This window comes from Strongylocentrotus purpuratus, unplaced genomic scaffold (genome assembly GCF_000002235.5).
Source record: "Strongylocentrotus purpuratus isolate Spur 01 unplaced genomic scaffold, Spur_5.0 spur5_contig_863, whole genome shotgun sequence".
Classification (NCBI taxonomy): Eukaryota; Metazoa; Echinodermata; class Echinoidea; order Camarodonta; family Strongylocentrotidae; genus Strongylocentrotus; species Strongylocentrotus purpuratus.
Window position 1 is genome coordinate 83,736 of NW_022145572.1, and position 72,089 is coordinate 155,824.

The 72,089-nt window shown below is 37.8% G+C and overlaps 1 protein-coding gene and 8 non-coding genes across 10 annotated transcripts; 7 read left to right on the plus strand and 2 right to left on the minus strand.

Annotated features, from left to right (window-relative positions):
- Window positions 1-7,631: 7,631 nt before the first annotated feature.
- Window positions 7,632-7,703, minus strand: TRNAW-CCA. The gene has a single exon. It is a non-coding gene; the product is annotated as a tRNA-Trp (tRNA).
- Window positions 7,704-8,291: 588 nt separating this feature from the next.
- Window positions 8,292-8,363, minus strand: TRNAW-CCA. The gene has a single exon. It is a non-coding gene; the product is annotated as a tRNA-Trp (tRNA).
- Window positions 8,364-11,264: 2,901 nt separating this feature from the next.
- TRNAW-CCA lies at window positions 11,265-11,336 on the plus strand. The gene has a single exon. It is a non-coding gene; the product is annotated as a tRNA-Trp (tRNA).
- A 1,094-nt stretch (window positions 11,337-12,430) lies between these two features.
- On the plus strand, window positions 12,431-12,502 carry TRNAW-CCA. The gene has a single exon. It is a non-coding gene; the product is annotated as a tRNA-Trp (tRNA).
- Window positions 12,503-12,908: 406 nt separating this feature from the next.
- TRNAW-CCA lies at window positions 12,909-12,980 on the plus strand. Its single transcript has one exon. It is a non-coding gene; the product is annotated as a tRNA-Trp (tRNA).
- A 366-nt stretch (window positions 12,981-13,346) lies between these two features.
- Window positions 13,347-13,418, plus strand: TRNAW-CCA. Its single transcript has one exon. It is a non-coding gene; the product is annotated as a tRNA-Trp (tRNA).
- A 1,621-nt stretch (window positions 13,419-15,039) lies between these two features.
- TRNAW-CCA lies at window positions 15,040-15,111 on the plus strand. Its single transcript has one exon. It is a non-coding gene; the product is annotated as a tRNA-Trp (tRNA).
- A 737-nt stretch (window positions 15,112-15,848) lies between these two features.
- Window positions 15,849-15,920, plus strand: TRNAW-CCA. Its single transcript has one exon. It is a non-coding gene; the product is annotated as a tRNA-Trp (tRNA).
- Window positions 15,921-28,945: 13,025 nt separating this feature from the next.
- Window positions 28,946-56,012, plus strand: LOC115917907. 2 transcript variants are annotated; one of them, XM_030972563.1, is made up of 7 exons: window positions 28,946-29,330; window positions 43,030-43,781; window positions 44,240-44,379; window positions 47,885-48,119; window positions 51,734-52,660; window positions 53,448-53,532; window positions 54,160-56,012. In XM_030972563.1, the coding sequence occupies exons 1-7, from the start codon at window positions 29,076-29,078 to the stop codon at window positions 54,691-54,693; spliced, it is 2,928 nt and encodes a 975-aa protein (XP_030828423.1). In that variant the 5' UTR covers window positions 28,946-29,075; the 3' UTR covers window positions 54,694-56,012. The 2 variants fall into 2 exon arrangements, with proteins under 2 accessions (XP_030828423.1, XP_030828427.1); XM_030972567.1 differs by lacking the exon at window positions 28,946-29,330 and adding an exon at window positions 40,003-40,536.
- Window positions 56,013-72,089: the final 16,077 nt, after the last annotated feature.

Below are 72,089 nucleotides of genomic sequence, written 5' to 3' on the forward strand. Positions count from 1 at the left end.
TTTCGGTGATTCTACAAAAGTGAGCTAAGACGCAACGTGTTTTAACTAAACGCGTAACAGATGCCTGATTCTGGCCGTCAAAATCAAGCATGAACGCGCCCTGAGTCAGGTGGTAGACAGAGCTGAACTGACCAATGAACGTGCGGCTAGACCATGTCATATATATAGCTTTTAACCCTTACTGTACTGGGTGGGGGGGGGGGGCTGGGATCGAGGCCCCCCCCCCCCCCTCGACATTTTCGGAGATTTGCGCCGCAACCGCTTGGCATTTTGATTGTCGTTTAATGACTTTTCCCTCAATTTTTACACACATTGTGATACCATTTTCGTCGAAATCGGATATACCTGTAAGGTGTTACATAACCATTAGTATGCGCATGTCATCAAAAAGTGCTATATAATTGCATATGATATATTCATGTACAAGCAGAAATGACTGTGAATACAGGTTTAGATGTATTTCTTCCTAAGTGGGAGATATTATTGATATCAAATTGCTTTATATGTTTCTCAAAGTAACTTGATGTATTCCAGAACAAAAGAATATATTAGAAATAAAACAATAGATATAATAAGAAATAAAAAAAACAATAAAATACATAAGAAAATAAATATTAGAAAATCGCATCAAATTTACATAAACATCAAAATAACTATTTTGTGCTAGAAAAGACGTTTCATATGAAAATGAGTTTCCATTAACATTCAAAAAGTGGAGTCTGACAATTTTTGTAATGATTCTAGTTCCCTGTATATTTCCAGATTTGATATTCATGAATGCGTAATTTGCGTATTCATAGTTTATGCAAATTAACATATGCATTTTCCAGTATCACAACAATAATGTAACCTCATGAATTTGAGATGAAGGAAACATTTATTCAGACAAAATGTAGAGTTTTCTGTAAAATGCATAAAATTAGCATCGTAAATATCTACAAACATGCAAATGTTCGTGTTCATTGGACTTTCGACGGCTGAGATCATAGGGGGTCCTCCCAGCCCCCCCCCCCCCCCAGTCATGAGGGTGCTTAAAATAGCCCAGTACAGTAATAATAGCAATATAAGGTTAAATAGGCACTCCTGATCGATCAACTGCAGTGTCGTCGTTCTTCTCCACCCGGCCGCCCCATCTCACTTTTTCCTCCACCCCCCACCCCCCCCCCCCCCTCTCTCTCTCTCATCTCTCTCTCTCTCTCTTTCTCTTCTCTCTATGTCTCTCATTCTCTATCATCTCTCGCTCACTCTCTCTATTTATCTTTCTATCTCCACCTTATCTTGTTATACATCTATCTCTCCCATGCAGCCTGGCGCCTAGCGTACGACCATGCAGGCATGCACCCGAGGGGGCCGCATTTGCATTATGCATCGTGCACGCCCTAGCTACTCCTCCGACTATAGGTTGACACGCATCAATGCAGAGAGAAGGTTGTTGTTTAATAAGCCAGTTTCGTAATGTAACCAAATTTAATGCATACGTCTTTGTGAAGTGCCTCAATACAAATTATTTCATTCACCTGATAAGAATAATAGTATTTCAATAGTCAGAATGTCAACTGCATATATTAAGTTGTTGCCAGGTTGGACAAACATTATGGCTTGACCTACCTAGCAACACTTAATATATGCAGTTGCATTCTGACTATTGAAATACTATTATTCTTATCAGGTGAATGAAATAATTTGTATTGAGGCACTTCACAAAGACGTATGCATTAAATTTGGTTACATTACGAAACTGCTATATTTAGGCAAATCAGTCACTTTATGACCATTATTGCCGAATACTATAACAAATTTGTTTTGGATTCAAATTTACGTATATACACTCATATAATATGCACGTGTATAAGTCTTCTTCTTCTTCTTAAAAAAAACAGTAAAAAGGGGGGTAGATAATGATTCATGTTAGATAACCGATCGCCCTCCTTTTTTTTTTGCGCTTTCGTGGAAAACCCGCTCGTGATACGTTTCGGGGGGGGGGATCCCTATGTCTCTCCAACGCGGACAGGGGGCGCAATTTTATCACCGCACTATTAAGAGGAGGGTGTTTCACGTTTCTTTCCACCCCTCTTCATCTCTCTCTCTCTCTCTCTCTCTCTCTCTCTCTCGCTATCTCCTAGACTCTTGTCGGTAATCCTTTTGTATTCTTCTTCGATTTTCCCTCCTATCTCTACTATCGACATTTTTTAATACAACGGTGTATTCATCTTTGCATTGAAGACTTTCGTCAATGCCCTATTTGTAATTTATATTTATTTTATGTAGATAACTTGTAATTAATATCAATGTTATTTGCTGGTAATGTTGTCTTCTTGTTAATACTGACTTGCTGAAAAAACAGCCTTGAGGCTGAAAGCAGGGTTTATTACCGTATTAAAATAAAACAAACAAACAAACAAATAAACTCTCTGTTTCAAAGTATCATAAGCCGATTGGGGCATGCGCCCCGGCACGCCACACGACTATAGCTACACCCGCCAGTGACCTTTCCCCCAGATACAATATGCATCCCTCTCTCCTCATCCTCCTTTTCCCTTTTTTCTAATCTTTTTAAACCGAACGATAACGATCTTGAGCGCTCTCGCAGCACACGCATCCATGCTCTATTATCTGGCAAATCACACACATTATTTTACAAGGTATCTGATATAGGCAATATGCAGGACCTAAAATAGCTTTGGATTTCACCGCAAAACATCTCCCTAAAACTATTACTGCAGACTTCGCCCCTTAACTTGTAAGCTTCTCGCTTTCTCCAGTCCAGAGCTGCGTCACTGGAACTTCAACACGGGGTACCATGCTTCAAAAGCAAGTATTTTATCTTTTTTATTATTCTTCTTCTCACCAGTTTACCAGAATTGATTTAATCTTCTTTTTTTTTCCTTTCTGAATGGGATGCTTTTTTTTTGTTTTTTGTTTTTGTTATGACATGACTTCACTAGTCTTGTATGTATATTTCCATGTATGTATTTTGTATAAACGATAGTCTGCAGAGGAATGTTACATTTTATTTTTTTGATAGTAAAACATGTTGGGTTCGTATATAAAGTTAAGAACAACTTATCTCGGGCGTATCAAGTTTTCAAGATTGTACAATATATTGTACCATCTTGAAAACTTGAAACAATATTTCGCTGCCCGGAGTTGTGTTGTGTGAAATATTCTCAGTTATCAACTTATAATCATGCATAATCTGGCATATAGGGCAGAGTTGGTGTAGGCTATTCCGGGATCGAACCCACAACTTTACAAATCAAGTCAAAATATTGAAAGAACTCGATTATACGATACTCCTACAAGCTTTTAAAAAAAAGTGTGAATACGCTGATGCAATTGATTCGATTCCATCTATGTGTCGATGCTTCATGATGTAATCTTTCCCATTCATTAATGAATACTCATTTTTTAGCTAACTTCGAAATTTGAATTTTCAATGGGGAACGGTATTTAATATGAAGTAATTATTCCCTGTCAACAAATATACATTAACGTGTTCTATATAAGGACGAAAACCAGGAAGAAAGATGCCCCCCCCCCCCCCCCCCCCCCCCCGGCGAGTCAATGCTTCATTACTCCGTTTTACTAGTACTTGACTGTATCCCCCCCCCCCCCCCCTTCTCTCCTCTCTCTCTCTCTCCCTCCATTTATTATATACCGAGAAGGCGGCGAGAAGGAGAAGTAAAAGATTTTCAAGGACGACGAATAATTATTTGATTATGAATCCGCAAAGATACTACCCGCTTTCGAATCAGCATGCGTTGTTGGTGGTGTTATTCACGCCTGCTACAATGTTATCGAGGATATACATGGCAAGAATAACATTTATTGTAAAGGAAAAGCTTGCTCTTACGAAACAACCAGGTAAATGATTCGACTACATAATAAACAGGCATAATTCGGAACAACGGAAGTAACGATACAACTACATAATTTAACAGGGATAATTAGGTTCATTATGGGACGATAGACTACCCAATTTGAAATAACGGGAAGTTTTTTTTCTAGATGATAAGGTATAATACGCTTGACATATAACACAGGGCTCAGTGAATACGCGTAAATCCTTTGGTGCGCGCAGTTTTGCATTCACACGGCGCGGCCGCTTTTATGCGCGGTTTTTTACGGAGCGGTATCTGAACAATACGGCAAAAAAAGGGAAGAGAAGAGAAATATAAATAAAGAATTTTGTTCATCGTGAAAAGAAGGTTATACAATCCCATTCTTATTCTCCATCCTTCGATTACCCTGTTCGCTGACATGTCGTCCTTGTACCCTAGAGCGATAGTGCTCTTTCACGGCCGGACATTCGCTATGCTGATGATTACATCCTTTTAAAGAGAAGGTTGAGTTCTGGGAATGATCAACCTTTTCTGGTCGGTTCTACACCGTTTCTTTCACAATGCAATCGCATGACCAGAACTCAACTTCATCTTTAAGAGCTTAATACTAAAAGGCGCTAACTCCATATTTTTCAAAAGATAGAAAAAAATTTATTACAAATTTTCGTTTCATCCCAAAAGGCGATAAATCAAAATTGATTCATTCCAAAAGGAGTTTAATCTGCTTTGTTGATTAGCAATTTGTGCGTTAAACGTATATGTCCCATTTGCAGGACATACAAAAGGATAATTCAAACGGCATTTGAAAGACAATACTAATTTAGAACTTCCCTCAAATCGAAGAGGCTTGCAATGGATTTTAGGGGGAAAATAACGAATATTGGTTGTCGAATGGACTTAAGTGATTACACCTAAGTAATAATCTGATTTCCAGACCGAATGGTTGTACGTTTTGTGCTGCACAAAGATTCAATCAGTTTAATTTTGACCATTGCAAGTAGTGGGTTATTGATGTAGACAAATGCTCATGAATTGTACCTGTAAACTCACTTTGTGTATTTATTACCAAAGAAAAAAAGATGTAAGTCAGTTACTCAATAGATAGAGATATCGACTGCTTTGGTAGGCATGGCTGTTTAGGCTCTCGGGAACGTGCACATATTATCCTGCCATGACCCCCCTAATCATTTGCAGTGTTCACAACAAAGTAATTGAGTTTTGCTTCACAAGGCGAATGTTCATTATTTTCACATGCTGTTAAATCAAATAAATATGTTAATAGTTTATAGCAATGTAATGTTTAATTCCCTTCGGCATAACAATATTTCTATCTTCAAGTTTTGATAATGATTTTTTGGTTCGTATATTACTTGTATGATGAACGTATTCTAACAAAAAATCTTCTTCTTTCCGTATCTCCCCCCCCCCCCTCTCTCTCTCTCTCTCTCTCTCTCTCTCCTCTTTTGCGAGAATCCTTGAACGGTGACTCGCCATTTTAAATTTTAAAATCCGTCTATCCTTTGTTCTTTTATCCACTTTAGTCTCCAAATATAATTTCAAAAATGAAAACAGAACGAAACGAAAGAAAAATTGATTTCAAGATAGAACACTCCATAACAAGTGGAAAGAGTCTTCAGACGATTGCATGAGCTTGTTATGAAAATGAAGAAGACAAAGAGAAATAAGCGGAAAGGACGGCACTAGAAGCAGAGAGACAGAGAGGAAGAGAGAGAGAGAGAGAGAGAGGGGAGGAGGAGAAGAGAAGAAAAAAGATGCAGAGACATTTTGGTTATTGAGCTTGTTATACTGATGTATATATGAAATGAAGAAGACAAAGAGAAATAAGCGGAAAAGACGGCACTAGAAGCAGAGAGACAGAGAGGAAGAGAGAGAGAGAGGAAGGGAGAGAGGGGGAGGAGGAGAAGAGAAGAAAAAAGATGCAGAGACATTTTGGTTATTGAGCTTGTTATACTGATGTATATATGAAAATGAAGAAGACAAAGAGAAAAAGCGGAAAAGACGGCACTAGAAGCAGAGAGACAGAGAGGAAGGGAGAGAGGGGAGGAGGAGAAGAGAAGAAAAAAGATGCAGAGACATTTTGGTTATTGAGCTTGTTATACTGATGTATATATGAAAATGAAGAGACAAAGAGAAATAAGCGGATAGGACGGCACTAGAAGCAGAGAGACAGAGAGGAAGAGAGAGAGAGGGGGGGGGGGGTGAGGAGGAGAAGAGAAGAAAAAAGATGCAGAGACATTTTGGTTATTGAGCTTGTTATACTGATGTATATATGAAAATGAAAAAGACAAAGAGAAATAAGCGGAAAGGACGGCACTAGAAGCAGAGAGACAGAGAGGAAGGGAGAGAGAGAGAGAGAGAGGGGGAGGGAGAAGGAGGAGAAGAGAAGAAAAGAGATGAAAATGATGGTCACCTTTCCATGAGACATGAGAAAATATTCATATTTCCCACTCAATAAATATTTTTGATGGGCAAGCTAAATGTCAAAATATCACCGTCGCCACTAGTTAACAAAGTTCTCAAAATGCCAACATCGATCATTCTGTTCATTATCCTTTCTTTCAGTAGGATTGAACAAGGAAAGACATCTAGGAATATCATAGAGAGACCATGCCGACTATGTACACCGACACCGCATCGGTGTTTTCAACGTCAATGAGTGACATCTTAACGACATCGTATGATGACGGACCATCGGATGTCAATGGTCTCCACGACCTCCAAGATTCCAACTCGGCATCGGCAATGCACGTGTCATCGACGCAGAGCCCAGCCATCTTGACCAAGGACAACGCGGGCAAGGTCCAAACCTACGTCATCGTCGCTGTCGGCTTGCTCTTCAATTCTATGGCCCTGGTCGTGTACACGAAGGCCGGATGCAAGCGACGACGGACTACGCCTGTCATGCTCATCACCACGCTCGCCTGGACGGACTGCCTGGCTATCTTGTCGTACATCGGCCGCTCTGGCCTCAAACCTCTCCTTCGCGACGAAAAGCCGCAAGTCTACTGCAACATCTTCGGGTTCATCACGAACTTCTTCCCCTTCGCCTCCGGCTTCGTCGTCATGCTCATGTCCGTAGAGCGTTATACGGCACTGTTTACGCCGTATAGGTACCACCGGAGGTTTACTAAGTACCGAACCACGGGGGCCGTTCTTTTCTTGGTCTGTGCCGCAGCTCTCATTGGGGCGCTCCCGTTTTTCGGCGTCGGATCCTATCAAAGGGTATACAAAATCTTTTTTTTTAAGTATATCATGAATATTATAATAATAATAATAATTGATGTTTGTTTGTTTGTTTGTTTACCTGACTGCTTGTAAGTAAGCATGCACCCACGGGACCGACGGCTTTAAGTCCTCTCTGAGGGACTTGGTAATGAATGAGGATTAATGCCTTTTCTAAGAAAACAGTTACTAGCGCATCGACTTGGTTTCGAATCCGGGACTTACCGTAAACGAGACCACTGCTCTACCGCTGAGCCATCGCGCCTCATTAATAAGATAGATGTTAGTTTTTTAATGAAAGAACAAAATAAATACCTAAGGATAGATAGCAAATCGGAGAAGCTCCTTAGTCTGATATGTAGACCTAGTAGCCTTCCTCATGATCATTACGAACCCTCTTTCCACTGTGCTTGACAATAATGATCGAACCCTCTTCTAGGCGCGGATCCAGGAATTTTAGAGGGGGTACTTAGTCTGCATGTACTAGCCCATTTACGTTCTTAGGAGATCTTCTGTTAAACAAAAAAAGAAAATTGAAATAAATTATGACCCCGACGTGATTCGAACACGCAACCTTCTGATCTGGAGTCAGACGCGCTACCGTTGCGCCACGGAGTCTTCATGTTACTCGTAGGAATCGAGGCGATGGATCGGTTTGGTATTTCGAAATAATAGGATATTACTCCTTTGCAATAAAATACATTGCGATAAAATGAAGTGTTTCTCGTCTCCGCCCGCCTCCTTTTTTTTTTTTTTTTTTTTACTATTTACTATTCAGAAGAAAAAAAGCCCCCCCCCCCCCCCCCCCCTCGAAAAAAAAAGCCTGTGATATACATTTTGTTTAAATAGCTTCTAAAATGATGCAAATCATTTTTTTGTCATACATCGATCAGTATACTCACATAGCACAATATCTGTGAATGAATAGGCTTGGCCAGCTATAATTAGCATGGCAGCCATCTTGGAAAAAAATTGCAAAATAGTAAATAGCTAGTAATGCCCTGCCTTCTCCCTTTTTTTTAAAGACCGGACGAGAAACACGTTATTTTTTGTTATTTGGCCTTTAACGACTAAATTATTCATGGCCCTTGTATATTTGATGTTGTGTGTGTGTGTGTGTGTGTGTGTGTGTGCGTTTCGTAAGTCAAGAATGAAAGGTGGACTTTTCTTTAAAATAAAACAGCAAAAGACCACTAAAATAATAAATGACCCCGACGTGATTCGAACACGCAACCTTCTGATCTGGAGTCAGACGCGCTACCGTTGCGCCACGGAGTCCTTGTGTCACGTACGAGGGATTCGAGGAGATGGATCCGTTGTAAATAGTGGTTGAATTAGGGCCTTTGTTGAAAATATTTGTATAGCTTAGATATGTCACATTCTCAAGAAACATAAATCGGGAAATGATCGGGACAAATAAATTTGTCACATACATAAATATTTCAAAAGTTGGTTTGGGTATGAATAATTTAGTAATTAATTACTGTAGAAAGATAGAGAGAGAGAGACTCAACAAAAAATGAATAAGTTAAAACTCCGTCAAAAAAGGAAAAGCGTAACAAAATTTCGTCTTTATAGGGCTTCTTCAGGTTATGATACTGCAAAGTATATAGGCGCAAAATATTAGAGAACAGTTTTTTTTTATGTTGAGTCTTTTTTTAAATCTCCTCCGTCGCAGAACAATATCTTCTTTTATAGATATAGATATATATACATAATTATGTATATATATTTTGTGAATGTGTGCGTGTGGGTGTGCGCGCGTGTGCGTGAGTGTGGTTATGTGTGTGTGTGTGTGTGTGTGTTTACATAAATGATGGTCGCCATAGCACAACACGTGACTTTGAATCACGTTGTGCATGACAGATTGAAGAAAATAAACACTTCCTTCTAACTCACCTTCAATGAGGGAAGTAAACATGATATTATAATTCTACGTCTCAAGGGATAAGCTTTACTATATAAAACTCCTTTGGAAACGTTATTACACCGTGTATTGCTCTACATTTCAAATACCCCCATTATTTCCCCCCGCGGCGATATCAGTTCGAAGTCATTATGCGTATGCGGAAATCCCCTTTTATTATCCTGTTTACCTTGTAGTATCATTGTTTGCAAAATGAAGTATTAACGATGACGTACTTATAAAGTCATAAGGCCGAGAGAAGTGGGGAGATCGGAGAGCGATATGGAGAGATAAAGAGATCAAGGGATAGCGAAAAAGAGCAGCAGCATCGTCGTTAGTATTCATAATTGCAGGATTTGACCATGCAGGCTTAAAATTAATGAAGGTGGTCCAATGATTTGTATCCTAAGGAAATACACAAAATAAATCATAATATTACCATTTTCCGGTGAATGACTACCCTATGCGAGAATCCATTAGAATATCCACGGTTACCATAGACCGGAAGATAAAAGAGAAGGTAATTCTATAGGGCATTTTCTTTTAAGGGGGGGGGGGTCACTTGAAAAAAATATTTGAAAGAAGAGAACAGTGAGATTGACTCAGAAAGAAGAAGCGCGAGAAAGGAAGATAAAAATGACGTGAGCAGAGGAGAGGAGAAACATATAATACATATTATATGTCTTATATAATTATATAGGCCTATACTTATATACTGAGGTTTGCTATAGATGCTCTATCCTTGCGTACCGTGCTCAATGCCTAGGCAGAGCAAAACAAAATATATTGAATAAGGCAGACTAATGAGCGTATTTGTACCAAGGTAATAGAGTAATCACGTACTTTCAAGAATGGTATCATTAGCCTGTTGATCGCTTGTAAGGTGTGAAACTCAGAGTAGCAACCATGTTCCATTAGTATAGCTATATCGACTACTATGAGAGGCTTGGCTGTAACGTTGCATCCTGTCACGACCCCGAGGCGCGCCTGTGTGATGCAACATCTCCGAAAGCCAGTATAGAAACAGCCAGGCCTCGAATATTATGTACCGAATCGACACAAAAATCTACCAAGAATTCTTACCTTATTCTTTTCTTGAGTAAAAACATTACAGAAAATCTGAGACACTGTTTTTTGTTAATCTTCGCTGGAAAGATGACTGAATGTTACAATCATTTGGGAATCGAAGACAAAAAGCACTGTATGGTATCCGCGCTCGCACAAAGTAAGTTTTATCACGTAAACCGATGGGGATCTCATCAAAATTTTACTCATGATTTTCCCGGTACCCGGATCTTTAGGGAATCTCATTCATGAACTATTAACCGTTACTGGCATTGTTCGTTTCTTAACAGGAATGGCTAAAATCACGACTCCAATTTCGACCAATTGGATCATAGCTAGATTTCTAAGGAGAGGTATATAATCTGCCTTATTCAATATATATAAATATTATATGGTGCCTTTTTTATGGGGATAGGATGCGCATATTTTGACGCAAAACAATATCTTTAAAAGTTTTTTTTAAATGGAAAACAGAAAAGGACGGCCATTTTGGTCAGCACATTATTAATTTCAAGGTTATAGACCGATATACGAATATGTTCAAACGTATGGATGTTCCTTTCCTTGGGACTCGTGACGAGTTATTCCAATGACCTGCTATTAGTAAATGAATGAACTGCAGTACTTGGAATCCAGTCAGCGTGTAATACGTGTTGCTATGTCGGGTAAACCTCGTTAACCTTTGATGTAGTCAAGAACATGCCTCATGTATAGCCTGTATCAGCTGGTTTACAAACATAGTAAAATATTATGCACACTTTTTAAAAGGTTGTTCTTCACAACCTGAAGGCTTTTCTGGAGCTTACCCGACGTAGCAACAATTTACGTAAGTAGACTGGATTCCAAGTATTGTAGCTTATTCAATAATGTTACTAGAATACCACGTCACTAGGTCCCAGGAAAATAATATCCATATATTTGACTTTGTTAGTAAACCGGTCTAATATTACGTCACAGGTTTGTATTGCAATATAATTTCATCATCTTGTGTGTTACACGTCCCCGTCACACCGCCCAACCGATACACACCGGTGCAAGAGCGAGCGATGCTTGGCCGTTCTGGGTATTGTGCAGCTGTTGTCGGTCTGGGGCCAGTCGCGTTGGTGTGACTGTTGTATTACATCATGCAAAGTAAAGATTAGGTTGAGTGTATTAAAATTAAGAGGGCCGTTATCCAAATCTCGATTTAGATAATAGTAGAATATAAGGACTCCGTGGCGCAATGGTAGCGCGTCTGACTCCAGATCAGAAGGTTGCGTGTTCGAATCACGTCGGGGTCAGCGTTCACATTTTATTTTATTTTTGTAGCAGAATTCAAGTTGAAGATAAATGCAAGACAAAAAATACATATAATATATAAATATATACAGTGCGTATAAAAATAAGTGTACCCAACATTTGATAGTTCCTAATTCAAAAGTCAAAACCAATATGACTTTGAAATTTATTCCATGATAAATGGTAACTTGTTTTTTTTATCCAATGGTACTCTATTCATAATATTTCTGCCACGGGTGACTGAGCACTCGGGTCATTAAAAAATGTTGTCAAAATTGCCTAGTACCAAGTTTGAATCTTAAATTCTTTTAAAAGTTAAAGTATGCCTCTTATCGTGCTTCAGTGCTTCATTGTTTAAAGTCATGCAATGTATCTATAGGCTTTCTCATAACCTTGTTGCAATCCATAGGATAACCTTTAATTATTTTGATCAGCTTACTAACTTCTTGTCTCCTGATATCCGCGTTTTCCCTCCTCACTTATCCGCTGCGCCATTTCACATGCGTAAGGAACATAAGGTATTTATCCCGAGAGCTACCAAGTGTCACGCATTATGCGTGACGTCGCGCATTTCGAGGGTCTGAAAACGCTCTCACGCATGAACTTGTTGTCTTCAGTAGCGAATAAAAACTCAAAGGTTACTAAACCCAAATGCAAGAAAAAATACATATGATGACAGTAGACTTTCATAAAAAGACAACATCCCGACTATACATTATCCATGTAGTACGTATCACTCAATGAAAAGTGTCACCTTAAACAATGGATGCGACTGAAGTCAAGATTGTATCATCATAACGAAGATAATAATTTACCATAAAATTTGCTTGTATTAAGCATTCCCTTGATTTTGAGTTGATATGATCACCTTTTCTTTTCATCCGCTTAATATTGTCAATGTAGATGAGGTGAACAATCGTTTTTGGAATGAGATAACACACATGGTAATGGCTTTTGACCCACATTCATTGCTTCAGACGAAACTTGGAACAAGAGGATTTTGGTAGGACTGCGGTATTACATCATGCAAAATAGAGTTCAGGTTGAGGGTAAATTATGAGGGCCATTTTCGGAAACTCGATCTGGTGACCATGAGGACTCCGTGGCGCAACGGTAGCGCGTCTGACTCCAGATCAGAAGGTTGCGTGTTCGAATCACGTCGGGGTCAGCATTCAAATTTTATTTTTTTGTAGCAGAATTTAAGTGGAAGATAAATGCAAGACATTTTATATACTATATATATACATTTCTTGTAAAAAAGAAGTGTACCCCAAGTTCCTAATTCAAAAGTCAAAACCAATATGACTTTGAAATTTATTCTATGATAAATGGTAACTTGTTTTTTTTTTTATCCAATGGTCCTCTTTTCATAATATTTCTGCCACAGACGACTGAGCACTAGGGTCTTGATAAAGTGTTGGTCAAATCGCCTAGTATACCAAGTTTGAGCTGTTGGGACGTATGTGTTTTTTTGGGTCTTAATTATTAAATCATGCCTCGTGATTCAGTGCTTCATTGTTTTAAGAGGGCCATTGTCAAAAACTTGGATTGTAGACAACGAAAACCCATATGAGGACTCCGTGGCGCAACGGTAGCGCGTCTGACTCCAGATCAGAAGGTTGCGTGTTTGAATCACGTCGGGGTCATCATTCACATTTTATTTTTTGTAGCAGAATTCGAGTGGAAGATAAATGCAAGACAAACAATATAATTCAAAAGTCAAAACGAATATGACTTTAAAATCTATTCCATGATAAATGGTAACTTGTTATTTTATCCAATGGTACTCTATTCATAATATTTCTGCCACGGGTGACTGAGCACTAGGGTCTTTTAAAAATGTTGTCAAAATCGCCTTGTATACCAAGTTTGAGCTGACGGGACGAATGTGTTTCTTGGTCTTAAATCCTTTTAAAAGTTAAATTATGCCTCGTGCTTCAGTGCTTCATTGTTTTAAGAGGGCCATTGTCAAAACTTGATGGGATTGTAGACAATGAAAGCTCATATATGAGGACTCCGTGGCGCAACGGTAGCGCGTCTGACTCCAGATCAGAAGGTTGCGTGTTCGAATCACGTCGGGGTCAGCATTCAATTTTTTATTTTTTGTAACAGAATCGAAGTGGAAGATAAATGTCAATCATATGATATATTTCAACAAATATTGTACAGGCACATCCCCTAACTCCCCCCCCCCCCCTTCTCTCTGTGTGTCTCTCTCTGTCTCTCTCCTCCCTCCCTCTCTCTCCTCCCTCTCCCCCTCCCTCCTTCCCTCTCCTTCCCTCCCTCCCTCCCTCCCTCCCTTTTTACTTTTCATACACAATGTCATGTCGATCGTGTGATCTGGACAGTTTATTTCAATTTAGTGCCAACAGTCATTTGAAGAAGTTTAAACGTAATGTTTCAAGGCTTATGTTGGACAGCATTAAAAATGACAAATACTTAGGATAGTTAGAGCTATTTGATGCATATTTTTCGTTAATTCCAAAGGCATAAGTTATTTTTGAAGCGTCCGAGCACACAACCCCCGTGTTTTTAAGGGAAATGAAAATCGTTGCCTCGTAACGTCCTTTGAATGATTACAGCGAGGTAGCCGACCGTAGCCCAATCACCCGAGTCATGTCACCCTGAACATGATACTGTACCTTCTCTCTCTCTCTCTCTCTCTCTCTCCCTTCCTCGCTCCCTCCCTCTCTCTCTCTCCCACACATTTTTTCTGCCCTTAGAGGGAAATATGACGTTGATATTATAAAAGAAAGCAGACAAAAATTAATCAGAGAAGCAGACTTGTGAAGTTTTAATAAAATCGGACACAAATGAGAAAGTTATGATAACCGTGCTCAATAATCCTTGATGTTTATACATTTATTTGCAAGCCGGTGTCAGACAGAGGCACCTGTTGAAGGACGATGCTGTCATATTATGTTACGCCTTCTAGACACGAACGTCTTGTTCCTCATTTCTTAGGCAAAATTAATTAGCGAATAATTTTGTAAAGAAGCAGGGAGAAGAGAATGAAAAAGAGGCGGAAATCAAAAAGGTGAATCAAAGAAAGAGAGATTATTTTGACAGAAATAAAAGCACAGAAGAAGAACCAATACTGGAGAAGTATATACCTGGAATGACTAGCTGATTTAAATGGAGCAAAGGGGCATGTTGCCCCCTCCCCCCCCCCCCCCACCCCCGACAACCTGGCAAAGAAAACAAATAACGAACTTTTGAGTTCACTTGTTGTGATGTAAATACTGAGCAATTTCTTTATAAAACCTCACAGAAAATGAATAAGTTATAGGTCCCTTTGTTCTTACAACTTATGCTCGGCCGCAATTTTGACGCCTTTCGTCAAAAGTGAAGAGTAGGGATGAACTTTTTATAAAACAAGATTTTACTCGCCAAGCTGACAAGCGAAAAGCATAATAATTTATTTTGAAGTAGGCCTACATAACAAACTTGTGAAACTATTTCCATATCTGATATAGATCAGTATGGGTTACTTCACCAAAGGCATAATATGTTGGTTTTAGACAAAAGTATAGTTATTCAGCCATGCGATTTAAGTATTGCAATGTATTTCATCATCTCACTATTTGTAGGACACTGGCTTGTTTTGTCGTTATAAAAGAGTAAAAGTGTTGCAATATCTCCAACAGTTTAGGGATTTTTTTTCTTGCTAAATTGTATGCATATAGATTCCCTGATAAACACGAAGGTCCTGTGGCGCAATGGTAGCGCGTCTGTCTCCAGAACAGAAGGTTGCGTGTTCGAATCACGTCGGGGTCAATTTCTCTTTTGATAGCAGGACTAGAGTAGAGGAAGAGGCCTGGTAGAAATAGAGAGATATAGAAAAAAGAATATACAAACATTATCATTTTACTTTTCTGTTGATTTCTTTTATTTACAATCACCACCCAGAAAATTACCCCCAGAAAATTACCCCCGTGGACGATTACGTTCCTAGGACAATTACCCGTTATATAGGACAAAATACGCCCCCCCCCCGGCCTCCCCCCAGAACAACCAAGGACACCCACCCGCCAAGGACTATAACCTCCTGGAAATTACCCCCGGAAAATTACTCCCCAAGGACCACAACCCGAATCCCTCCCCCCCCCCCCTCAGAAAATCACCCCCAGAACAATTACCCGACCGTATAGGACAAATACGCCTCTCCCCCCCCCCCCCGGAAAACCACTTCCGATGACAAATACACCCCACCCCCATTAAAGGGGAAGTCCACCCTGATAATGATTTGGTTTAAACAAAAACTCAAAACTCGGGGGGTAATTGTCCTGAGGGGTAATTGTCCAAGGAGAATGACTATTGTCCCGCTGGTAATTGGCCCGAGTTGATTGCCCAGGGGGTAATCGTCCTAGAACCGTGACTTGGGTATATTAATTGCAATGCATTTCATCATCTCACTACTCAATACGGATAAAAAGAGTTAAAGTGATGCAATATCTCTAAAGTTTGGGATTTTTGTTCTTGCTAAATTGCATGCGTATATAGATAAACACGAAGGCCCTGTGGCGCAACGGTAGCGCGTCTGTCTCCAGAACAGAAGGTTGCGTGTTCGAATCACGTCGGGGTCAATTTCCTTTTTGATAGCAGGGCTGGAGTGGAGGGAGGGCCTACTGGCGAGATAAAGAAAAAAATATACAAATTAAAATTAAAATGTTACCTTTCTGTTGATTACTTTTATTTCGTTTCAAATTTTTTTTAGGTTTCATTTCATTTCTTTTCTTTTCCTATCTTCTTCTTTTATTAAAAAAGGATATGGAATTATGCAATCTGTTGTATATCATGGAGAAGAAAACACGCAATTGTTTATATATCCCGTCTACAATAATTATGTCAATACATCATAATTTATTATTATTATTATTTGGTGAAATATATATTAATTGTCCCCTTTCACTAAATGATGATGTGCAAGTTATTCTAGAACTTTCATCACGTTTATTGTAGTTCTTGTTGTGGGTGAGGGGTGTGTTTGTGTGTGTGGAAGGCTGGAAGGGAATCATCCCGTCTAAAATCTAGGCTAAACAAAGCCAAGCAGACAATAGCATAACCTCTTGCATTTGCTTGAAATATATTAATGTCTGCAGGTACCTTTCCACGGTAAGCTGACGTGCAAGTTATTCTGGAAGCCCGGTGAGTCGTTCCAGAGCAACATACAATTCGCCATCTACGTCATGAGTGGGTGGGGCTTGTTGCTAACGGTGGTGGTCTGCAACGTGAGCGTGGTTCTAGAACTCATCAAAATGCGACGAAAGGTAATCTTCCATAACTAAACTAAATTTTCCCTTCCCCCTTCTCTCTCTCTCTCTCTCTCTCTCTCTCTCTCTCTCTCTCTCCCTGTATCTCCCCTTTCCCCTCCAAAAAAAACAAACTCTTCCTTATTCGATTTTTTTTTCTTCGCCCTGGTCAACACTCATGAAACTGTACGTGCAAAACTGAGAAGAAAAATGTCAGTTGAACAATTCGATTCCTGGCATTATGTTTGGAGGCAATAGCGCCATCATTTGTTTCGTCACTTTATCAACAAACGAATTATGACGTCATCAAACAATTTCTTTTCCTGTCTAATCTTGAAAAAGACGATAAAACTTGAATTGCAGTCATTGATGACTGTTTTGACAATTCGCCGCATCAACATCAGTGAAAATGATAAAAATCTAAAAATGTGTGGGGAATAAATCAAATCGTAATTATTTCAAACATTAATTTTAATGTACTGGAAATTTTATGTGGGAGTGTGTAGCAAGAGAAAGTAGGCCTACATTCAGATTTAATGCAAAGCCTGTATTAAACAGAGAAAAATTGTATCAAAGCATGAACCCTCTTTTTTACCACCACATGGTTGTTTTTAGCTCATTTTTAATTCGGACCCCTCCGGTGTGTGCTTAAATCATTAATTTGAGAATAATCCCTTTTGTTTGGATTTTATTTAATAACATTTGGGTGGTGAAAACAAGCTATCACCCCAAATTCGAAAAATATACTTTACCACACCCTCCTTTCGTTATCCCCTCCTGTGTAGCCCCCCCCCCCCCCCCCCCCTTCACAGAAATCATTCCTATTTCTTCTTTCTCCTGAAATTCCAACCTTTCAATTTTCAATTTTATTATTCAGGCAAAATCAAATGGGGCCTCTGAACAGGAAATCAATATTCATGGCATAAATTAATTATATTAATAAAGATTATTGTCTTGCCAAAGAACACTGGTGCCGCACCGGGTCTCGAACTAACGACATTCACATCTCCAGCCAAGTGTTTAAATTACTGTACTACGACCTTCAATGTTAATTAGGACGATATAGACCATCTCTCTTTAAAAAAGAGTGAATTTTCACTCTATTTTCACTTTCTTGGGAGTGACGTCCGTGATCACTTGTTTAGGAGTGACAATCGATTGATTTTAGAGTGCTCTCTAAGAAAAAAAGAGTGAATGTTCACTCTATTTTCACTACATTTTCACTCTTCAGAGGAGTGACGTCCGTGATCACTTGATTTTTTAGAGAGATACTTTAAAGTGCCCCGATACGAATTACTTTATTCACATATTACGAATAATTATATTTCAATAGTCAGAATGCAAATTACATATATAGAACGTAGTTAGGACAATCCATACTGTTTTTTTCGACCTAGCAACAAACAATGTATTCAATTTAAATTCTGACTATTGAGCTACATTTATTCGTAATAGGTGAATGAAATCATTGTTATCCAGGCGCTTCACAAAGGCATATGCATACATTTTGGTTACTTTACGAAAATGGCGTATTATGATTGGGGGTTTCCCCCTTTCTTTGTGTCATTTTTTTTTTACAGATCACCGTCATGTACCCGGGACTTCAGGGGTACACCGGGATGGAGGTCAAGTTTGTGAAAACGACCCTTCTCGTCACCGTCCTCTTCATAACGTGTTGGCTGCCGTGGATGGTTAGACTTTGTGGCCCCAATTCACAAAGGAGGTTTGTCGACAAACCTAGGTTTGTGTGCGTCATTATGACGCGTTTCTATGCGCTTCAGACCAAGGTTCAGACAAACCTTGGTCAGTCTGAAACGCGTCATAATGACGCACATAAACCTAGGTTTGTCTACAAACCTCTTTTGTGAATTCGGGCCCATAATATTATGTTCATGTATCGTCTGTCCGTTTGTTTTTTGGGTTTTATTGGCGGATCCAGGGGGCATGGGGGCACGTACCCCTCCACCCCCTTCACCCGGTAAAAAGCTAAATGCACTCTAAAACGTCATAAAGTCCACATTCATTTCAAAGGGAAATTTACCAATGTATATACCGACCGACAGCAATTACAGCCTCCAGAAGACTAGCAAAGGCCTCTGAAAAATGTGATGTTGTTTTCGGGCTTTAGTGCGCCTTCCCCCCCCCCCCCCCTCCTACTCAGAGTGGGGTATGACAGATATTGTCCCTGTGAAAAGGGGGTAACATCCCGTCATTTGTTCATTGAACGACACCCCCCCCCCCCCTACCTCCTGAGACTGTATTCATAACCACGTAATTCATAACGAAATCGTAGGTCAGCGGCCGGGTGTGACAGTTTTAAATCTGATAATTACCTTTTCATATTCGTCTGCAAATGAAGCTTATGTCACCTCCCTGGTTTGATGGTCCCATTCTTGTTGGAAGCAAACAATGTGTCGATAAATATTAATCGGATCCCGCCCCCTTCCTGCCCCCCCCCCCCCCCATATCAAAAATAATTTCTAGCATGGGCGTCAATCCTTACGTAATACCTATTGTTCAGGGGGGATGAATGAATAGATCATCCCCCTGAACAATAGGTATCAATTACAAATCTACGCCCATGATTTCTAGTGACAAACCTTCTGCACGTCCATTTAATTTTATTTGCATATTACAGGGTTGATTTAGATGTGAGTCACGTGTTTGTACATGAGCAAAGAGGATGCTGAAAATCTCGTGCAAGTATACCTGCATGTACATCAACGTGATGGATTTTAACAAATCTGAACCCGGATCTGAACCTTTGATCATTCAAAGTTATCAACGGTCTCGAGATTGGATGTCAATGATTATCACCGATAGTAGAAACCACAATCGTTGCAAATAAAACTCTTCTGTTAGGCTATTTAGTTTTCAGCACAATGATGTTAATAATTTTTGTTTGCCCATGTATAATGTGCATGTGAAATGTATTGACATGTTCTGTATTGCTGACGGCACTCTAGCCAAAACCGTTTGCTTTTTAGAAAAGTTGCCTCTTGTGAATCATATTCATTGAATATAATTCGAACATGCTACAAATTGGGAAAATAAATGTTTATTTGAAGAAAAAAAATGAAAATCTGTATTGTTTTACCAACTCAAAATATTGTTCTCAGAATTCGTTCCATTTGAAGAACACCAACGTTCAAGTCCCACTGTGGGGGGGGGGGGGGGGGGGGGGGGGGGGGGGTTGCCTTCCCAGGATAATTTTTAAATTGTTAATAATCGGGCAGTCGATACAAGAGAAGTAGTTTGTTATTGTTTTTTCTTATGGTTCTGTGATAAAACTATCTTAACTACCTAAAAGTGTCAAATGTTAGAAACTGGAACACGGATATTGGCGTGTATAGGTAACGCCAGCCGTCGGCTGGCGAAATAGATGAGGTCATAAGTCAATGACAATAGGCTATATACCCATCGAGAACACGACCACAAATACTTTGAAGAAACCGACACACTACATGATCTTACTACGAGCCGATTTGAAAAGACTTTGCAAAAGCATTTGATGTGAACATTCAAACTTGTACAATCTTAATGACCGAGGATCCGCATAGTCACATGAATAATGAAAATCTAAATTTCAAGGGATTTTCAAGTTTCCTTGGAGGAGGTAAATCGGCTCAGAATCCTAGTAACGTCAGGACAGTAGTAATAAGTAATGTGATTATCTAAGATTGGAAGCCGATTCGGCATCAATTCAGACGAGAAGGCTGAAATGTACTAAGCTTCCAGCCACTGGCATTCTTCTTATTATTTAGAATGTGAATCAGGAAGAGGATGTTTGTTTAAACTTTCATATTAAATATAATAAATACCATTTCTATGAAAACCAGGTCGCAGGAGGATCGTGCAGTGTGCGCCGGGCATAATGGCAATTTTCAATATCATATTGGTTTGCTTATAGAAATAATGTTCGGATTGCGAAATACGTCATTTTCATATTGCACATTAATTATGGTGACGCACGAGGCAATAATTATGATGCAAGTGTAAGGCTGTTGTAATGGCCTCGCTTAGTAAACTAGGTTCATATTTTGAAGGTGTTTTCGATTTTCAAACATATTTTAAGCATCCTAGATGCATTGTCACTTTTTCAGTTCAAACTGACGTTTTTAGAGTGTTATGTCAATGTCCAACCAGGATGTTGGTTATTGTTAACCGACTTGTTTGGCCGAGATTTTGGCTGGTAGCTATAGATTACCTGACCTAAATCCTGGTCAAAATAGCCAACACGACTTTTAGACCATGATCCTGATTGAAGCGATAATCTACCGATGTCATAGTTTGGGGTTGATCAATACATTATGTATGTTTAAATATTCTATATACGAGTGGCGTAACGTCGGTCCGGCCATTGAGAGGGCATCAGGCCATTAAGGGGAGGGGTACTGATCTTATTAATTTTAAGTAATCTCTCTCTCTCTCTCTCTCTCTCTCTCACCTACTCTCTCTCTCTCTCTCTCCCGCTTTCTATATTGTTGTTTCAATGTATAGCCCTCTCTCTCTCTCTCTCTCTCTCTCTCTCTCCTTTCTATAGCAAGTGCATGAGGATCGAAGCAGTTGATGACCGCCCCCCCCCCCCCCCGCACCTGCATTATCCGACTCAGGGGCATAGCTACCGAAGGGCATAGGGGACTACCCCTCCCAATCAAACAGCGGGGGGTGGGGGCTATAGATACACATATTAGTCGTTCAGTTGCAAGACCACCCCCCCCCCCCCCCCTTCTATGAGTTTACAAGTAGGAATCTTTCTCTCGCCCGCCCCGCTTGTAATATTACATTCTTTCCTTTTCAGCTATTCATCTCTTACACGCGAATCGGCATTAGGACGACGCTATGGAGCGACCTCATGTCACACAAACTGCTACTAGCTAATCACTCTCTCGACCCCGTCATGTTTGTGCTGCCACGGTTCTCGGTCCCGACTAAACTGAGAAAAATCTTTCGTCGATCCCGATGCAAAAACAACCAAGTCGATCCCAAACCGAGTTCGTCCGATTCGGACGGGTCGAGAACGAAGAGACGGTCACCTCAATTGCAAGGTTTGTTTTGTGGAGAAGCCATGGTGTAATTTAAGCGGGGACAACCGACTCCTGACCCCGTTGTAAACCCTATTTGCGGTACCTTAAAGGTACTATGTCCCATTTGCAGGCCAAAAAAATGAAAAAGTTAAATTCCAACTGCATTTGAAAGATAATACTAATTTAGAACTTCCCTAAAAAGGTGGGCTTGAAAATGTCTTCAAGTGGGAAAATAACGACTATTAGTTGTCAAATCGACTTTAGGGCTATAGAGCCCAAAAGTAATAGTCTCGATTTTCAGACAATTGTACCGAATGGTCATACGTTTTATGCTGCGCAAAGATTCAATCAGTTTAATCTTGGCCATTACAAGAAGTGGGTTATTGATGTAGACAAATGCTCATGTATACCCTTTACAACTCTTTTCATGTATGTTATTACCAAAGAGGAAAAAAGCCAGTCAGTCACTCAATAGTGTCTGTCAGTGAAGTCTAGCAAGTAAACAGGAAGATTCAATCAGTTTAATCTTGGCCATCACAAGAAGTGGGTTATTGATGTAGACAAATGCTCTTGTATACCCTTTACAACTATTTTCATGTATGTTATTACCAAAGAGGAGAAAAGGCATTCAGTCACTCAATAGTGTCTGACAGTGAAGTCTAGCAAGTAAACGGGTTTGGCGTTTATTTGTTATTAAGTCAATTCAAATGAGAATGGACAAAATACCTTCTATTAGGAGGGGGGGGGTCCAACCCAGACATCTTTTCCTGCCATTCCCTCTTTCGGTCTTTCCACCAATCCTGCCCCCGGACGTGCCCCTCGTACTTACGCCTCTTGTGTCATTTTTATATCCTGTTTCGTTCCATCCATGTTTATTTACTTGAAATAATATCGAAACCCATACGGTCGTTTCCAGACAACACGGAATTTCCTTATAAGGAAATGAACAATATAGATCGACAATGATGCAAGGATGTTTTAATAAATCATAATATATAGCTTGTATAATGAATAGGCATTGCACGACTTGCGTTATTTTGCAGTATCTAAAGTTCAGTCCCGGTATTGATCAAGAGTATTACGCTGTACCCCCCCCCCCCCCCCTCTTCCCCCCTCCTGCCTTGTCTTCTAATATTTTTAGGTTTCCACTTGAGTGTTTGCAATACAATAAATGGGTCAACTTCAAATTCTCTTTCACACAAAATCGTTCCGCGTAAGGGAGATGGGGAGAACATACAGTACCCTATAGTCCTAATGTACAAGTCCCGTTGTATCTTGGCGCATAATAATATTTACCGGCTTACTAAGAATTGGTCTGGCGGCCGCGGTGTGGCTAAGGTATAATAACTGAGGTAATAATTACTTGCCGATGTCGATTTCCTTTATTATGAACTCTATCATTGTTGATTGAAATTGGTTACTGATTATTTTGGAAAATCATAACAATCATGCTTTGCCGCAATAATGCTTGATTTGTATCAATAAACCATTATTTTATAAGAGGTCGATGGAGACCGAAATTGAGATGATATCCAATTTGGTATGTTAACAATGTGAAAACGGTGGAGGAGGAGGTGGAGGAAGAGGGGGAGGAGAAGGGGGAGGAGGAGGAGGAGGAGGAGAAGGAGGGCGAGGAGGAGGAGGAGGAGGAGGAGGAGAAGAAGAAGAAGAAATCAAAATGGAAATTAGAAAGTAGAAGAAGAAGGCTAAGAAGAACCCGATTACAAAAAAAGGGGGGGGGAGAAATAAGAATAACTTCTCTTCTTCTTTTTTATTTTTTATTTTACAGAATCTCATTTTGTCTCTACCATGGCGACTTTAGAAACAACAAGCCGCCTTCCTGTGCCCGAAGTCTTCATCACAATGTGAGCTTGATTGAACGAGGCGCGTGTCCTTACCTTAAATTTGTTGCCATGACAACAGCATCTCTTGATGACGAGTATCGTTGACTAAGACTCGTTTCCATGACACCCACATACCTTGATATAACGAAGGAGGGTGTGTCGCTATCTAAAACTGTTTGGTTGCCACGGCACCCGCATCCCTTGATGTCCACTAAAGAGGGTGTGTCGTTGACATAAACCTGTTGCCATGACACCCACATCCATTGATGTCTATAAGAAGGCGTGCTGTAACTGTTGTGGCCTAAAACCCATTACCAATACTCGTTCTTGATGTCTAGTAAAGAGGGAGTGTCGCTGCCTAAATCTCGTTGCCATGACCCCACATAATTTTATTTCGAGTAAAAATGGGCGTTTCGTTGGCATGAACTCTTTTCCACTAATGACTAGTTAAGAGGGTGTGTTCAGCTGCTTAGATCAAACTCGTTGCTATGACATTCACATCCATCGCACGATTGTTGTCTACAATAATTACTAGTAGCCATGAAACTTTCATCCCTTTGAGTTCTGTCAATGAGGCATGTCATTGCCAAAATATTACTACCCGTAACCCATGTTTCGTGGCCTAAAACTCGTTATCGTGACAACCACATCGAATGAAGTCTAGTAAAGAGAGAGTTTTCGTGACCTAAATGAAACTCGTTATCATGACAACGCCATCCATTCATTGAAGTCTATTACAGAGGGAGATTTGTTGCCAAAACTCGTTGCCATGACACCAACATCCCTCCATATTTAGTTATGAAGAGGTTTCTTTAATCGCTTCATCTCGTGAATGTCGAGAGTTCCCTTCGGCGATCAGCTGAGTTCGAGATACCGATGAACGAATACTTGGTGCCAAAATGAATAATCAAATATTGAAGAAAAAAGTGCTCCATTCGCTCGGGACGACAACGACTTTCAGCTCCTGAAGAGGCCTTATTATGAAGCCGTTTAGAGGTTTTGTATCCAAGGTTCATTCAGGTAGTACCATTCATCTACATCTGGGGCCGCAGGAGATGGCGGTTCATTCTGTTCATTGGATCCAAATTTTTACCAGAAAGACTGACGCCCTTATTTGGAGCCAAAGCCATTTTACCTTGATCCTTTTGAGCATCCTTATACAACATCTTAAAAAAAAACAATTCCACAGCGCATAATAAGACTTTAAATACAGCTAAATCGTTAAACTTATACCGGTAACATATCGGAAACTTATATCATACATAACTCTTCGAATCGCTATTATTTTGTAAAATGGTTATTTTTTTCAAACTTATGTACATTATTGTGTGCCAAATTATTTGAATGAATAGAATTATAATGATTATAAAAAATATTATTTGCGTGTAGAATTTTTTGTGTACTTAATCAATGGGCGCAACAATTTAGGCAACACGGACATAACGGATTACGATTTTTGTTTTATCATTACATTTGTTGACATTAAATTGTACGCTATATATCATATTGTTTTTTTACAAAATATTGGTGTAATATCATATAAAATAGGGTATTTGTTAGCGAGTATCCTATTGGCTGAAACAGTGTCATGTGACAATCAACATTATTAATGGGCGCAACGATCGAAGGCAACCTAAATGCAATTGAGAGGGCCTGACTCCAAATGAGCAAGTCATGAGATCGAAATACCCTTAAAGGACTTGGTAACATTGTTCAGATGAGAGAAAGTGGTGCTTACAAGGGTGTCGATTTGTATCCGTGGTTGGGGGGGGGGGGGATGATAGGTGCCAAAATCTTTTCGGCAATGGATCAAAGCAACCAAGGATACAAGTGTGTGGCAGGCTGCACCCCTCCTTTCCAAGTTATTAACTTTTTCAAGTCACCCTCAATAAAGGTAACATTTCAGAGATTATGGGACCCATGTGGGTCCCACATGGGCTTGCTACCTGGGTAATTATCCTCTCAAGCGCGTAGCCAGGATTTTATTTTAGGGGGCGGTAGTGAGCACGCGAAGCGCGCTCCCTAGGTGGGTGGATGCAGGGAGGGGGAGTTTTCCCCTCCCGCGCGAAGCGCGGAATCTTTGACGTTTCATTAAATTATTAAAGAAAAAAGACGATTCCTTGTACCGTTCCCGACTTTTAATCCTTGTTTGAATCAAGTTCCCCTTCCTCCGCGCGTAGCGCGGAAGCTCTGACGTTTCATTAAATTATTAAAGAAAGAAGACAATTCATTGTACCGTTCTCGACTCTTAAAGGTAAAGACCAGTATTGGAAACGCCTAAATTCCAAAAAATGAAATGGAAGCTCTCATTACCAATCATGTGAAAGAATATGTTTTGATTAATACATGATGATAAAAAATTTGCCAGTAAACCGCCTACTAATTCATATATTTGGTAAATTTGTTTCTCTCATGGTCTGTGAGAGATATAGGGTAGTCCCATATACATCTTTCTGTGTATAGTCCCCCCCCCTCCCGCGCGAAGCGCTGAAGCTTTGATGTTTAATTAAACGTTTCTTTCACGTGATAACGTTTCTTTCACAATGCAATCGCATGACCATAACTGGTCTTTACCTTTAATCCTTGTCTGAATTCAGTCCCCCCCCCCCTCCCGCGCGAAGCGCTGAAGCTTTGATGTTTAATTAAATTATTAGAGAAAAAAGACGATTCCTTGTACCGTTCCCGACTCTTAATCCTTGTTTGAATCAAGTTCCCCTTCCTCCGCGCGTAGCGCGGAAGCTCTGAAGTTTCATTAAATTATTAAATAAAGAAGACGATTCGTTGTACCGTTCTCGACTCTAAATCCTTGTCTGAATTCAGCCCCCCCCCCCCTACTGCGCGAAGCGCGGAAGCTTTGATGTTACATTCAATTATTAGAGAAAGAAGACGATTCGTTGTACAGTTCTCGACTCTTAATCTTTGTCTACATTCAGTTTCTTTTGACGTTTCATTAAATTATTAAAGAAAGAAAGAAGACGATTCGTTGTACCATTACCATTCTCGACTCTTAATCCTTGTCTGACTTCAGTTCCCCCCCCCCCCTCCCCCCTTCCCGCGCGAAGCGCGGAAGCTTTGACGTTTCATTACATTATTAGAGAAACAAGACGATTCGTTGTACCGTTCTCGACTCTTGATCCTTTTTCTTCCTACGTCCTCTTCCTTTCTTCTTTCTCTCTCTCTCTCTCTCTCTTTTTTGGCTGCGTTTTTTTTTTTTGGGGGGGGGGGCGGCGACCCGCCCCCTGGCTCGCGCCTGTATCCTCTCTGTCTCTCTTTATTCCTCTCTCCCACTCTCTACTTTTTTTTTTGCACTTTTACGCTTCGCGCTTAACATTTAGCTCGTTGTTTCTTAACGCTGCGGCTTTGCATTTGGCGCACTGCATTTCTATGATGCTGTTGATTGAATAAGTTGAATAAATCCATCAATTCCTGATGAAACCGTATGAGCGAGTCTCATATTGTCTCATATACGGTTGTCTCATTTACTTCGTTTTCTATTTATATGTATTAAGAAAATGAGATAGCAAAATGTGTATATGGATGGTCATCTTGCGAGTAATAACCATTAACTCCTCTCATCGGGCTCTCATCATTAATTTTTCTCTTCATTTTTTTTTTGCGATGGTGAATTATTGGGGGGGGGGGTGATTGTACAGGCCACCCCCCCCCCCCCCGGGGGATCGACACCCATGGGTGCTTAGGTAGTGACTTCAATGCTAGATGTACAATTAAAGATAATCTGAAAATTTGAGTGAAAACGGACCATTATTCATGGGACAAATTGGGAAAAACTGATCTGATCGATTCCTTAATTCTCCCAACTATATTATTACAATTTAATTACATTTTAGGTGAATAGAAATCGTCACAAAGCAATAAAATGGCTCTACATTCCATTCCTGACATTTAGGTGTTGACAGATTTTTTATAGCCTGTTTTATGTCTTTTTTTTCATGGAAAAACGGTTGGGAAAATTCAAAAATGGTTGGGAGAATTTACTGTTAATCACTGTTACAGGGTGTCATAGATCGACTTCTTCAAAGAAAACCATAGATATATTCGTGGTTTGAGAATTTTTCAGGATTTTTTTGCATGTCAGAGGGTTACTATACAGTAAAAGGAATATAGTAAGTAACATTTTATACAAATTTTTTTTCATCAACCTTCAACAATGTTACCAAGTCACTTTAATTTTGTATAATAATTTGTAATAATATTGCATGCATTGCGTTGTTCAGTATAACATGATTACAATTATTCTCCTACAAATTCATAATGTTTCTCGTGCCATCAACCTTGGCATCTGGCCTGGGTGCAATATAATATTACTCAGGATATTCTGAACTTTTGTCGGTTCGAATATTTTGTTATTATACTGAACGCCGGAGCATGCAAGATGTATATAATATATATTTATTGACTGGAATGTATTCTGTAAATATTATTTCCAGTTTTGTTCCATATCGTGTAAATAAAGACGTTTCAATATCATTTGCCAATCACTATACGAGTGAATTTGATTTCAAACGTGAATGTCTATTCTGGTGGATGAAATAGGCGAAGGAGAAAATAAAGACCTAGAAAGTATAGCTGTGTATAAAATTATGAGCGAACCACGCCCAGCCCTCATTTCTATAGGTTTTACTAATCAACAGTTTTCAGAATATCATCGAAGCCACCTCTCTGAAGTGATCACCTATATTGCCCCCCCCAGGCGCGTACACAGGGGGGAGGGGGGGTTGGGGTTTAACCCCCCCTTTGGTATTTTTCTGTGTGTAAACCCTCCCCCCCCCCCCCATAACCCCCCTAAACCCCCCCCCCCCCTCCTTTGGATTTTTTGGGGGATTTTTTAATTTTTTTTTATTTATAAAAAAAAAAAAAATTCCCATGGCTGACCTAAAAAAGCTGACCTTACCCCCCCCCCCCCCCCCCCCCCAACGGAGCAAAATGTCAAATTTTCAAATTACGAGACCAAAAAAAAAGTGCCCTCTTAGAAATTTCACAAATTTTAAACCGAAATCAAGAGCTCTTGAAATAACGAGTTATTTGTAAAGATGCATTAAGAAATTATTCGCATTTAGAATTTAGGAAAATAACCCTAATCCTAACCCTAATTCTGAACCCTAAATCTAACTCTAACTCTAACCCTATGGTGGATGCTCATGTACATAAACCCTATTGGTGGGGTATTCTAAAGCCAAGCCTCGAGAAGTATTTAATCATTAAGGACCACTATTTTCTTCGTTTTCTTCTCTTTCTCTACTGTGCATTAGCTTCTGCCCCCTCCCCAGATCAGATACGCTGCATCGGAATGCACCAAATACATAGATCGATAATGGCAAAGTTAGGCTGGCGCTGGAAACAACATTATTTTCTGCTGTTTATTCCGTTTGATTGATTGCCGCCCTCTGTTGATCAGTTTCGATATACAAAATCTAAGTACAATATTCATAGCTAGCATGCACTGCATGCATATCGCATGCATGCACTGTACTTGCATTGATGATGCATAAGGACATGTATCTGTACGTTTGCACGTTTAGCAACATGTAGGCAGTTTCCTTTTGTCTTTGATGAATTAAGGACAATTATCTGCTGTTTATCAGCAGAAACATGGTAAGATGAGCTCCGAATTTGTCGTTTCTGCCGAGAAGCGCGACGATGTTGCAAAGAGGCTCTTGCATATCCAAGATTTGTTCGGCGTGCGCGTCTGTTGCGGAGAACCCGATGGGACTGGGAGTCGGTGCGGAGATTCCGGGTGTATCCTGCCGTCGGACTCCGGTGGCGACACGGATGTTTGTGCTGACTCGTCAACTCCGGCTCCTGTGTGGGTACAAGTTTTTGGCGACTCCAAGGACGTCTGTGAAAAAGCAAAGGTATGTTTGCTAAATTAATTTAAAAACCTTAAAATAGTCACCAAGCAAGGTCCTGAACTTGGTTAGGACAAGGGTAAAGCCACGGCCATTCAAAGAAAGGTAGGGTCTTGATTATGAGTCACAACTTTTAGCTTTTTTTCCTGTGTCTTTTTTTCTTTGCCAGACGCTCAGTTTGTCATTAAAATGCTTGGTTTTCTTTCTGCATTATCTTTATTAGGGTTTTAGCAATGCTAATCCATACTTCACTCAGCGTTTCCCTTTTGAAAACCTCGAACAGGGGTTGCATCATTCTATTTCTATTTCTGCCAATGCCGATGTTGGCTTTTTTGTTGGCATTTTCATGTTGCTTATAAATATTACCCACAATTAGCCCGCTCATGTAATGTTATTTGTAATTAAATAATTAATTAACGGTTACCATGTTTTTTTGAAAGTGGAGCTGAATTGGTATGATCGTATCGGCTAAGTTTCACACATTTGGGGTCTAAAATTACCTTCATAGCAATTTTAGGTTCTAAAAGGGCACTATAAGGCCAAATAAAAAAAAACATGTTTAGCGTCCTGTTTTTTTGAAAAATAGGAAGGAGGAGGCCCTTTTTATTTTATATTTTTTCTTTCAAAATGGCCGCCCAAAATGGCCGCTCGGTACATTTTCCCTGACAGTAGGGGCTATTTTTCAAGATGGCCGCCGACATTTTTTTTTTTTTTAAATCAGGAATAGATCAATTTTAGCAGTGTTTTTCATGTTTTTTTTCTTTAAAAAAAAAAAAAATTAAAAAAAAAAAAATTAAAAAATTTCAACAAAAAAAAAAAAAAAATAGGAGGCGGCCCCGGGGACGCTAAACATGTATATTTTTTTTAATGGCCTAAAATGTCATAGATAAGAATAAGAACCAGAATTCAACTACCGGTATCCCTTTAAAAAATAATTTTGAAAATATATTTCCCCACATTACATTCACTTGTTCGATCAAGTGTCATTTTAGGAATATGTGATTAGCCCCACCCCCGCAAAAAAAAAAATTCAGATGGGCTACATAATTTAGTGATGTGTAACTACTAACTAATGTCAATTCATTGAATAAATACTGTAACCGTATATGGTTTACACCTGGCACCAGAGAGTCCATGTTAGGTTGAAATTGACCACAAAAATCGATCATGCATCCCAGCCTATTATGTACAGTTTGTACATGTATCTCGTTTAATATTAACAGGAAATGCTACCCTTGTAATAATTTAATTTGTACGAAAGCAGAAAAATAAGAGAAACGGAATGGCGAAAGTTGGAATAGATCAGACCTAACAGGAAGAAAGCTGCAAGTGTTCGATGAGATCACTATTAAAAGCTACAGGTATGCAAAGTACTAATTGGTAATTTGGTCACTGGATTGTGACCTACACATTAATATTCTATGCAACTCCCCCGTTTGTCATGTACAATGTACACAAATATCATAAATTCCTGGTTTTTCCGAAGCCCCTTCTCCCTTGGGACAGACACAAATAACAATATATTGTGGGTTGCATGTTATTAGAGATTCTCTAAAAAGAAAAAAACCCTCACATGTCGTACATTTTGAGAAAAATGAGATAATTTTAGAATTATCTGGCACTTCCTCACAGCCAATCCGAAGTGCCTGCATCTACATGTACATTACTGATTACAATTTTCAAAACTTTTGAACTTTCTCATTCTTCGTCCGATTTCGTTCAAATTTTCACCAGGCTGCTTCCCTGATCTTTCTGCTTTCTTTTCAAATAGTTTACTAGTAACTTAAGGATTGATTTTCCTTTGAAATTAAAATTAAAGTAGACTACATGTATATGTACAGTACATGTATTGTACGGTAAGTTGGTGACATGTAATATCATACAACATCTCATAATAGGACCTATTACATGTAGTTTGGACCAACCTGTTAAAAAACTCTTCTTTTTTAAAAAATGTTAGCTGGATCAATAAAAAAATAAAAAATAAAAAATTAAATGGTGAAACAAAATTTGAGGTACACAACTGTATAAACATTACAGACCCACCCCTATTATAATGTAATACACTGTATGTACATGTACATGTACATGTATAGTGGGGAAAATACATGAGAAATTGAGAGGTGAGAGAAATATTAATTAAGCTCAACAAATGTCATCAGATCTTGGGTAAAAAACTAAAAACGATAGAAAAAGCTAAGGAAAAAAAACATATACATTCCCATTGATCACAAAAGAGAAGTTATCTGTACATGTACCTCTGTGGCTTACAATATCGGCTCAATTTAAATCTACTCAATTTAAATCTACTGTACATGTATGTTAGGACTATATCTTCAGAGTTTGTCAATAGTTTTACAGACAGAAAACTTGAAAAAATGAAGTCAGAAACATGTGTACCGGTAAGTATGATTGTGGTAGATCAAAGAGATAGCTACAGTACATGTATTAGGCTCAAGTAATAGCATTCTTTCAACCAGTCCATCACATATATACATGTACATGTACATGTACTGTACATGTTTCAATGAGTAACCATTTTCAAGGGAAACAAAACATGTGGTCTTTGTAGACAGGTGGTCACTAAACCAGGTTTGACTGTAGTGCTACATGTACATGTACATGTACAATATGCATTGTACCTGACAATGTACCGATACATGCAGGCATACAAACTAGCGGTATCTGTAATGTTCATAAATGTACTTCCTCTAAAACTTTGTTCATTTTTAGAGAGAGATCTAGAAAAACCCAAAATAGTTGTACACAAATGTTTCTTTCTTATCTTGTCGCCGCCGGAAGTTGCCAGAAGGAACTCTAATAGCTTCCTTTATCATCAGTTCTAAATATTCCCCAGTATCCACAACAAACATTGGACAAAAACTACAACATTTATGTCTTTTGTCCTTCATTGGAGCTTTGCCATGGCAATAGAATCTAGACACCCAAATATTAGCTGTGTCCAGGCTCCAACTGACGTCATAAGCTTGTGTGCGTACAAAGTACCTACGCCATCAATCACAAGGCCCATTGTAGTGCTTACGATGGAGCGTCACAACTGAGTCCAAAGTCCACTAGCCCACATTTTTTGTATTCATTGGGATAGATTTTGTTCATATTATAATATTTGTTCATATTGTCATATTATAAGCTAAATAGTATAATGGAATGTTTGTTTGTTCCTTTACATTGTGGTTTTGTGACATTATAGTTTAGGCCATTGTGTTAGCAATTTGATAGCATTGTGATGTCATCACAAGTACTGGGGTGGGATTTGTTTACCGCAATGGAATTCTCTCAGGGAAAGTTGCGTGGTTTGATGATAAAATACAAACTACAAATGCCATCAATTTTCATTTGCACAAGCATTACTGTTAGATCAACAAAGGACAATCACAGTTCTGCACAAGTTTGTGAGAAATTGCTAAGTCATATTTTCAGCTCGGCTACACATTGTGTGTTTATTCGATTTCTATTTGACGGTTTCAAGACTGTACATTTTCTACAATGTATGCTTAATAGGGGACTATTAACTATTTTACATGAGCCACTTTAGATCATCTGACCTACACATTGTAATTAGTCAAAGACTTTTATCCTTTGGAATATCATAACATGGTGTCAGTCATGCCGCAGTTGATGCATGTTCCACCCACTGTTCTGAACACACCATCTCTCTCAGACAAGGTAGGCCTTACTACTGTACATTGATGAATAATGCAACTAATATTACTACTACTACTAATAAGGATGATAGTAATACTACAGTATGTTTATTTTTAACTGTTTCTTTTTATAAAACACTTTACCAATTGCAATGTGCTTATTTTTAACCTCGTCAGCAGATCCAGTTAGGATTCTGCACATTGCAAACTATGTTATGGGATTCCATCATCTACATGTATGCAGCAAGTTGCATGCAAGTGCCATTAATTACTAAATATATATATTTGTAATGTTTGGCCTTGTGAAATTATTAATGATGTCATAATACACTCCATTATGATGTCATCACTGTCCTGTGACCAGAAGAATAGTTGCATAACATTTGGTGAATATTCCACAATTCAATTAGGTAAACCATGGCCTAAAGATACAGTGTATCTGTATATATTTATGGCAATGTGTTAAACATAGCATGTTTGAATGTGCGATTATACGTTCCTGGAATATTTGAAAATCATCAGTATTTACAGCCAGAGGACTCCAGGGAAAAATTTATGTCAAATTGTCATCACGAATAATTTATATTTCACATGTACAGTGTAAGTGTATTCTTACTTTGGTTTGTACAACAAACGCTGGATCACCTGTAGGTATTAATACCTTCACAATAGGATGAATTACACAAACTTTTCCTCCCCATGAGATTTTGGACTCAGTTTTCATGATATATTTTCGGTACCCGGTAGTATCTAAAATGAATTTTAGGGATTTTAATCCATCCATTGTGTATGTAGTGTACACTGTTTCTTTTGAAATTGTAACTATTGTAGCATTTATAAAGGATTTACCTGTATGTAGAAGCATATACAGATTATACAAGATGAGTTGAATTTTAATGGTACATGTATATTGTCTAGACAGGTACTGTACTCCATGATGTAACTTTCAAGCTATATTTAGTGCCTTATGTATTAAGAAGAACCAGCACCGAATACGGTACAGAGTTCATGAACATGTGCGTGTGTTGTCATGCACCGGAAAAGCTTCCTGCACACACAACACAAAGTAGTTGTGTATACATGATGTGCGTTAGAGCTCAAAGTCATGTGACCAGTCACCTGATAAATAAATATGTGGAGGGGGTGGTGATTGTCAACATCATGCTTCAGTGCAGTCACAGTGGATAAAAATAACGCACATGCAATCGAACATAAATAGGGCATTAGGGCTAACTTGACAGTTGTACCATTCATGTACAACAATGTGAATGAGAAGAAATACAGGTGTGGAAAATTTATCCAGAAAAGTTGTCCTGTTTTTCTGAACCTTGAAGGCTATGTAGATCTACACTGTATACATGTACATGTAGGTCTTATGATGTTGAGTCATTGCAGTAAATTATGAATCACATGTACTGGTAATGTAAATTGGTAGAAGTCAGTGTTGCAATTCAAATATTTTGAAATAGGGGGCATTAATTGCCTCAGTATTGAGGGAATGGGGTTTTTTACTTTTAAAAGGTAATGGTATTGACCTACATGTAATGTACATGTACATTGCATTTCTTAGATTTATTAACCTACATGTATGATGTATATTATGAAACCATTCTTTTGAAATCATTCTTTTGAAATCATTGTCTATTATTTGTATTAAGTTGCTTTTCATGATTATGACATCATGGTCTCTTTGTGGAAATGCCCCAAATTTGAAGAATGATTCCTATTCTTTGGCTTTCATACTATTATCATGATTTCTAGATTCCCCTCTTTCTTCTGGAAAATTCTACATACATGTTAAGCCATTTAAGCCAGGCTGCCTGCTTTTTTTCTGTTCTGTTTTTTTTTCATTTAAAAAAAAATTAATGAAAGAACATGAAAAACAAGTGGTCTTCTTCTGAAGAAAAAACAAAAATATGCTGGCGGCCATCTTGAAAAATAGCCAGAATATATCAAGCAGCCATTTTGAAGAAAAAAAGGGCCTCCTCCTTCCTATTTTTCAAAAAGGCAGGACACTTAACATTTTTTTTTTCAATGGCCTAAAAGCATAACACACTGTTTTCCTAAATTTTGCTTTGAGAGATTCATATAGTTTGTGATATAAAGAGTTGGCATCACTACATTGATCACTATGATCACCACATTTCTTATCTTAATAAGTTACAAATTTCATATTACATGCCTGAAAATGTTATTGAACTTTTACTGGCTACATGTATGTATTTTAGGGGCCTTTACAAAGGTAAATGAATGTTAGTACATGTACATGTACATGTGTTCTAGATACCAGCTTGAGTTATCTTGTGAATTTTGTTGAAGTGCTTCTGCTTCCTTGTAATTTTGTGCCCAACCCAAAAAATGTTTATAAACTCAACTTTATGACATTTTCCATAGCTAAATGAAGAAAAAGTAGTCATTATCATAGTCATACATGTACTGTACATACCTACAGAGACATGTACTACAATGTTAAGAGTATGGGATTAAAACTTAAAAGGCACAATGACTGTGGATTATACAAATTTATGACTTGGGTTTCAGACTTTCAGTTTTTCAACAAGCCATCTCTAAAAAACGACCTTTCACCTACTGTAGTAGAAAGGGAAGGTTTTTTAGAGAGGCTTCCCTCACTTTCTAAATTTAGAACGGTGGAGCATAAAGCATGACTGACCTCGGTCTGGACTCCAGGAAAACAAACGTTTTTTGTTGGTGTGTCTGTGTGTTTGTGATTTTTACATTGTACATATACATCCAGGATCTGTTTGAACTTTTTAGAAAGAATTGAAATTGTCATGGTACAGTACACTTTGTTCTAGACTACTTTACACATGTACATGTATATGCCCTTATATGTATAATCATTTCAGATCCTGGTAGTAGTTGTGTGTGATTAGGAAGTTCCAATGTACCAATGCAAATTCAAGTTTATTGATACAAATTATCCACAAGGTCGGATGTACATTAGGTTCCCATACAGGGGGGGGGGGGGGGGGTTAAAACAAAAATCACAGGCAAACTGAAATGTTCAGGTCACAAAACCCCATCTTTGGAGAGATCATTCATCATTAGGATGACTTTGCAGAACTTTGTAGATCAAACAGAAAATAAAATCATTACCTTGACAAAATTTGATGATTTGGCAAAGATTACGCGAGAACGATTCTTCTTGCTCACTCACCCGATTGATGTACAGGTACATGTGTAGGCTACCTGGTACCCGTACTCATTGTGAATCACACAATAGTCATCGTAGCTATTGTTGTATTTTTACCCCTGAATTTGTGTCTGTGCTAAAAATAGCCCTCATTTGTAAATAGTATCATTTATGGTGCAATTTCTTCTCTTTTTTCAAATATGTATAAATAAAAGTTGAAGTCTTTTTGGGTTTATTTGTCAACTGACTCCTTGTGCCGTCATACCTTGTTACAGTGCATGTTCCATACAGCGGTCGGAACCACTCGTCAGTTGATGATAAGCGTGTTGATTTAATTCCGTCAGAGATTCATTGACCGTAAGTGCAACACAAGTGCAAAAATGTATGTGCAAAAGAGTTTGATATTCCACTGGACTTTGATATAATTCCAAAGACTGACGTAGGTGCATGTACATGTGCATATATGTCCAGAACAGGAGATTGTATGGGTATTAAACTATATAAAGACGAGAAAACAGAATCTTTTAGATTAAATTTCTTGCAAAGAGAGGGGTCACATAAGATTTGTTGATTGACTTTAAGGTATTTAGCTGTCATCTCTGCATTCGTTGGTCAGTAATCTCTGCTCTATTGTAAGAAAGAAGGCTTTCTTGGTGCTATTACAGACTTAACACATGCAGGTGCATGTAGGTAGGCTTCAAATGAACTTCTATCTTATTTTGAATTTAGGAATTTGAACAGTTGCATACTAATACAATTATGTAATGAATTTCTAATGATGATGTACATGTACACAATTACATGTAATTAGGATCCGTTGCAAAATGCCAAGTCATCTATAATTTGTAATAATGGAGTGTCGGATGGACATGTATTTTTGTGAAATGTCATGCAAGCTGTTTAGACCAAATGAGTAGATGAAATGATTATTAGACCATGTGGGAATAGACCAATTGGGAAGAAGACGAGGTGATTGTAGACCAAAGGGCAATAAATCAGTGGTGGCGTAATCAGCCTTGAAATGTGTCATGTGATGCCGTTAGTCATTTGACCTTTACATGCATCAATAGGTAATACATACGTACATAAACTTCAGTACAATTTTTCAGTCCTTTCTGATTCATCGGTCGTGTATTGCATCAACACAATTCTAGGAAAACGAACTGACTAAGCAGCAGCATGCTTCTAAAATTGAAATATTAATTTATTGATATTTGATGATAATCATCGATCCCACCCAGGTTGATTGCAATACAGTATACATGTACAGGTGTATGTCGACATCTAAAAACAAGAAGGTAGTAACAGCTACTGTATGTACATGAATATGAAATATGCTGCACATGCTAGTATAATGTCACATTCTTTTCATGAAAATGTTGTATTTGTGTGAAAAACTGATTTTTTTTAATTTTTTTTTAAATTTTTTTTATGTGTGTGTGTGTGTGTGTGTGTGTGTGTATTTTTTTGTTTGTTTTTAATGATTTATGTTGTTGATTTTTGTTAATATTTTTTATCTTTTTGTTGTTGTTGATTTTTTAATACAATTTTTTTTAAATTAAAAAAGAAAAGAAGATAGACAGTCTGTTTTGTGTCTAGAGGTTGGCATCTCTGTATTTTTCTAGTTTAAAAGTCACAAAGAAACCAGAACCTTTGCTCTTTGTTATGGTATAATGGCTTCAGAAGTAATTATGTCTTATGAGTATAAATAGAAACTCAAACTGAAAGACCATGGACAGTTTGCAGGCACAGCCACAGACTCCAATATCACGCTTCAGCACAATTCTATAAAGTTTTGGGGGACCTGAGCCTAAATCAAGTCTTTGACTTTGAGGCACTGCATGTATGAAGTGCAGTAGACTATGAATGTGTAGTCTCACAACTGAGACACTCTGGCACACACAACTTGCAAGGCTTGTGTCTGCATACTAGACTATCCTACAATGCACACTGTCCAACATTTGTACATACAAGTGCAGTACAACATGAACATGTGTACCTAGTAATGTACAATGTACATGTACATTCATAGGATAACATGCTTTGGTAATAGGGGATTCCCGGGATTGGTCAGACAAGTCTGGTCATGCCTAGTAGTCCATTACAATGACTATGCATGTAAATTATGTCCAGTTTCTATAACCCTTTGATAAACAAGTATAATCAATTTCCTCGGGACCTGGGCAGGCATGCCCTTGGATGGAAACAATTCTTACTTTCGGGAGCAATTTGCAAGAATAAAGAAAAGACTGAGGTTGGAATTATGCAATGAGTCATTAAGATTTGAATGTGGTCACAGTGGTGGAACTCAATGGGTGTTTCGGTCTTGGTTTCCTATTATTTTTTAAAAGACCGGCCGCTACGAAGTCTCTTTTGGAAATCTTCCATGCCTGCACAAACATAGAGACTTTAGTTATTATTCATATCAATTCAACGAACAGGATCATTAATAATGTATAGCAAGTGATGCATTTGGCTAGACTCCTCATACAGTACATACACTGTACAGTCATTGTATAAAATCACATTTCTTATTACCTTATGTAAAAACAATTTGGCTTTGGTAAATTGGCATTGATTCAATACAGGTCAGGGCACTGTTTCATGAAATTTGTTTTGAGTAACAGATGCTAAATTCAACCAATCAGATGCCACGATTTCAGTAGCTCATTACAGAAACAGTAAACAGGACCCAGGTCGTACAATATATTGTAGACTTTGACATTAATTTATTTTTTAGACAAGATGTTGTACAATTACACGAAACAGGAGGACGTAAACAGGCTTCATGGCTTTCATTATCTTTTGAGGCGGCAGACATGCATTTCATTTTTATTTTCGAAACCTCCTTCGGGATTTCCCATTTTCACAGCCATTGCATTACCTGTGTTCAAATTAATCTTCTCAATACTTGTAGAAAACCCATGCGGTGGATTATCGTTGATTACTGAGAATCCCGTTCCGATTGGGAGTTCCTACAAAAACCACAGAACGAAACCACGTTTGAAATTCTAATGAAGAAATATCTGTTGATATCAGCTCTTTTGCAATTCATACATGTACCTGCATTATGTTAGTCTTAGAAATAACTTGATAAGGCAGTACACGTACAGGAAAAGAGCAATATATACACCGTAGCATGGAGCAATTTTATGCCGATCGGGAGTTCCTACAAAAACCACAGATCGAAACCACGTTTGAAATTCTAATGCGGAAATACCTGTTGATACCAGCTCTTATGCGATTCATACCTGCATTATATTAGTCTTTAGTAGAAATAACTTAATAAGGTATATGTAGTACAGGAAAAAAGAGATATACATGTACACAGTAGCTTGGAGCAATTTTATGCTGGAATTCAAAAAAAGCTTTGCTCCTAAAAGCTGTAGAAAGGGGGGGGGGGATACTAAATTCTTCCACAAGGAAGTCTCGAGTGTACATGTACATGTACTGTGTGTAGTGTAGAAGAAGGCCTATTATTAGACTTTATTATAGATGTATTGTAAATATTGATAATTCAGCTTCAGATTTGTATTTACAAGTACAGCTACATGTAAAGTGTTAAACCTGTCCAGTAGTGCCACCCAAGATAAACAGGCCACTGTGAAGAGGTGGCCTTTCTAGACAGGTTCTACAACACATGTGTCTTCTTTGGTAGAAAATATACCGGTAGGTGACCACTATTATAGACAGGCGGCCTTTATAGAGAAGTGGCCACTAAGTCAGGTTCTAATGTAATGCGGTGCCAAAGAGTAGCATCCACCTACCAGTGAATAGTTGGCTCTCAATTCTGCTGATTGAGTCAGAAAAAATATTTTTGAAGAGGAAATTATGCAAAAACAAAAGAACAACTCCTAAGAGCTGCTGTTTTCATAGATATTCCGCAATTTGCTTCTGTATATGGGATTTTTTTAAAGTCTGTCTTTTTCTTTGCCTTTTAGTACAAGTTAAGACAAGTATACCCCTCCAATGCTGCAAATGTACCCGCCTACATGTCGCAGCAAGATCATATTGGCATTCGAGTCGCAAAACAGTGATACTGTACAGGAACATGTCCAGGGTTCTGTGCTAAACATGCCCACAAAAATCCCCTTCCAGGTGTTGTATTGTTATGATGCCAAACGGTATATGCAATAGGAAGCCAGATAGAGAAAGGCGGTGCAAAGGTTCCCGATGGGTAAACATTGTTCTGTGATAGGTAGATTTGGTATAAATAGGAGCGGGCAAATGGAGTTGAGCTAGTATTTCATTCGGTAGGCCAGTGAGAGAGAACGTAAACATAATATTCCTGGGTGACTGAGCTTTGGAGGATCTGGATTGCCGGTACTATTTACTAGCTGCAGATGAGGCTCTGGTATTTTGAGTGAATTTTTGTGAGCTTTATTGCAGCGAGGTAATTGTCTCTTTGACTTTATACTTTGTTATTTCTTCTTTTCTTCTTTCTCTCTTTCTCTCTCTTTTGTCTCAACATTTAGTACCAGTGTGTTCTTTCCTTCTTTTAATACTTATTTTCATATCTCTCTTTCTCTCTCTTTCTCTCTCTTTCTCTCTCTTTCTCTTTCTCTCTTTCTTTCTCTTTCTCTCTTTCTTTCTCTTTCTCTTTTTCTTTCTCTTTCTCCATTTCTCTCCCTTTCTCTCTCTCCCTTTCTCTCTCTCCCTTTCTCTCTTTCTCTTTCTCTCTCTCTCTCTCTCTCTCTCTTTCTCTCTCCCTTTCTCTCACCCTTTCTCTCTCTCTCTCTCTCTCTCTCTCTCTCTCTCTCTCTGAGTACAACTGTAGCCAACCCACATCCTGTTGATCTCTGTCACTTTAATCCAAAACAATTTTTTTTTCTTTCTCTTTTTCTCTTCCTGCTTTGCTGGTTTTTCCTTTTTTAAATCACTTCCTTTGAAAGTTTCCAACTCTTGTCACTCACTGTGGTGTACCAGTTTTATTTTACCCAGCCATCTCGACTTTCTCTTCCTCTCTCTCTCATGCTCAATCACTCTTTCGCTCATTCACGCGCTCACTTAATGTAAAAATACTAATTTATACTGTATTGAGTGTATTCAAATGTGTGTGATTGTTATCACATATATGTGTACAAGTAACCAAGTATAAGCCTGTATGATTTTATATAAAACTACAGCTGCTTATTGACAATTTGCATAATTTTTTTTTTTAATTCCATGCTTAAAACTGTACCTGTAGATGTACTTGTAATTAGGGCTCACTATATTTCAAAACACAAATCCAGTCTAAGCCAGGGTAATAAGTGATAATGATTCAAAAGTTAAATACATAAACGATTTTAACATTTTGTATTTCACATGATATGTACATGTAGGTCGACATTTTGACCTTTTCCCACCGTTTTTCATCCAGTACCGTTTCTAAGTTTATACTCGTGCTGTCTGCTAATGTTTACATGTACATAGTTACGCTTACGTGTTCAACAAATTTATGACTATGGTTCAATTGGATATGCCTGGAGGAAGAACGTACTCTTGATTCACAACAGTTCAATGTTTTCAAAACCAAAAGTGATTTATAGTCTGTAGTTCCTGCACATGATCTACATGTACATGTACGTATGTAGTTTAAAGCTAGTTTGGAAATAGAGACTTGTTTTGAAAGTAGAAGATTTTACATTAATGTTTTGATACCATTCATGGTAATCTCTCATATTTATATTTTGATTGTGGATTTACTGTAGATTTTTGTCTACACCTGCAATAAACACTTACAAGTATCATTCAGTTGCTACAGTAGATACATGTACATGTACTGTAGTGTCTTTTTATCAACAATGTAGCAGTGTTATAGCAAGGCTGATGAACTTTCACATACCGGTACATCATGTAATTGCCTGCATTCTACTAACATTTAAACCCAACACTGGGCTCTTAGCTTTTGTTATCGGTAAGAGGAAGTTCCTTTGAGCCTGAGGTGTAAGATACATGATCTTGAAACCATGGTTGGGTTAGCTGGATTAGGAGAATAAGGACCCTGTGTCCTGGTAGTGTCCTGGTACTGTTTCACAAAGCCTTTTTTCAAAGACAAATGACAAAATTCAGTAACGAATCTGCTGATAACCAATCAGAAGCAAGGATTTCAGTAGCTTATAACAAAAACTGTTTGTCACTGATGACAAGTTCTGTGAAACGTCCCCCTGGTGCAGGTCTTAGTGCATGCATGTACTCTTGGGTCAGGAAGTAATGATACATTAATTATCCGACTCTGAATTAAAGTGAAACTCTTCTGAGCTGTAGACTAGGTGCGTCGTCCACCCACGAGAATCCTATTTTAGTTGAATACAGTATAGAGGCTATACATGTACAGTACATGTAGGTCTGTGGTTACAAAACCTTCGGCTGTTAACAGTAAACAAACTGAAGATCCGAAACTACTTGTATTTTATTGCAATATTGTGTTATTGACTCAATAAGCATCTTTGTGTTGCCACTGGTGATGCTGGGGATTGTTTTGTTTATTTGTCAACTTGGAATTCCATAAAATGCTTGATTGCACTCGGACTATCATCATTTGCCTACTCTGATCTGCTTGGAATGTTGTTGAGCACTGCTTGTAATGTGGGGAATGTTGTGATCTAAACATACCTGAAGTTGAGTGTATGGGACTGATAACCATTGTTATCTGACTGAAAGGCAAGTGCTGTTCTGTTTTCGCCAGGCTGACCACCAAACCCTAGTTTGCACAAGTTCTATAAATGGTTTCTTTCTTTACATTAGTCAGATCTTCACCTCACATTAGCTTGAATAAACAGTAATCTGCACATGTAAGCTACAGTCTAAAGAATAAACAGCTCATTCTAGGTGATTTTCAGACCCTCTGATCAATTCTAACTGGCTTTCCTGTAATTGTTTGTCTCTCGTTGCCCCCGTGCAGGAATACATCCTCTCTGTGTGTTCGGACAGAAGAATTGAAGAAGGCTACGCACGGCAGACCCTCGCCATGCTGGACGGACGCATCCCTCAGTTGGAGTACGCCTCTGGCGCCGTGATCGAGCAGGTCGCGGAAGACAAGCTACGGATACAGGGCCGCGATGAGAACATCATGAGGGCCATGTCCCTTATATCTGCGAAGACGAACGGGGAAGCTCGTAACTCAGAGAACGGTGCAATACATGTAAGGAGAGAACCCTCCAGGACAATCACTGCCACTTCTTCAAGGACAGACTTCAGCGATTGCAGTCATTCCACGAGGGAGGTGGATGAATTCGCCGAGAGATCGAGACCCGTTGCGGTTGAGAACGGGAGTCCACGAGAGACCCCAAGCAAGGAACTGCAGACCAAAGCTGTACCATCGCCTTCCTCGACCTCGTCGTCGACGTCGAAATCAAACTCTCAGAACAAGCATGAGGTCATCATTGCCCTCATGCTCAAGCTCGGCTACTCAAGGCAGATTGTAGAGCATGTCTTGGAGCAGATTGGCGACCAGGCCTCGAGCGACGAGGTCCTGCGGATGCTGGTGAATCTTGGATCACCAAAGATCACTGAAGATGTTAGGGGAAGCGATACCAAGGAAGGGGATGGGGGATCAGGGCGAAAGGATTTTAGCGATGGAGTCGAGGAGCCCGAGGAAACGGATTCAGACCCCCACAGGCCAATCATTATCGATGGGAGCAATGTAGCCATGAGGTAAGTTCCCGCTCTGCTCTTTGTCAGATAGTTTAAGAACACACCTCTGCTTAGAAAACTGATGTTGAGTAGAGGATAGGATAAGACGAGCCACAAAATATAAGATGTGTAGATGTTGTGAGGTGAATCATAATGGATCTTGTTAGGGACTACAAGTTGTGCCCCCTTCTCCTTGGGAGAGAGAAAAAAGTTAGTGTCTAATCTAAAATTCCTGGGGAGTCAAGTTTCATATACATGTACATGTACATGCATACCAAGACTAGACCCCCAATAATTGATTTATATTCGCTCGTATAATATTCCCTATCAATTGCATTTCACTCAGAAATTCTTGTACATACAAATTATACATTTTATGTACCTGTACATTTACATGACATATTTTATTGCAGAGAATTAATTAAAATCAACATTTATCTTTATCAAACTGGTTCAATACTTGATTTTCTCTTTTATAGCTATGGAAACTCTAACATCTTTGACTGCAAGGGAATCCATACAGTCGTGATGTGGTTCCTTCTGCGAGGTCATAAGATCATCTACGTCTTTGTACCGAGCTGGAGGAAGGAACAGTCCAAACCGGAAACCCCCATCAAAGGTAAGCTAACCCCCTGAAAAATATCATTATTTCCATTTATGCATTATGACGAGGAACAAAGTAGGATATAGATGACTTTAGAGATAAGGGTATGTTTGTACTTCTTCAAGTAGCTAGATAAAATTTTGTAGATAAATTTGACATGGAAACATTAATGGGCACATTAAGTGCAAAGTGCATGGGAATGCATTTTAGATATAGTTTTGAAGTTTGTTTATATCCACAATTATGTCAAAATCTATTTATAAATCTAAGATATTTGGGAGCTTCTTTTTTTGTTTGTGCCTACATTTTTTTTTTTTTGGGGGGGGGGGGGGACTTGTTTTCATTTTGTCAGTGTTATCGGCAGGAATATATTGCAATTATTTGTTTTGTAAACTTTATGGTACATTTACATAAATTTCCATACATAGAGAAATGACATAAACTGTTTAAAAAAATCTATATTTATAGAATATGTGGAAATATATACCAATTATCCCTGACTCATTCATGCAATATTTCTGATTTATCTCTTTGGAAGTGACCCAATTTCTTCCTAAATTGCTTATATTTTGAACAAACTGTCGATGATTAAGCTCGTGAGTCAGAAGCAGGCATTCATCTTTGTATATAGTTTGTGATGCATTTTACACGCACACACCCTGAGCGGGGGGCACGTACATGTAACTCGTGACTAGGTACTGCTCTTGCAAACAATGGGTATTATATTGTCCGGGCCTGGCTGTATTGTGTGCCATCGGGGAGAGTGTTCACAATAGGCATTGTGCTCCGCCTGGTCGGGCTATTTTTAGCGAGGTGCTTCCCCTTAAATTTGGAAAGGTTTACTCAGGGGGAGGGGGAGGGGAAATTCACTACCTGGGATTCAATTTTACCGGACTCATGGGGCGATGAAGTATTTATATTGTCTGAAACACTGGCAGCGGTATCTTTAAAGAAGTAACAAATTTAAGGTAGAATCATAGATGTACCCCAGGTATGCTTTTATACAATCTCTGTTATGGACTTATCAAAATGTTTACTCAGGGGAGGGAGAGGGGAAATTCACTACCTGGGATTCAATTTTACCGGACTCATGGGGCGATGAAGTATTTATATCGTCTGAAGCACTGGTACCTGTATCTTAAAAAAAGTAACAAATTTAAGGTTGATTCATGTAAACCCCGGGTGTACTCTTATACATTCTCTGTTATGGATTTGTTAAAATGTTTACTCAGGGGTAGGGGGAGGGGAAATTCACTACCTGGGATTCAATTTTACCGGAATCATGGGCGATGAAGTAGTTATATTGTCTGAAACACTGGTATCGGTATCAAAGAAGTAACAAATTCAAGGTCTATTCATACAGTTTATACCCCAGGTATGCTTTTGTACATTCTCTGTTCAATATACATGTACATGTAAGCTGGTTAAAATACTTTTGTCATTTTTTTTAATTCAAGAAAAAGGTTGTTGAAGTACATCAATTGTACAGCTTCAACTTATAACAAGTTTTATAGGCCTATGTGGAAAATAAAAACTTCATTTGGTTGTAAAGGTGTCCCATATCTCTAGTGGGATGCAATGATTAGAAATATGTTTTCTTTATAAAAATGAAAGAGGAAATTGTCATAGCAATGTCCTTATCATTTTGTATACAATGTTCCGAAAACTGGATGAATATTCTACAATACATGTACTTACAATGTACGGCTACAGAAGTGTTAAATATAATGAAGTACCCGTGATTAGGTGCCCTCTTCATGCATTTTGGTTGTCCAAGGAACTTAACAAAAGCGTTCGTTAAACATGATCTACAGGTACATCCATTTATTCCTACGTGTAGCTTCAAAGATCCCTTAGCTCTTTGCGATATCCGATTGAAAGTTGAGACCATCACTTCCTTGATAAAACATACTGTTTCCTCTTGGCGTGAGTCATTCGTTCTGAGTCATCTCCCACTTTGATAATTCATGATATTTGATATTTTTGGCCATAATTTAATGGAAGTAACATTCACATGAACAAGACAATTTGAGACAAAAACTTAGAGGAAGGGATGTTGCGTACCGGTAATAGAAAACTGTGCCTACGTCATGCGAGGAAAATCTTACGTCATTTCTCGTCTTAAACTAACAATAGAAGTGATGAAAGATATAATGCAGTCTTATTCATTACTGTTACTGTCAAGTTGAAATAAAGTTTAATTCTCTTTGGATTGTTATCAGCAGTTGCCCAAACATGTATTATCTTTCATAATAGTTGGGGTGCTTTTTAAAGAAAATCGTTGTGATTAATATACAGGTGTATATCCTGAATTTTTGATGAAGATCATAAATACAGGCATTTCCATTTACAGACTACATTCATTGCAACTAACTATTACTGTTAAGTTGAAAAATATGTTCAATTCTCTTTTGGATTATTATCAGCAGTTGCCCAAACATGTATTACCTTTCATAATAGTTGAGGACGAGGTGCTTTTAAAGAAAATTTTCGTGATTAATATACATCCTGAATTCCTGATGAAGATCATAAATACAGGCATTTCCTTGAATGTTTTTCAGGTCATGTTTGATATCCTGATAATATCCAAGATAAAGGAAATCTGCTCTTCAAAGAATGTTCTAAAGCTCATACAATGTTTTCAATGAGGAAGTGACTATTTGTACCAAATATATTCAGCTTTTGTTTCCCAATTTTTATATAAACAAAAATATGAGCCTCATGTTATCATACAACATTTTCTGTTAAAAGAAAAATATCTCCATTACTGTCTCTTAATCGGTTTGACTTTTTAAAACATTAACTCCTTTGAAATTAAATTCCAAAGGAAAGGGAGGTAGTCATGCAGGGTGCATTTCCTTTAGATTTTCTTGGTACATGATAACAAAGAGGAATCAGACTCCTGGTTGAAAATACATTGAAACCATCTGATTGCTGAGCTGAAATCAAGATTTGGGGGATTTTTATTTTTTAGTCATTGAGATCCAAAACTCGCTGAAACCACAAAATGGAAGGAAGCAATTTCTCAGGAATTCTTGATAATCAAGGAAACTATGATATTTCAGGATACCGGTAAATGAGAACCATTCTCTTTTTTAGGACTATTCTGTGAAAGTCAATTGAAGAACTTCTACAGTGTACATGTAGGTTTGATGAAAGGTTAAACTTTTTTTGTTTTATTGGAATGATGTCAGCATTATTTTGTGTGTGTTGTTGTTGCTACAGCTCAATCAAAGGTCTTCTGGGCCGCGTCTTATAAAGAGTTACGATTGATCAAAATCAATCGTAAGTCCTCCAATCAATCGCAAGTTTGCAGTCTCCTACAGTATCTCTTTTGTACATACTGTAGTTGCAATTTAACAATCGCAAATAAGTTGTGATTGGTATCAACTCTTTATAAGACAGGGCCGAGATGTATATTCGTAAGTGCACAAATTAGATTATTTATCAATATCATTCCATTACTAAAAAAAAAAAATTAAACGTTTTTTTAAACATTTTTTACGTTTTATTTCTGCAGACCAGGAGATCCTAATGGACCTGGAGAAATCCAAGATTCTCGTCTGGACGCCCTCGCGGAGGGTCAAAGGTCGGCGGATGGTCTGCTACGATGACCGCTACATCCTCAACCTGGCCCACGAGCTGGACGGGATCGTGGTCTCCAACGACACTTTCCGGGACCTCTGCGCGGAGAAGCCGGAGCACCGAAAGGTGGTGGAGGAGCGGCTACTGATGTATTCGTTTGCCGGCGATAAGTAAGTCTTAATTACCATCCTTTTTTAAATATAAAGTAGCACCTGTAGTCAAACCTGGTTTAGCGACCACCTGTCTACACAGACCATCTGTCTTACTTGATCTACATTTTACAAAGACCACAATTTTTTGTGTCAGTTGAGAATAGTTTCTCATTGAAACATTGGAACCTGCCTTCAAAGACCACCTGTCTGTAAAGACCACTTTTCTTGTCTCCCTTGGGTGGTCTTTATAGACAGGTTTCACTGTATCATGAAACATTTTTCTCATTTTTCCTCTCATATTTTATCTCTCTGTGTGTGTGTGTCTCTCTCTCTCTCTTTCTCTTTCTCTATCTCTATCTCTCTTTCTTTCTCTCTCTCTTTCTCTCTTTCTTTCTCAATCTCCTGTCTTCCTGTTATTTCTCTTCTCTCCACTTTTGCTTTCATTTTTCAGTATCCGCTTTTTGTATCATTAGTTGGTATTATTACCATTATCGCTTTAGTGACTATTTAAATGACTTTTTGTTTTGTTCTTCACTAAGCAGGAACCCATTATTTATTAGCAACAATGCAATAGATCCCAATAAGTTCTCCTATATGATACAGCATCAACTTGTATTGTTTACAATTACTTTTTGATGATGATTTATTCTGTATGGACAGAAAATTAGAAGAAAACAAAATCACAAACATCTTCATGTTGCAGCTTCACAAAATTAAGATTAATATCACCTGTTGTTTATTTTGTTTTTATGGCACTTTTCATTCATTTTAGACTAGTTACTCCAAATGAATTCAATACCGACATGTACATCTACCTAGTCTTTGTTCAGGCTCTGTTCGTCAAAATGCAAAGGGGGGGGGGGGTGTTCCAGAATAAATCAGCAGTTCATTTTCCTGAATGTGCCCCAACTACACTTCACCTTGTTTTTTAGTTCTTGATATTTGAATAAATCACATAATGACAAATGTTTTTTGTTCTATTTTAAGTAGTATGTTAGATAGAGGAAGCATGCATCATATTGAATTGTTCCTAGGCGTGGTGCGGACCAACAGACAAATCTGTTTTCGTGCGTGCGTGATACCTCTCAAGAATTCAACGTTTCTTATTGTTATGCAAACAAAGCCCTCAAAGTGAAACCTGGGTGTTTATTATTATCGTTTTGGTTCCTTCGTCTAAAAGTGTTGGCAACGGCAAACAAACAAACAAATCGTCGTCAAGCAAACCCAAAAGCCCATTCTTTGACTTTTTAGGTTTGTTTCAGTGAAAGAGGAAGTGACTTGGGGTGCTTCAAGAATATTGGGTGATGATATTGTTTGAATATTTGACTACTGTTGTTCATCCCAGTACAGTATCAATTGATAAGTCATTCATTACGCATCCAGACATTTGTGTAGCCTTCATCATGTTTAAAGATGGACTGTGAGAAATGAAAATACAATTGAAATATTTGATTGATTGATTCATTTTTAATTCAATAGACGATTAGTTATGTTTGATCATTTCTTTTCATTGGTTCTAGCAATGTATGACTAATGATGATAGATAGCATCAAAACTATTTCACGGGAAGTGGGATATTTCCTATAAATATTGGGTCATATAATTTTTCATCTTCTTGCTTAAGCTAAGATTAAACAGCTGAAACTTTATCCTTTCGCTCTTTTCCTTTCTGTCTCTCACCTTCTCTCCCTAACCCCTCCCCCTCCTCTCTCTCTCCCCCTTCTGTCTCTCTCTCTCTTGTACTCTTTCCCTCTCTCCCTTCCCCCCCCCCCCCCCCCCCCCCTGGCCCATTCTCTCTCTCTCTCTCTCTCTCTCTCTCTCTCTCTCTCTCTCTCTCTCTCTATGTTTCTTGCTCTTTTACATCTGTATCCCCTTTCTTACTCAAGATTTATAGTTTTCTGCTGCCTGTAGGACATGTACATGTACAAATAGTTTACAAGAGTTCCCTTTTTTTCGGTTTCATAGATTTGATAGCTGGCGCCTGAACTACATTGTAAACTCATGTGTAAGGTTATAAATCAAAGTCGGAAGCAATTAGTGTCTCTAAGATTGATTAAATGGCCACTTGAACCTTGTGGGCATTCAGCAAAACCCTTGGACTTCCTCATCGCTTTGTATGCAACTTTTGCAAGGGTTGTCTCTAATCAGTATCAATACAACGTTTGAAGTTCTCCTCTAATTGTTCTGTTAGTTTATCTGTCTCTGTCTTTGTCTCCCCCCCCCCCCATCTCTCTCTCTCTCTCTCTCTCTCTTTCTATTTCCCTTTGTCTTCCTGTCTATGGCGCGGTCCTATCTCTCTCATTCTATCTTTTTAGGAGTATATCAGTTTATATCTCTTTTCCTATCTCTTTTCCTATCACTTTGTTATGTATTTCTTTTTCTTTTTCTTTTTGTCATTTTCATTCTCTGACTCTTTCTTACCCTCATAACTTGTCATAAATATAAAGCTCTTATGGGTTGTCTATTGTATGCTTGTCTCTGTTTTCTTTATTGGTCGCCTCTTGCGAACTTGACCTGCTTCTCACAATCACAAGCAAGAATCGTAGTACTAGAAGTGTGAAGTAAGGTCTGTCCATCTAGTCTACACACTCTTGGCCAGGCTCAAAGTCCGCTTATGAAAGGTCTTACTATGGTTACGAGTAGTCTCTAGTCACAGACCCAATATACTGCAAATCATAATGCAGCCTCAATCAAAGACTATTTGTTATAGATCAGGTTCTTATATTAATACACACCAAATATAGAACTGGATCAAGCTGTGCTGGCATCTGCCCCCAGCTTGCCCTATCATCTCCACTAGCCCAGACTACCGGCGAACTTTGTTTTAAAAAAGTCTGCACTTGCAAGACTACATATGTACAGTGCGCTTGGAGGGAAAGCCCCTATTGATCAATCCATGCCCTAAAGTTCCCTATAGCCATAGGCAAGGGAAGCGAGGCTGTTATCGTATATATTATAAGCAAAACCGGATCTCTAGCCACAAGCCCTGCTATGAGTATTAGTATGACTGACCTACGGACATCTAAAGGTCACTGTGATATAACAATGATGCTAAATGGTCCATACATGGTATCTCTAATTTTGATCAAGTACATGTATAATAGGAATGCCCTTGCATGTAGAGATTAAGTTCTGTGTATTAAAAAAGAATTTGTCACTCAAATGTTTGAAAAGCAAAATTGATTAATTCATATTACCTACAGTACTATACAGTAGCAAAAAAAAATACATGTACAGTTTGTGTATTAGGCCTTTATTTAGGCCTAGTCTTTGGCAGAATTCATTTTCACTTAATGTTTACATGGTTCTTCATGATCATTCAATGACAACAATGTTCAGTTCTCAATGTAAGAGATTAGAAGAGATTTTAAGACCTGTATAGTCGAGACTGTTATTGTGTTATTGAGACTTGTGATATAAGAATTTAGTTGAGATGATGTAGTTATCATACTTTACTTTACTTTACTTTAAAACATGATGTTGTAGATCTAAGCCTGTTCATCGATCCAGGATTCTTCCATGGTTACTGCTATTACAGAAGGCTTGCATTCTTTGACCAGTGACTATCAAGTCTATTCTTAAATGAGTTGACCGACCGATCATGAATCTATCTCTCTTTTTTTTTTTATCAGGTTCATGCCACCTGACGATCCTCTTGGCAGACATGGTCCAAGTCTGGAGAACTTCCTGCGTAAAACGCCTTCCAAGCCCAGTCATCAGATGCAGCTCTGCCCCTACGGTAAGAAGTGCACCTACGGCAACAAGTGCAAGTACAGCCACCCTGAGAGGAGCAGGAACGTCAAGACAACTAGTGAGATCCTGGTCGAGAAGGACCGCCAGAGGCAGGAGCAGAAGCTCAAAGCCGACCTGATGGCAAGGGCGCTCAAGACGGAGATGCTCGAGATGCCGTGGGAAAAAGAGGACGGGAGGGGAGGAAGCGCCACGGAACCCTTACCTAACCAGTCCGGTTCATCGCGGGGTTCTGGCATGTTTCGTGGGGTAGCAACTCAGCAGCAGCAGCAACATGGAGGTGCTGTCACGTTACCCTTGAGTAATCAACCAATGCCGGACAACCGCATGAACACAGTGCCTTTGGCTGGTCCGCAGCATATGCAGCATGTGCAGCAGTACCGTATGCACCCTCAGAACTTGCAGTCTATCAACGAGGGCTGGGCGCCTGCAGATGAGAGGGTTTCTGAAGGTTGGGTATCCTCTGATCATAGAGTCCCTCCCCTGTACCACCACGCCCAGGCAACGGCCCCGCCCCAACATAGGAACCAACCCCTCCCGAACAGATCTTCGATGACCGCTCCTCTCCAGGGGTACTCTCACCATCCTCTGCCTAGGCGAGACATGATGACGGAGCCTCTCTCCGCCCACGATTACTACCAGCCCCGTGCCGCGCAGCAGTCTGTTAAGCGCCACTCTCTACCGATGGGCGCGGTCGAACAGCAGAGACCAACTCTCCAGCAGGTTCACCCCTCCTACCAGAGGGACAGAGGCAACATGGGTGACTTCAGCAAGGAGTTCCATCAAATGTCACTCCATGATACCACCAGGTTAGCACCACACCCTTTCTTAATCCTAAATCAAACAATGCATTAACCACACCCCTTCTTTATCCTCATTCAAACAATGCATTAACCCGTACATCCGGTTTGATTTTTACCCATCACATATTTTCCATAGACCACATCCCAAGGTATCTTGTGCTTAGCATTCAACAGGTTAACATTTTAAGCTAGTGATACTATCAAGTCTATAATGACATACAATTTCTATAGTGCTCAAAAATATTGTAACTAAATTCATTTTGTCTCGATTTGGATTGTTTACACCAATATGTTTGTAAATTTTGTATTTGTAGGGCCTCCAAGGAAAACAGTATTTAATTACTGATGGAGCCACCCTACTAAAAAAGACTAATAAATAAATAAATAAATAAAATAAATATCCACCATGCTTGATGCACAATGCACTCCCATATAACCCATGCTGTACCTAGCCACTGATTTTAGCGCTCAACAGCGTTCAGGTAAAATAACAGAGCTTGAATTTTTCAATCTCACAACTTGCTCATGTTTTAGCAGTTTTCTTGACATTTAATCATAATATTTTAACAATAAGATCAATTTATACGGTGCAGTTACTATACAAATATAATCTTCTGCACTGTGTTGGGAGGGAAAAAAATGAAGTCACATAACTATGATTTTGGTAGGTCAATGAGATAGCTAAGGCTCAAGTAGTAGCATCCTCCCAACCAGTCAATCACATTAAACTCATAACCTTTAAATGATGAAAATAAGACTTATCTGTTCATCTCACGTCTTGTTTTTGATGCAGCCATGGTGGTGCCTTTGACGAGGAAAGACATTACAGCTACCCCTTGACCAAGCCTTACAGAGGCACATCTGGTCTTACCACACAGGTAAAACAACACCCACTTGAATTGTTACCTTTTTTTCTTCTTCCAGAAGAGTGATCAGAGCCCTTGGAATACAGGATGGAAGACTTGTAATTTTGATTGATTTGATTTGATTTGATTAATTGGTTTCTGCATCTTTTTTCGTTTTCATCATACATTTTCATGAACATAATATGGTTTGATACAGTATTTCAACTGTATATAATTTTATACAGATAATATACGAAATTAAACAAATGAATTGAATGCATAATTAACTTTTAGCTCAATTACGTCAAGATCCCATTCTTTTCTTCTTCTTTTCTTTCTTGAATGATCAGTCTGAGATTAAGAAGGGCGTTTCTCATAACACATTGCTCGAATTTTATTATTAAGGATATAGTCAAAACAAGGGGAGGGGGGAGGGAATCATTCTGGATTTTCTAGTGGTGCATGTATATTGCCTTAACCGATGTTAGTGTGAATCCTTACATATTTGAGTAACAAGGTACTTGAATTAAAAGAGGAAAATCTGAGAAGAAATTATAATTAAGTAGGGCATGTGGTTCAGTGTTATTGCATATCGTTGTTAGGAGATATTTGCTATGATTTTTATACTTATGTTTTTTTGTGTCTCTGATTCATTAACAGACTCCAGCCAATATGTACACGGACGATGAGGGTTATTATTCTCCAATCACTCCCAAAGACATGAGCATTCCATCACCAGGACAGCCCTCCCACTCGTCATCTGTGAGGTACCCTCTGCACCCCAACACCGACAGCATTCCTCCTCAGTCTCACTCGCATCGCTTCATGTACCCCAGCGCCACGCCCTCCTCTTCCTCCTCCTCTGCGTCTTACCCCTTACCCCCTCCTGCCCCCCACCAGATCTCCGGCGGGGGGACTGACGCGCTCAGGCATGGCGGCGGGGGGCACCTAGGGGTGCAGCATCAGGGTCAGATCATGAATCCCATGGGCAGTCCGCGGAGGACGACCGAGCCAAAGCAGCCCGTACGACAAGTCTGGGGGGATGCGGGGTCAGAGCCGATGCCTCCAAGGCAGGTCTGGGGCGATGCAGGGCCGGAGCGGCTCCCCGATGCCTCGAGGCAGCATCTGGGTCATGATGAAATGACCTACCACGAAAGGATGAGGAGCTCATCGTCAGGACAACTTCAGAACTAGAAACTTGAGCTACTTACTAGGGTAGTGTAGACAATATTTGTTGATTCAACCAGCACCCCCCCCCCCCCCTATTACTGCTATTCAAATCATTTCACATCTATGATTTTAATCAGCTCAGATATATTTGAGCTTGAGCCAAACATGTCCAAGTTAGAATCTTAGACATGTAAGACATCTTCTAGACAGATGCTTATTGGCGTGATGCTACATGAAAGAGATGAGACACGTCTTCTCATGTGACAATAGTGATCTTTTATTTGTATTATTCAGTTTCACTTTATTGATCTTCAAGCCAAAAATCTAGCATTATCATGATTTAATTGCAGGCCAATATTATTCCAAAAGTAAAAAGAAATCAATCAATACTAATTTTGTATTACTCATAAATTCATGTAATTTATATTATGAAATCCTTTCATAGGCTTTGATTGGAGGATATGATCAATATGTAATTAATTGATCGTGAATATTCACATTGATTGTTTAAGATAAATGCTTATTCTTGCAGCCTTACACGTATTTCTTGCAAGGCTCAATGAAACCATATTGCACAATATGACACCATTGTCCTAATTTTGCCTTGTCATGTACACATTTGCACACTCTTTAATGAAACAAAGTAAAAACTCTGGATCATCGTGCAAGCATTTATGATTACTCAAAGTATATAGAAAGATACTACAGAATTGGGTGCCTAAATGCCTACTCCAACATATGACTAAGCTACCCCCATTCTGAGCAGCCATGCATCGGTAACATTGTACAATGGATGACACAGTCAACAGATCATCAATGGATAAAGGTCATGATTGTATTCCGACTTCCAACTTCCCGCCCGTATTTGTTCCCATCCGTTGAAGAATCACTTCCCACTCACAACCTGCTTCCGCTTTTCCCAAAAAGGATATACGGTTACGGGATAGAGGAAGTAGCGCACTTCCAACTACTAATCACCTGTTCTTTGTCCACGCCTTGTTCAAATAGGAACGCAAGTCATGGTAACTGGGGCGGCTTGATTGCCGGTCGACTGGTATTAGGGTGTTCAAAGATTAGTTACCGGTATATGATCTTTTTGGTATCATGATGTGTGTCATAGGTATGTTGTATAATTTCACGAGCCGTACCAGGCGCCATAGGAATATATGAAACTGAAAGTAAACTGTTATAACAGGAATTGATCAAAACCATGAAAGGTTGATAGAAAAGTTAAAGAATTGTTGTTGTCGTTATGATGTGTGTCATAGGCATGTTTGGCAATATTTCACAAGCCGTACCAGGCGGCGAAGCTATACATGCTTCTGAAAGTATCTTTTCTGTGAAACTGTTTAAGCAAGGAGTTGATCAAAATCATGAAAGATTGATAGAAATGTTTAATAATTTTTGTGATCATTATGGTGTGTCATAGGTGTGTTGGGCAATATTTCACAAGCCGTACCAGGCGCCGACGGGATACATGACTCCCAAAGTTGAATTTCTGTGAAACTGTTTCTGTGAGAATTAAAATGATTTGTAATGATGGTAAATAACTTTTTGCTCTCCCTTTATCAATATTACCCCAATGAAAAATATGCCACTTTCGTAGGTAGGAAGAGCATTGTATTTCCTCATATAATTATATCCCACCACCCAGCTATGTAGTAATGTTGGAAAAACAATATAAATACCATATTGCTTATATAATGTTTTGTTTACTCTTTTGGTACTTTATAAACCATTATAACCACATGTACAAATGTATCTGTATGTCTAAACGAAAACATGTTAAGTACTTAGTCTCCAGCTATGCTATACAAAGTAAGTATGTGACCTCGTCGTTTATCCTTTTTAATCACATTAGTTATGAAATAATTTATCCTGTTTATAATCATCCATGTTACATGTAGGATACATTGTTCGTGTTACTATGGTCCGATGAATCCGTCATATATATTACTATACAGATTTGTCAGTTCAGGATATCGATGACGAAATGTGCTAAATGTTCTGGCTTCTACACGTACGTTCACTTTTCAAAACCAAATCTGATATATACGGTACAATGTACCTCGTTCTTTATTGCATCCATACTAACCCTGTCCTATACTGGCAATGCTAAATGCTATTCTCTTTTCCTTTGTAATATATAATATCTAATGTGATTTCTAATACTGGGAGGTATATATATAGATATATATATATATATATATATATATATATCGTTCCTATTTTCACGAAGTGACGGTAGTGAGGAAAATCGTAACTCAAAGTGAATGCAATTTTTTTCACTACCGTCACTTCGTGAAAACAGCGACGATACGTGTGTGTGTGTGCCTTCTTTAATTGTGCCGATAGTTGTCCTATCTTAAAACTTTTGAGATCAAAACAAGACATTGTAAAGTCTAGTACAGTAAGTGGTACAGTATATTACTGTTCTTTTGTATAAAAAGATATAAATCAAAGAATTGTAAAGGCAGTTGCTTATTTAAACTGATGAGACTTATGTATGGGCATTTTGTCCAATCTATTCCTGAGAGGTTTTCCCTACCTTTGTTATTCTCTCAAATAACAAAGAATTGTGAAGTTTATCAAGTAGGGATAGAGTAGTGTTGTGAAAGAGAGAGAGAGAGAGAGAGAAAGAGAAAGAGAGATGTACAATATCTCTATTAGAGTTCTAAATGTGTTAAAAATCTGGGTCTTTTTCTAGCCGTGAAAGATGTGAACTCTTTCGATTGAACTTCTAAGGAGACTACTTCGTGTAGCTCGAATATAGTATAATATGTATATGGTGTATTATATGCAAATGTACTTTATACACAAACATGTTAGCGTAAAGGAAACCATGTTATTTACTTATTTTACTCACCGTACTCATTGTATTGACATTTGCAGGCAATTATACAGTCATTCTTTGTAATACGACTGATCGTTTTATGCCACCTTTCATTTTCATTTTCAATAATTTGGTGCTTGCTGTGAAAAGATTCATTGTTAAAAATCAATGGGCCATTAACTTTGTATATATGACTCCATTGTAAGAATCGGAAACACCTTTTGATCGCGTACCTTATTTGGTTTGTGTTCTGTTGCTAATGACTGGGGCATTTTTTGGGCCCACGCAGTTCAAAGCTTTCCAGGAATTCTTATGTAAAAGTTCCGAGTATAAATCATTCGCTGAACTCAAGTGACAAAAACAGTAAAAGATATCATAGGTATGCTATGATGTTCTTAGTGCTATCTTTGAAGTACCAGTGATTCTGTTTGGCTTAGTAAATAAAATGGTGAAATGCAATTTTAGGGTTTATTACTTTTGATAGATTCTTTATCATATTATCGTTCTTCTTTCAAGTTAGTCAAGTATGTTAGCTTTATTAGTTGATGTACTCTTATTTGAGATTTAAGGACTTATTGTTAGGCTCAGGCTTTAGCCAAATTACTCCTTGGTTAGATAGAAGAAATGGTTTGAACTCACTTGTAGTTTCTTCACTATGTTATAATACTTATAAATCATGCTTAAACGTCTATAAAATGTAACCACTGCCAAGTTATCTAGAAGTAAAATGCATTAAATAGTGTCATATTAAAGTCTATCATAGCCATCAGATTTGGTGATGTGTGTACAATTTGTAAAGTAGCAGCTAGAATTCTGCAACTTATAATGTATGCTAGACTGTCGTTAGTAACAGTGCATAAAGGGCTTTTTTTCACAAGCCAATCTCTTTTATCAAACTTTTTCTTATCTCAGTATTTGTTATAAATCTGCACCAGTTGGCATATTAGCACAAAAATAGAGAGAGATTCTGTTTAAGTATATGTCATTAAACAGTCTGAATATAGAATCTGATAAATCCTGATCTGGATTCCAGGATCAAATTAAGTTTGTATATCTTCTCTTTCCTTACTAGCTGTGCCAGTGTTTTATTTTGAATAAATGTTAACTATGAACAAAAATGTATTATAAATAATATTGAAGGTATTTGCATTAAAGGCAAAATTAAAGTGTATCAAAAAAAATCCTTTTATTTTAAAAAGGAACATTAGTGTGTGCCATTAAATTTTATGAGATAATTATGCATGATTTTATGTTTAATCTGTGTAAAGGAATAAAAATATTCAACCAATCAACTTTTTGTGTCTCATGAAGTTATGATATATGGATTTCTTGTGTGTGTTTGTAGTTACAGTTAAGAACAAAATTATTCATACCCATACCAAGTTTTGTCATTTTTCAAGTATGTACGTTTCATAAGAATGTGGCCTATTAAAGCTTACATCTAAAAGTACATGTATCGAAAAAAAAAAGGCCCTTATTCAACCAGTCCCCCTTTTATTCTTGAGTTACGAAAAAAACACTAAAACATCAAATTTACAAGGGGTGTAAATAATTCAGTTGTGAACTCTTATGTTTAAAGATAATCGAATCCAGGAATGAACAGGAAGCATGCTAAAGAGAGGATTTAGTCTCAACCTCCCCCCCTCTCTCTCTCTCTTCTTCTTCTTCTTTCCTTCCTTTTCTCTCCCTCTCTCTCTCTCTCCCCCTCTCTTCCTTTCTCTCTCCACCCCTCTTTTCCGCACTTTTTTCTCCTCTTCTTTCCCTCTCCTTTGTCTTAACATTACCAGTGATCTTTACTTTTTTATACCTCTTTTTTGTCTCCTTCATGTCATTGTTCATGTTTTCATATCTCTTTCTCCCCTCTGTGGAATGAATGCGATATGTAATACATGAAAATGAATGAGTGTGTGCTTTTTTTCTTCTAAATCTCTAACATAAGGCCGAAATTCGAAACATTTTTAGATCGGGCGTATTTCCTTTTTTTAGAAATAAATCCTCGTTCTTTACAGCAAAAAAAAAGAAAATGTAAAGAAACTTGGAAAGACGCCAATATTTTGACCAAAATAACCGCAAGGGTGATTACCCCTTAGTATTAGTATCCGTCAAAAACGTTCATCATTTTTATATCATTTTCCGCCCATACCAAAGATTTTCTTCGTTATCATATATAATAATATATATTTTTCAATCAATCCAGAGTTAATATCACCGTACTTTGTTGGAAAATTGTATCAGGGCAAATTTCATGAAACTCGTGAAAACGTCAATTTTAGACAAAAACTTCAAGGTGGTTAGTTCATCATTTTTCATTATTTTTGGCCGCAAAATCGATAATTTTAGGTTAGACCTACACTCGTATTTCTTCATCATTCCATAGCTAATGTGTCCCAAGTTCATAAAATTAATAAAAAGGATCGGGGAAAATTTCATGAAAACTGATTGGAAAACAAGAAAAAACAAGAAATTTATATTTCCCCAAAAGAAGTGTCCCAGGTTCACATACACAAAACAAAAATTGATCGAGGCAAATTTCATGAAATTTTGACAAAAATTGCAAAGGGTTTGTTAGTTCATAATTTTTCATTATTTTGGGCTGAAAATCTTTAAAAAATTGAATTTGGCATATTTTATATTTTTCCAGCATTCCATAGCTACGTCACAATTTGTATTTCACTGATGACAACTTTAAATATTCTAAACTTTCTAATTTTTGATCGCCGGATTTGCTCAAACATTCACCGACCTGTTACTTTCATTTTCTGCTTCTATTAACAAACTTAATATCAGAGTGGAATTCGCCTTTAATGTGGTTTCAAATTGATCATCGGTTGATACAATGAAACAATAAGCCACACAAATATAATTCCCGGATTATTGGACCGAAGCTCTAAATAACTCAAGGTATCGGTTACTGATTTTCTAATATCACGATAACAATTCGAAGTAAAATTGTCCAAAGCCTTTTCTAACTGAGTTTATATACATAAACATGTCAATAATTATATTTGACTCTACATAATAATTTGGCTTTTTTTTCTCGTGCGGTAACTGTATATTGAATTTGTATATAGGGTGTCCATATATATAATTATGTTTGTTCTTTTATGTTCTAATATTTTTGTAAATTTATTTTTCTAAATCATGTAATGTTTACGACAAGTTTTTTTATAGTGAGGGGGGCTACATTTTACACGCTATAAGCTTCTCAGCATAGACGCCTCCATACTTTTCCATCAGTTTGTTGTTCTAGTTCTCTATCTCCTCATCATTCTCTGTATTTTTTTCTCAATTCAACGTAAATATTTGTCATAAATTTGTATAATCTGTGGAATGTGAATGAATGAATAAGTACATAAATACTCTTTCGGCACATTTTGAAATGATCTCAGTTGGAACTTATAGGGTAAATGTTTATACAGGCCATTGTTATTGTTTAACTCATTTTGTTTTGTTTTTAACCATCGGAATGCCGCGAAAGAATTTCAGTTAATAATTGTACTAGAAATAAAAGTACAGTCACTGTTCTTAAATAATGTCAACTTCATGAAAACTAAGTATCTCTAAGCGCAACATACCTATACCGCTTTGGGTATATATTTTGATAAGGAAATAACAATTTAAATGCAATAAAGTATCTTTTTAGAAGCGGGTAGCAAGGGGCCCGAAAATAATCTTGTCTGGTGTTTTTTTTTTTTTAAAATAGAAATTAAATTCTTTTATCACAGTAACATTTCTTCTTTCCTCGGTCGCTTCGCTCGCTAGTAAACTTTTTTTAAAAACCAGGATGATTCCTGGCAACGTGATGACCGAATATCATCATAATCGTCTGCTGACAACCAGTGTGCTATTACAGACGATATTCGGGTATCGAGGAGCTTCAATATACATGCTGTTATATCTTATTATACTGATGGCAAATTATTATTTTTTGCCACGATAAAAGTTTTTTTTTAAACCCAGTTAGTAGTAGTATAATATTCAGGCAAGAGGCTTCATTGATTGGTGAAAAATATTCAATCACCGATGGACAATCGACATTAAACCAAGAACAGCAACAACGGCCCCCTCACGAACATATCTTTTAGCCTTATTTCATTATGATCGTTAAAAACAGCCCATGATGCGGCTAAAGGCCTACGAATTTCTAAAAATAGATATAATACGTCATGACATAATAATATATTCAACTAATTCAACACGTGAAATTGATTTGTGTAACACCGACATGGAATTACGCGACGGCGGTTCAACTTGTTGAAAAGAAAAATAGGAGTCGATTTGAAACAAGGTGTAACAAAAACGATAGAAATGAATTTAACAGGTGATTAAAGCATCTATATTAAGTATAAGTTGAATGTGCATGGAAATTGTGTAAGAGTGTATTGGCCAATATTATTGTGAAAAGGGGGAACTTTTTAAAGTGACGCGTTTCCTTTGCGCGTGTGAAACATAACACCGCCGATTTTAGTTTTGAATGTTCTATTTTTAGACCCACCGCACCGATTCATGACTAAATCTCAAACCACATGCTCCCGTGATCATCATGAAAATGAACATAGCTCATTTTAATCATCTATTTCTCACCTCAAAAGAAAGGAAAGAATAATAAGCATGATAGGATATTATGCTTAGATAGAAAGAGAAAGAATGCATCAATAGAGGAAGAAAGTCATTTAAAGGCACACTGTCCTACTTGTAGCTACTTGCTCCCTCTATATAGAAAACTTCCCCAATCGGTGCCTGTTGGTCCCCCATGATCCTCTTTTTCTTATGTTAAATGAGAGCTGAGTTAATGAGATAGCCACCTGTCACAGTGACCTCGCTGGCTCGCTGGGTGGTCTAATCCCTTCTGGTTGAAGTAGTAAAGTCTGCCTTTAATGGCGGCCTTTCAACTGAATGCATAGGAACAAAAACAAAAACACAACTATTCATGCATTTTACAATGATTATCTCAACATTTCACTTTTGAAAGTACATGTACTATTTTTAAAACGGGAATCTCAGACAATGTTAAAGTAAAAGCTCACGTTGCACAAGTGGAAATTGCACACTCGACATTTTAGAAAGGGTATTCCCTCAACAATATTACCGCAGCCGTTTTTAGTCCGACCTATTATTATTTTCTTATTTCCTTTTAACATTTTCTTTGTCGGTGCTATTTTAGAGAGTCTGAGATTTTGATATTCTTTACACTCTTTAGGAGAGTGTGCATAATTTTATAATCTCCCTATTCTTTTTTTTTTTAGAGAGAGATTTTGATATTCTTTACACTATTTGGAAATGTCCGCATACCCTCTTTATTCGTAATCCTTCATACTAGTTTGCTCCGATATAGTTCCATTGTTATTCATCTCTTTGATTGCATGTATTTCTGTCTGTATGTCTGTATATATGTCCGTTTGTTTGTCTGTTTGTCTGTATGTTTGTCTGTCTGTATTCGATCTGTCCGTCTAACTGACTGCCCGATTTTCAAATATAATAATAATAATACTTTGTTCTTTTATAGCGCATTTCATGTCTGTTGACATTTCAATGCACTTTACAATATACATATATTATTTTATATAAAATATAAAAATATCATAAAAGGAAGATGAGTAAACAAAAGCATATATAGAAAAAAACAATGAAGTTCTTACAAAGAGAAAAATTACATAATTACTTATCCTTTTTTACTATCGATATGCTAATTTGAAAAGATGAGTTTTGAGTTAAGATATGAATGTTTCAGTATTGGATATACAACGTAGGGAGTTTGGGAGAGAATTCCATAAAATGGTCCTATTCATTTAATTATAAATTTCTTACGCGCTTACTTTTTTAAATTTCATTCTTTTTGTTTCATTTTTTAAACTTCTTTCTCTTTTGTTTTGTATACAAAGGATATTTCTAATATACGGATTCCATCGTCGATTAAGTTTTTTTTTTCTTCTTAGTAAGTTTGCGAGCTGGTGAAAATGATTCCATTTTATCGCTTTTGCCTACATTGAATTAAAGTTGCATGTAAGCTTGCGCACAGTATTTGTGGTATATAGGAGAAAATAGAAGTTTTACGTATACCACCTCCGGCCATACCAGACTACATTGTTCTGTATCACCTTATTTCTATTTTCATATTAATCATAAAGTATGCTTCAGTCATCAATACAATCACTAAAATATCCAACGCACCATTTCTTTCAATTTGTTTGTATTCATTGCTATTTTGCTAGGAGGCATTACATTCACTGCATCTCCTTGACTTATTTTCGTTTTTGAAAAATATGAATAGGTTCTCGTTCCTTTTCAAAATGTTAAACTAACGCATATAGAATAGCTGATTCACACGGATATTGTTATGTTATAGTGGGTGTGCGCGCGTGGTTGTTTGTTTTGTGTTTGCGTTTGTGTTATTATTCTGTCACTCCAATTTGGGGTATTATGAGGAGGCTAGGAACAGTATGTATTATGTGTGGAAGTGTGGTCGGGTGGTGTGTGTGTGTTTGTGTGTTTGTGTGTCGTATGTCGCATATGGTGGGTCCCCACCCACCATAACAAATAACAAATAACCAAAAACAAATAACCCCATCAAACCAAACACACTTCTACCAGTAGTGTGTTTGGTTTGATGGGGTTATTTGTTTTATGTTACAACTGATTTCAATTTTGTTTTCATCAATCGTACAATCTATGCATTGAAAATGTATTGAATCATGTCAAGAAAACAAACAACTGTATTTCTAAGAATGATTTGTATTGTTTTGGAATCAATAAGAAAAAACTATCGAAGAAAAAAAAAGTGTTACAAATCTTTAATCGAAGTGTTTGAACAGTTTTTATTGTGTTACAAATATTTAATTGAAGTGATTGAATAATTTTTTATTGTGTTACAAATCTTTAATCGAAGTGTTTGAACAATGATTATTCATCAGTTGGTGAAATTATATTCCTTAAAGGCTAATAAGCCCCAAGTTGGGCCTTCCTTTGCCGATATTGAATATAAAATTATGAACTATGACGGCAACAAGTATTAATCGACTGCAGGACATCTCAAGAATTGTTTAAAGGGGGCTCTGATTGCCATCGAAATCTGACGAGCAAAACTTTTTAAAAAGCCGAGGGGGAGAAAATAGTGATATTGAGCATTAAAAGGGATCGCCGAATAAAGCAAAAATTTCTAACAAGCAAATGAAAATAATAATAAGAGCACAAGGAAAAATAATCAAAAAATGGGGGTGGGGCAGGCCCGTGTAACCCCCCCCCCCCCATATCTGCGCCCTATATGATCAACGTGAAGAGTGCAAAGTCCACGGAAATGATCCGATTTTCTTTTCATGGAATTTGATATAGTAGAGCCTTTACGGGAATCTTTCTTTCGCTTTAAAATACAGAAATATTAGGCCAATTGCATATTTGAGATTCTGAATAATCCAAAACGGATACATTTTTCGGATATGCGATATGTAGTCCATTGTAAATCAGAAAAGTTTTAAAAGCTGCAATAGGAAACGGAAACTGCAGTAAAAATTATCAAGAAATGTATGCACGTATGAATCGATCTGTGAGTTTCTACGAAATACAAAAACACGGAACAGCTTTACCATACGTACCGTTATTTTGACGTTTCCGTATCCCGAAAGACGGTTTAAAGAAAACATATAGATATTAAAATAGTGTGTAAAATATATATGAAAATGAACAAAGAAGAGTTCAAGACTTCGATTGCGGGTATCACTGGCGTACTGGTACTGATGGGGGGGGGGCGCCTTGGGCTTGAGCAGTTGCCCCCCCCCCCCCCCCAAAAAAAAAAAACCTCAATCAAACGTGGTTTATTTCTTATTCGATACCAGTGATTTACAAAATGTTGCTGAAATTACATGATTTTCCGAGGTTTTTTTGTAAATTATACTTTTTTTTTCTTTCTGCTCCCCCCCCCCCCCTAAAAAAAAAGGTTTTGCTTTTACGCCACTGGTTGGCATTTGAGCTGATGGCGATTTACTGATTTGCAGATTTTTTTTTGGGGGGGGGAGGGGTGGGGGATGTAGTTCAACATTAAAAACAGGCAAGATGGACGCCTTCATTGTAACAAGTTTGGGCTGCCAAAAGTGACAAATTTTGAGGGTGGGGGGGGGGGGGGGGGGGGGGGGTGGCTACTAAAATAAGGCAAGAAAGCTAGAAAATCACTTCAAGGTGAGGATAGGTCCCTTAATGTCCCGTATTGGAATAATTTAAAATCCAGTTTTAAAAAAATATTCAAAAAAAAAATTGACGGCTTTGTTTGATTTTGTACAGTTCCTCCTAATTTAGAAGGCCTACGTTTTTTCTCCATAAATCGCTAATGATATTTCTGATTATCAGCATACGCAGGTGAACATGATATATCGGGTTTCATAATAACACAGCTAATTTTCACGAAAAGCGGGGGCCTCGGCGGCAATAATGACCCCCAGGTCGATTTCGCGAACATTAATATTACCAATATACATCCTGGGAAAAAGGGAAGATATACCAGGAGATTATTTCATTCTTCTACCGTTTCCATTTATGGGTGCTATTCTACCCTAACCACTACGCCCACTCGGCCAGAGTCAGAGAGTCAAAGGTGTCGGGCAGAGCGATATTATTAATTTTCGGTACACAATCACAGACGGCTCCAACACGGATTTTTGTTGTTGATCTAATTCAGTGGGAGATAACAACTGGCCTGTGTCCCCATTTCAAATTCCAATAGACCATTTCCGCAATTTAATCAAATTGAATGCACAAAGCTTGTTAAGTGCCTCGTTAAAAACTATTCAAATCACCCGTTACGAAAAATTGTATTCTTTTTCGGAATGCGAATTGCATACATTAAGTGTTGTTGTTAGATAGGATAAGCCATAATGTTTGTCCTTCAATTATTATACATTGAAAAATGTGCCCCACTTTCAGAACAAAATTTTAATCTCAAATCAAAAAGCATTTGAAAAAAAAACTTTTTTATGATTAAAAGTTCAAATTTTTCATTTTTTGGAAAACTACCCCCCCCCCCCCATTTTTCTCTCCACAGAATCCTGGATCCATCCCAGAGCTGCCAACCTTGTGCAACAAAAAAAAACACATGATAATGGGGGGAAAAAAGGAATTCAAGTAACAAAAAAAGGAACCATTAAAACGAAACTTACAACCAACCGCGATACACCTCCAATGCAGAAAATTAATGTCCATTCCTCATGCTTTTATTTCTATATTAGGACCTATAGTTTATTGATAAGTAGGCCTAGGTAGTTTTTGTTGGTATTATCGGAGTTTCATTCTTTATGAGAATATTTACGCATTTCGCTTTAATTTTTTTTCTTTTCGTTTACTATTTGTAAATTCGTACTCTTCATAAATCTCTATTGAAGTTTTTTTTCAGGGTAGTGATCAGCATTTTAGGGCATTTGGTTGACGTGCAGTATGTGCAAAAAAAATTACATTAACAAAAAGAAGAAGAGTATTTTATGAAGAAAAAACGGACTACCTAAATTTTTCAGAAAAAAAAGGAATAATTCCAGGAAAACCGAACTGGTCGGCAGCTCTGCACCCCTATTCCAAAGAGTGTTCATCTGAAACTTTCAATACAAAAAGGCCATCTATCACTTTAAGAATAGCAGAATTGGCATTGAAATAAAATCTTTGTGAAATAGAGCAATAAAATAGTTTAGCGGACTACTTGATAACGTGTAGGACATATAGACTTGTCCTAAAAAAAACAAAAGAAATAAAGATAGGTATGGTAAGATGCTGTTCTTAAGTGTCACATTTATAAATGATTGAATAGAACAGAGTGTCAGCAATTAATTTGAAATTAATGAAATGGTTTTTAAAATTATTAAAATAGCAGTATGAAATGTTAGATTCCCAAGAAAACAAACATTTTCCTGAAGTTATTCTCTACAAAAGAGTCATCTTGTAACAGAGGCAGATCCAAGTTATGCTATGGTCACACTACCCAAAAGTAGCCTGCTCGGCGGCCGAGCGGCGAGTTTTTAACCAATTCTGCCCGGCGGCTGCCCGGCCACCGAGCGGCTGCCGTCCAGGCACCGCTCGTTTTTAGGGCATCGCTTGGTCGCCGCTGAAGCTTTAGCGTGGAGTTAAAATTTGGGCGGCGCCTGCTCACTTTTCACTCGCCGCCCAAAATACGCTCGGTGCCTGGGCGGTCGCCGCCCGGGCACCGACCTAATCGCTGGGCGATGCCTAATTCCAGCAGCGACCGAGCAGGCTACTGATCGGTCGGTCGCTGCTCTGATTTGTGACCATAGCTTTAAACAGGAGGGGCATGGACATTATTCACAAAATATGAAAAGCACCACCAAAAAAATCAGACAAGCACAATTTTTAGAAAGTTGTCAGTCTAAAATATAAAAATATTTGAGGGTGGGGGGGGGGGGGGGCTACTAGAAATAAGGCAAGAAAGATTTAAAAAAAAAAAAAAAAAAAAAAAAAAAAATCACTTCAAGGTGAGGATAGGTCCCTTGTCCCGTATTGGAAAAGATATTATAGCTATTTAAAATCCAGTTTTAAAAAAAATCGTTGACGAGTTAATTTGATTTCGTACAGTTCCTCCTAATTTAGTACGTTTTTTTAAAATAACTATAAAGACATTTCTGATTATCAGCATGCGCAGTTGATCATGATGTAGCCGGTTTCATAATAACACAGCTAATTTTCACGAAAAGCGGGGGCCTCGGCGGCAATAATGACCCCCAGGTCGATCTCGCGAACAGTAATATTACCAATATACATCCTGTGGAAAAAAAGGGAAGATATACCAGGAGATTATTTCATTCTTCTTCTGTTTCCATTTATGGGTGCTATTCTACCCTAACCACTACGCCCACTCCCCCGCCCACTCGGCCAGAGTCAGAGAGTCAAAGGTGTCGGGCAGAGCGATATTATTAATTTTCGGTACACAGTCACAGACGGCTCCAACACGTATTTTTGTTGTTGATCTAATTCAGTGAGATAACAACCGGCCTGTGTCCCCATTTCAAATTCCAATAGACCATTTCCGTAATTTAATCAAATTGAATGCACAAAGCTTGTTAAGTGCCTCGTTAAAAACTATTCAAATCACCCGTTACGAAAAATTGTATTCTTTTTCGGAATGCGAATTGCATACATTAAGTGTTGTTGTTAGGTAGGATAATTCATGTTTGTCCTTCGTAGCAATTATTATACATTGAAAAATGTGCCCCGCCACTTTCAGAACAAAATTTTAATCTCACATCAAAAAGCATTTGGAAAAAAAAACTTCTTTACGATTAACCGTTCTAATTTTTCATTTTTTGGAAAACTACCCCCCCCCCCCCCCCCCATTTTTCTCTTCACATAATCCTGGATCCACCCTAGGGCTGCCAACCTTGTGCACCAAAAAAAAAAGGGAACCATGATCATTGGGGAAAAAAGGAATTCAAGTATCCAAAAAAAAAAACCCATTAAAACGAAACTTACAACAAACCGCGACACACCTTCAATGCAGAAATGTCCATTCCTCATGCTGTTATTTCCGTAATAGGACCTATAGTGTATTTACAAGTAGGTAGTTTTTTATTGTTGTTTGTATTCTCGGCGTTTCATTCTTTTTAAGAATATGTACGCTTTTCACTCTGTTTTTCTTTCTTTTTCGTTTACTATTTGTAAAAACGTACTCTTCATAAATCTCGAATGAAGTTTTTTATTGAAGTAGTGATCAACATTTTAAGGCATTTGGTTGACGTGCAGTATGTGCAATTTTTATTTTATTTTTAAACGTATTTCATGAAGGAAAACGTACTACCGTATTTTTTAAGAAAAAAAGGACTTCGTGAAATAGTACAATAATATACTTTTTTTGTAGGAAAAGTTGAACTTTCCCCCAGGCGAGAGCAAATTAGTAATGTTCATACCAACGCCTCTCCTTGCTTCAATGTCAAAATCTGTATTGACTGGAACAGGAATTCTTCCAAGTGTTTATTTAAAGGGTCGGCCGGTTCAAACCAATTTGTCACTATACTTTGATCACATTTAAGATTGCAGTCGATTAAATTTAGGCATACCAAGCTAACATCATATAGCCTACTATACTAGTGCTTGAATCAGACTACACATCAAATAAAATTAGAGTTTTCTGTCACTAACGCTCAATTCCTACAGACAATGCAAATAATACATTGATACTTGGTAACTAGTCCACAGCCTTGGGGTGTTTCACAAAGATCCCAAGTCGAACCTCTAATTTGGACTTTAACATTATGGAGAGCCATTTGTAGCCTTGAAACAAAATATATTCAAAAAGCAAAAAAAATCAAGCTTTTTGGACTTTTCATAAATTCCGCATAAAGCCGACATGAAAATACATGAATGATTTTGACAGAGTTCGATAATAGAAAATATCAATTATTTGAATTAACATTTTATGCATTTTAAGTTTTAAAATAACTTTTACAAAATATTTTTACAGATGCTTACGACTTTCTATAATTGTTAAGTCCAACATTTAAAGATAAACACTTAAACTTAAAAATAACATCTATAATAGTGAAAGACCGTTTCCGTGTCGCGCGTCCAATCAGCTGAGAAAATAACACACCCTCAACGCTGAACCGGAGAAAGTCCTTGCCTCTCGCCCTCATTCTCTTTTCGACACTGTTTTGGCCTACTTGGAAACGTGCAGGACATAATTTCAACTTGCCCTGAAAGCAAAACGTTTTTTTAATAAAAGAAGAGAAAAACAAAAGAAATAAAGATAAAAGAAATGCTAATTAAGATATGCTTCAGCATAATATTATTTATAAATGATTGGAACAGAATGTCATCAATTTATTTGAAATAAATAAATGATTTCAAATAGCAGGATGAAATGTTGTAGACAGCAAGATTCCCAAGAAAACAAACATTTTCCTGAAATTATTCTCTACAAAAGAGTCATCTTGGAACGGAGGCAGAGTCATATTGGAACAGAGGTAGATCCAAGTTTTCTTAAATAGGGGAAGGGGCATGAACATAATTTTGTTTAAATATGAAAACCGGCACCCCAAAAAATTCAGACAAGTACAATTTTTTGAAAGTTGTCAGTCAAAAATATAAAAAAAAGTATGCTAATTACCACATATCTGCCAACCTTCTACATAAAAACATTTAGGAACCTTTCAAGGCAACATTATAATCAGGAATATTGTCCAATTTTTATGTGCAGTTTTCAAAAATATATAAAACATATAAAACAAATAAAAGTTAATCTCTAGATCTATGGATAAAAACATCAGTTACAAAGGAAAAATAGGGATCATTACTCCAAAATAGGAATAGTTGGCATCTATATTGCTTTTAAAGGGGGCATGCGGAGGTTGTGCCCCCCCCCTCCCCCAATCTGCTACTGCATTGGAAAACTTGAACACATTTTCATCAAACCATGGCCAAAAAGAGGCTAGCGGCTTTAACTTCTAAAGCCTTGTCTTGAACAAAAAGTACAACAGGGGTTTCTATAAACTTTTTTTTGAAAGTGATCAATTTTTTTAATTCAAAAGAAAATTCCCAAATATATAACATTTATACACAGTATATATTTTGGATGAAACCTACATGAACAGTTAACAACCTAATTATTCATACCCCTTGTAAATTTGATGATTTCTTTGTGTTTCATAACTCTTTAATATGTCACATTCTCAAGAAATATAAATCGGGATAAATCATTTTGTTCACATACTTTAAAAAAATGACAATACCAGGTATTGGTTATGAATAATTTAGTTAACTGTATAAAACTATATGACCGAAACAAACACTACGAACATGACTGACAAAGAGAGCGGACAAAATATACAGTTCCTCAGGTAGACAAAGGAACATCCCTTCACTGCTATTATGTAAAAAGGTGAATATGCATGCGACACCTGTTCTACTCATTTTGACATAATAGCAGTGAAGGGATGTTCCTTTGTCTACCTGAGGAACTGTATATTTTGTCCGCTTTCTTTGTCAGTCATGTTCATAGTGAAAGATATACAAGGAAGAACATTTGTTTATAAATTATAGATGTTATTTAACAAGCAAATATCAAAGGTCACTACGCCTGAAGTAAAATAAAATAACAGGAAATATCATTTCCGGATCAGTAACTTTACTTCCCTGTTCATAAATAGGAACAGATTAACTTCCCAGGAAAATTGAGAAGCGAAAGAGGATTTTACACAGACTTAAAATTCTTCCGGCTCAAGAAAAACGTACATTATCATCAGGGAAAGTCCAATTTTCAGTTATATAATTTTACTTTTTTATTAAAAAATGCAGAGAAATGAGAGAATTGATAAGTGAAAGTTTCAGAAATATCTGAAGAATTACAGTTTACAGTGGAACCTCATTATAAAGAGCTATGATAAAACAAAGTATTATTGTTATTATTATTAGAGTTTTATTTCAACAGGGTGGTCTCATTTCAAGTCTATTTCTGGACCTGCTCTTCCAGAGAGCCCTGCATTCACATACAACTATGTACAATCAAAACATGAATTCAAAACATACATACAAATGTAAAAATAAACATTAGCAGAGCTGCCAACCTTGTGCGACCAAAAAAAGGAATCATGATGGCAAAAAAAAGGAA

Excerpts from the sequence above, each read along its gene's own strand:
- LOC115917907 (XM_030972563.1), top strand. The coding sequence starts at position 29,076 with ATGAGCTCCGAATTTGTCGTTTCTGCCGAGAAGCGCGACGATGTTGCA. Across the intron at positions 29,331-43,029 it reads ACGTCTGTGAAAAAGCAAAG|GAATACATCCTCTCTGTGTG; the intron begins GTATGTTTGCTA and ends GCCCCCGTGCAG. Across the intron at positions 52,661-53,447 it reads TCACTCCATGATACCACCAG|CCATGGTGGTGCCTTTGACG; the intron begins GTTAGCACCACA and ends TTTTTGATGCAG.